This window comes from Pezoporus wallicus, unplaced genomic scaffold, assembly GCF_028554395.1.
Source record: "Pezoporus wallicus isolate ANWC-B61680 ecotype Strahan unplaced genomic scaffold, APGP_CSIRO_Pwel_v1 contig_7505, whole genome shotgun sequence".
NCBI lineage: Eukaryota > Metazoa > Chordata > Aves > Psittaciformes > Psittacidae > Pezoporus > Pezoporus wallicus.
Genome location: NW_026638908.1, coordinates 812464 through 874395, shown reverse-complemented (window position 1 = coordinate 874395; position 61932 = coordinate 812464). Strand labels below are relative to the sequence as shown.

At 44.2% G+C, this 61932-nt stretch overlaps 1 protein-coding gene and 1 long non-coding RNA gene across 2 annotated transcripts; one reads left to right on the top strand and one right to left on the bottom strand.

Moving 5' to 3' along the window:
- Positions 1 to 3121: 3121 nt before the first annotated feature.
- LOC130601276 (uncharacterized) lies at positions 3122 to 6080 on the bottom strand. The gene is made up of 2 exons (XR_008972630.1): positions 6005 to 6080; positions 3122 to 3587 (listed from the first exon to the last, which is right to left on the bottom strand). It is a non-coding gene; the product is annotated as an uncharacterized LOC130601276 (long non-coding RNA).
- On the top strand, positions 5602 to 52074 carry METTL24 (methyltransferase like 24). Its single transcript, XM_057413227.1, has 5 exons — positions 5602 to 6079; positions 26182 to 26280; positions 29922 to 30061; positions 35713 to 35941; positions 50996 to 52074. The coding sequence occupies exons 1-5, from the start codon at positions 5789 to 5791 to the stop codon at positions 51308 to 51310; spliced, it is 1074 nt and encodes a 357-aa protein (XP_057269210.1). The 5' UTR covers positions 5602 to 5788; the 3' UTR covers positions 51311 to 52074.
- Positions 52075 to 61932: the final 9858 nt, after the last annotated feature.

The following is a 61932-nucleotide window of genomic DNA, read 5'->3' as shown; positions in this document are numbered from 1 at the left end:
ATTGCATCCAAAAAAGGGGAGAAAGCTGAGCCTAGAGTAACACCAAAGTAATCTTTAAAGCATACAGAAAATAGGATTTTGTAATAGAAACTGAGGGTAATTTTTAAGCAAAACTGGACATTTGTCTGGGATTACAGTATAGATACAGTGGAAATACAGACAACAAACTAATATCATAAAAATCCTTGTGCAGTCGTACATGAACTGCATATCAACTACCACTGCTTAACTCCTGTAAACTGGAACAAGGAACATCTTTTTAAAAAATGGTGATACATGTCAATCTTTACACTTCTATCTGTTCAATAAAATTGAGCAGATTTACTTTAAAAAGCAGGCAGAATTTTGCTTGTTCAGAATGAGCAGACAATTTAGTCAAAGGCAGACCATGAAACTACACTGTTCCTCTCCAGGAGTGAAAAACAGCTGCTGGAGGAAACAATCACATTTTTAAACACCATGAAGATTAGGGTTAAATAAACAAAGGTAAGGCCCAGAGATAGCAGAGAGCTGTAGAGCATGTTCTATGAAGGGCTGTCTCATTCCTCTTCTCATTCCTGCAGCGAATGTATGTGCACAGGTACAGTTATGTATGTGTGCAAATACGTAAAAGCGTGACTCAGAGGTAAATCCTTATCTATAATCCCCTCTCCAGGCCACTAATTATCAACTATCTCCTTCATTAAATTCAGAGCATGCAGCTTGGATGTGGTGTTTGAATCTCTCTGTAGCCAGAGGGAAAAGAGAGCTTCTGCCCATGCCTTGCACTGAGCTGCCAAGCAGCAAGATCAATCTTGTGTTAAGCTGGCTAAGTAGTCACGAGCTTGAGGAGAGCTAATGGGAGTCCTCATGAACATATATTTTTTTAGCTATTACCTTCAAACCTACTAGTGGTGAGCTGAGAAGTGGTTTTAATGATCCACGCAGCTGAGCTTTAGCCTTGACAGCTGTTCAAACACGTATTTCTCAGCAGCGGTAAGTGGATAATAGACAAATGTGGCCAATTTACTTCTCCATTGGTAACATCTGAAAGATAACAGAAAAAGGTTCTTTCTCTGAGTTTCCAGTGGGATTTAAGGCACAGGAAGGAGCAAGGGTTCGACTACTCGTGCAGAGCTGCTGGCTGTGTGCAGGCTCCAGGGGGGTCTGTCACTTGATGTATAGAGAAATACTTCCAGGATTTCCAGCTGCAGTTTTTTAAGGAGCAGAAGTGAGACCAGACTTGCACTGAAGCCATCTCTGAGAAGTCACCCTGGAAACTATAAACATTTAATCCCACATTCCTCAGGGTTATGGCAGAGCTTTGGCACATAAATGTGCAAGGCAGTAAAAGAGGCCAGGACCAAAGCTCTGACTCCTGAAGACTCAGGATCAGAGACACTCATCTTCTGTGGGGAAGGACGCACCGTGCTTCTCTTCGTGAAGCCACTTCTGAAATGATCTTGTGAAAATTTCTACGCAAAACTTCTCTTTTTTTCATGTGTACAGACCAATGTCACTGCAGTTTTTAAAGCAGTAGCCAGGAACATAGGAGGGAGGAGAGGGGAATAAAGTTTTCCTTCACTCTGTCCTGTAGATTTTGGCAAGTGGCTCATACCAAATCCAGCAGGGTTGTTAAATAGCGTCAAAAAGAGCATTTTTATTCATTTACTCATTTTATAGGAGGAATGTTTGGCTTCTATTAACAGCCTTTCAAGAATCCAGGGAATTCCTAGTGGTGTTTTTCCTGCCTGGGGCTTAGTTTTGCACAGAGATCTGGACAGACAATTTGACTAGCCAGAAGACAACCAGAAGCCTTGACAGTGGGGGGAGGCAGACAATGGATGGTGACAGGCAAGATGAACTGAAAATTGACATAAAGAAGATCAATACTGAATAACTGTTGCAAAAGAGATATTTTGCTACCAGCAACATCCAAGGCAAGACGCAATTTGTAAGCAGCAAAGACAGCACTGAGGCAATGATTTCTGTTGATGTGAAACTTCTTCCTTCCAGAGGTTTAGAACCATAGACAAATTTGTAAATGCAGGAGGTATTTTACATTTTTAGAGACTTTTCCTGGGGAAATTAAAGGAGCTGTAGACATCTGTGGCAACCTACATAAAAAGTAGGTACAGTAGGGCTGACATCTGATTTTGGTTATCACGCTTGCTTCTCTCAGAATTTGCATGCTTATATTCAGAGTCGTTTCACATCCTATGACAAAACTTTGTGCTCTGTTGGATTCGGCATGATATATGTTCCTCCAACACTATCTATCTTGCTTTGGGATGCCATTTGCTGTCTGACTCAAAGAGAAAGCATGTTCTGCAGAAGCTGTGATTTCTCAGCAATCATCCCAAAAGGGCCCATCCTCCAGCTAAACTGGAACTGCATACATTATGCTGCAATCTTAATTTTCTTCTCAACAGGCATTGCTCATTTGCAGCCAATTCATAGGAGAAGAAATTAGTTTATAATTCACTTGTTAGATTGGAGAGGTGAGACTGTTTAAGGTACTTAATTCCCACTATTTCTCTTGACAATCCAGGTAAGATTTCTCATTGTTTCTGAGATTTCCTGAGATCCTTCTCTACTACTGATCCCTTTTCTCTATCTTTAGAAACCCTCTGTTGTGTTTCAAACAGGCAGTCTTACGTTCAAAAGAGATGGGGGTGTGGGATGGGGAGAAGCATGAGAAAGTCAAATGTTTGTTAAAACACAAAAGCACAAGGAAAACACTGAGTTAAATTTATGAACTTTTCTTTATCAGAACCACTCCTTAGCATGCTCACAGACTGGGGCTGATCAGCTTTCTAAGAAAGGGAATGTCTCATACAAGGTCAGCATTTCAAGTTACAGCTCAGTGATGACAAGAAGAGTGGCTGGATTCAAGCACGTGAGCTTTCTGTTGAAGCTATGCAATGAGAGCAGGATAACAAATGGACCTGTGATGCTAAAACCAAGGGAGACCTTGTGGCTTTTATTCTGCTCAGTTGGACCTCTTGTACTTGAATATGCATTGTTCAAGCTTTTAGGAAAACTTTGATTTCCCAAGGATTAAACTTCAAGAGAGAGTTTTAAAATGTATTTGGTCACTTGATACTTTTTGAATCTTGACCTTTACACTTCTGTCTTTAAGATTTTCTCCATAACCATATAAACACAAACTTTTCTTTTAATAAGACCTTCACATGCCATTATTTATTGACAAGATGCTGATAGTTTAAAAAAACTTTGGTGCTAAGAATTTTGTGATATAATGATTTTGGCTAGTAGTATTGCAAGTCTTGTCACATTTATCCGTTCATTTAATGCACTTGGTGTATGTCTAAATCTCTCTTCCCAGAGCAGCAGCATTACTTTTGTCCACCAGATGAATGATTCCATTTCACATGGAGAAGCAAAGTCATGCACAGGCAACCCTGTACCAGCCTGAGTGACCTTCTGCTGATGAACTCCAGGTGATGCTCACGGATGGAGCTGGGTGCCCATCTCTTAAGCTGATGTCAGGTGTAGCTGTTGCAGTCACACTCTCCCTCTGTCTTCATAAATGTGTCCCTCCCTTGCACTAGCACCAGGGCTTGTCTGGTCTGCTTGTGATCCACCTAAGGGGGGTGGAAACAGGAGAAAAGCCTGTGGTTGTCAGGTCAGCACCAGAGCCAGCCTGGTTCTGTGGCAAACAGCTGAGCCTGACCAAGGGAGGGATGGGGACCTCTGAGCAGGGACAGGGGGAGAAGTGGTCTCATCTGCACTGCATTTCCCTAAAGGCATAAACCACTCAGAGGCTGTCCCATGTTGGCTGTAGGCTGATCAACAGACAGGAAGGTACTGATAAAGGTGTCCAGGTCTATTAGGAAACTGCTCTAGACAAAGAGTTCTTCTTGAGATAGTTTTCAGGTGGGTCACTGCCCTAGTTTGGCTTAGTTTAGAACAAAGGGGCCCTCCTCCTGCTACAGGAATGGCAGGCAGCACTGCCACCTACCCCCTTCCAAGAGGAGCCTGCTGCATTTAGGGCGGTTTAAAACAACCATGGAATCGCTTTAACCTAATTTAGAAGAACACCTAAAAAAAGCCAGAAGGTCAGCAATGTCTAAATGGCAGGGAGTAAACACCTGCCCTGCCAGTACATCTGTGCTTGGAGCCACGTTTGAAATCCCACGTCTGCAGAGATTGCTGCTCCCGCTCGTATCTTCCTGCAGGCAACTCCTGTCCTGCTGCCAGCAGGTCTGTTTGCTACCTGCTAGTGGGCGCCCTTTTCCTCCGTGCTCCTCTCTGACCTGCTGCCCTAGCAGCAGCTCTCTCCGGCTCTTGCCGAGGCTGTGAGCAGACAGGAGAAGTGAGAGGAGCAGAGCAGGCTGCTGCTGGGGACAAGGCAGCAGAAAAGAAGGAGAAGCTCAGCGCAGAAAGCCCCTCTCTTGTCAGGAGAGAAGGCAGGGGCACTGGAAGCATGTTACTGCATGCCGGAGACCAGAGTCGCAACCTTTCACCCCGATGTGGCAAAGAAACGGGAAGTAATTGCACAGCGATGTCCGGCGAACATCCCTGCACATCCCACCTGAGAACGTATTTGTTACTCACTGAGCGGCATGTGCTGCAAACTGCCCGCCATTGCCCTCCTCCCTGTGCACAGAGCTTGCCTCCTGCCCCTGACACACTTCCCCACCTGCAGCTCCTGCTACAGAAAATCCCACCAACCACCACCTGCTCATCGCTCAGCAATGCTTTAGCGTTGTGGCTTCAGACTAAAGCCAGCCTGTGCCGTTTATATTTCTGTGTAGCATGTCCCATTTTGAGACAAAGGGCTGCATGTGTTTCTGCAGAGGTAAGCCGGACACCCATCCTCTGTGCTGCCCCTCAACCCTGCTCAGCTCACCTCCAGCCTTTCCTTCACAGCTGAAACTAAGGACATATCATGAACATTTCCAGCTGGCCTGAGCTGACCCAGGAGAAAGGTTTGGATGTGAAGTACAGACCTAGAAATTATTCATGCACATGAGGTGTTCCATCCCAACTGTGGTTTCACACAGGGTCTCACAGCCTTCAAACAAGCAAGTGCAACACGATTTAACTAATCACTAGCAGCTGCAGCACTGATTACTAAGTGTAGTAAAACTTTCCGAAGCAACTTCTATTTTTGTGGTATTCTTGCTGTTTATCTATTGATCCAGACCTCCCTGGAGTCAGCCTTGCTAGATTTACTTATCGGCAATGCTGTGAGGCCTTTAAAGACATGACAGAGGGGCTAGGATTCTGGTGTTATCTTGTCTGTCCAGGTGTATCCATTAGCATGCACGGACATCTCTAATCTCCCAAGAAACAAAGTCCTTACTTCCAGGGCCAGGCTGTCCTTTAGTTTGCTTTACTTAAGCATGGACAATACACAAGTCTCCAGTAAAATTCCACTACTTCATGGCACTGCGATCTATAATGGGAATACAAACATACTAACAAGTTAATACACTTCCATACTATAAAGGTGGGTTGATATAACAGAGAGAAAACTTTTCATAAGAGATGTCGTCTGTCAAGCCGGGCCTTTGAAGGCAGCATGGCTCGGGGTGCGTGTACCACTGACACGCAGGTGTGACACGCTACACGGCAAGGACCGGACACCGACCCCACACGCCATCACGGCAGGGACCGGCGCCGGGACCATGGCAGGCACCGGAGCAGGGGCATCGCGGCCCCTCCCCGGCCGGCCCCGCTCGGGGCGGGGTCTCCCAACTTTCGGCTGCGGCCGCGGGGTCCGGCCCGCCGGCGGCATGAGCCCTGCGGCGGGGCCTGGGCAGGGCGAGCCCCCACCGCCATGCCCAAGGAACGGCCGCTGTGGCGAGGCTCGGCCTTTCGCCTCTGCCTGCTCTCTGCCGCGCTGTTCCTCTCCCTCCAGCTGGGCATGAGGCGATCCTGGTGCACGGAGGAGAAGCCCCAGCCGGCGGCAGCAGCAGCAGCGGCGGGGCGGGCGCCTCCTCCGGCCCGCGGCACGGAGAAGCACCCGGCGGCGGGCAGGCGACGGGTCACCTACGTGCGGAGCGGGCGGCGGGGGAGCGCCGAGCCCGGCTGCTGCCCGCTGCAGCCCCCGGGTGGCCGCCGCAGGAAGGTAGGGCGGGATGGGAGTGAGTGGGGGGAACGGGAAAGCCCCCGCAGTGTGGCGCCAGATGCTGAGGGTGACCTGGTTCCTGGGAGCCCTGTGCCGCCCCGGCCGGGGCTGGGTTGGTGGCTGCTGGAGGACATCCGAGTGTAGGAGCCCGGCTTCGCAGATGTGGCCTCTTGAGGTGTCGCTGGTACCGGAGAAGAGGAGGTTGGGGCGCGTTGGTATGATGAGGCGGTGTGAGGGTGGCTCCCTAGAAAGGCATCTTGCGGGTGGTTAGGAGATCTGTTTTGAGCTGTACTGCTCAGCTGCAGGAAAGGTGGAGTGTGCTGCTGCCCTGGGGGCTGAACAAGGTCAGACCTCGGTCTGGAAAGGTAACTTAGACCTGAAGTCACCAAAGTAGGTCAGGAGGTGGAGCACCCCAACATGAGCAAGCTTGGGATGAGCCCTTGGCATTCCTGGATCCAAATTCTATTTCACTCACTGAAAGCCATCAGGAAAAGTTTCTAAGGCATGCTCTGCACGAGAATTAATGCACTGGTAAATGGACCTGTGACTAGGTTCAGACGTGGTAATAACTATAAAGCTTTTTGGAAATATGAGGACCATCGCTGACGTTTGGAGTTCAGCAAGAGTGAATAGTGTCGGTACTGACTTCCCTCCCAGTTAGGTAGATGTGTGACCAGAAGCAGAATGCTGCCTTTGCCAGCAGGCTCCATGCCGTCTTTGGTTTTGGCATGTGCTGCTCTTAGGAATCACTTCTAGATTAAAATACTTATTTTGTGGAGGTTTCTTTGCAGTCTTTCAGGGGGAGAAAAGCCAGCTTTCAAAGGCCAGGAAAAAGTAATTTGTCACCTATTTTGAGGTTCCCCTGTCAGGTTGCAGTAGTTAATGTCTGTGTGGAGATGTGCAGATATTTAAGGAAGCTCCAATGACAGTGGAGAGGAACAAATGGGATTTTGCTAGAGATGGGACCACATCCCTGGTCAAAGTCAATAACAATCTCTGATGTTTGCCTTGACAAGAATAAACCCGGTTTTGTGTGCAATGGCTAAACCTTCTCCTGTCCTTAAACCGAAGCTTAATCTGGGTTTGCTCAGACTCCCTTGATGAAGAGACCTTTTGCTAACATCCAGACAGGAGATGCCTGAGCAGATGTCTGATGATCAAGGGGGCTCATTTGCCAGTCCTTTTTTTTTTTTTCCCTGCCTGTGTGTCCCCAGCAGTTTAGTGTTTCTCTGTAAAGAGGAGATGGACAATGAACTCATGAATAGTTTGAGTTGTAGATTTACCTGATCTTCTGTGGGGAGCTGTGATGGAAAAATAAAGGTGCTGTTTTCTGTCCCTGGTTTCTTGAAAGTTTTACAAGGAGAAACTAAATCATAGAGTTGCAGAAAGATCTGGGTTTAAGGAAGGGACCTTAAGGCTCATCCAGCTCCAACCTCCCACCAGGGGCAAGAACACCTTCCGCTAGACCAGGTTCCTCAAACGCTATCCAGCCTGACCTTACTTCCCTCACTTCCTGCGCCACTGCAGCAATGGTGAGGACAGCATCGCCCCATATTTCTTTAGCATAATGACTTTGTGGCATCGCAATGTGCTGTGGTATTGATACCATCTTCAGGCATCTAGATCTTGCAGTGTTATTTTTTGTTTCTAATGTCATGTTAGTTGGTATTTTCCTAAAGCCCGGCTTCTAAGTGTTAGTAATTATAGAAGGATTTCAGCGTTAATGGGGGAAAAAGATTGTGATCATGTGGATTCAGACAGTTTCTTGAAAACACGTGCTAAGTATGGCTTCAACAAACGGGAAGTAAAGCATATCCTAATTTATTTCATTATCTTTGAGGAAGTCCTAGTGGAGAATTAGCATCAGGAGGGGCTGCTCATCATAGTGGAGAACTGGGAGCACCTTGTGGTGTTGGAGTTCAAGGCTCTGGAAAGCCCACAGTGCATTTTGGTGCATTGCCAGGTGAAGCATGTGAACCATCACTGCTGTGGTTTGTGGTGTTGGGCACATTGCTGCTGAGGTCTCATTTGAATCCCACTAATTAAGTCAAGTGAAAAATATTAGTACATATAGCACAGGGTGGGGTTGCCAGGTTAAGCTTGAGATCATTGGGTGTCTTCCACATTTAGCTATTTGACTTGAGCTGAGAAAAATCTATTTAAAGTGAAGATAAGGCTTTGGGGATAATGGGAGTGGTGTTCCTGGAGTTCCTGTTTTTTAAATAGAGTTGTTAAATAAAAATGTAAGGGGGAAAAAGTGATGGGAAAATAAAGTAGAAGTGGTTTAAATACTGCCATTCTTGTGGAAGTGGTGATCATGCATGATAGCTTAAAGTGATGGGTGATTCATATATAAATATAAATATAAATATAAATATAAATATAAATATAAATATAGTGCTGGTGTGTGTAAATGCTCCCTTGGGGAGAGAGAGTAGCTCCTTACTCAGATCTTACATGCTGTACCGGGTTGGGATTGCTTTTTGCTGTGGGTTTTATATGTTTTTAGTGTCTTCTGTTTATAAAGCATTGTCAGTCCTTTTCTAAAGTGTGCGGAGGCTTTATGGTGGTGCTTTTGGAGTGTGGTGTGGTATGTGAGCCAGCAAGACTGCAGTAACGGGAAAACAGCTTGGCCAAACAACAGCCATCAGCACCAAGGGAGGGGTGTGGGAGGGAGGCCCAGACAGGATAGAAAAGATGGAGACTGGTCCACAAATGGCCCCTGCATCTGCAGGGAGCTGCCTGTGCAGGTGTTCGTTGCTCCTGACCGCTGGTAAATCTCCATCAGCGGAGCGAGTGGCTGTGCAGCAGACGGGAGGGTTTTATCACTGAGGTTACAAGTGTCTGCTTGTGCCTTAAGAGGCATGCATAAAAATGTGAACTGAAAGCAGCAGGGAATAAAGTAATTTAGCAATGTGACAGCTCTGGGAGCTGCTGGAGGTGCCTTTTCTGATGCTTTTGGGAGCTGTGTTCCTCCCAGCTGTTTTGCTCCCAATGGAGCTTACCAAAGAGCAGATGCTGCTGCTCTTGCTGACAAATAATAAACAAAATTTGGCACTGAGAGCCTGTGGGGGTCATCTGAAGAATGGGAAGAGTTACATGTGCTGCAAATGTAAAGCAGGTGGAAGTTTATAATCCTATTTGTGTTTTGGTGGGAGTGCTTAAAACTGTGTTGTTGCTAATAAAATGGCCAAGTGTGTTTATAAACTGTGATTCTAGGCTCTGGTTGTGTTAAGCACTGGTCTGGTAACGCAGCAGATAAAAACTCCATCTACATGGAAGCATAAATTTTGCCACATTACCTGCTTTTGCAATAGGTATTAGTGAGATCTGCACCCACATAGGGCTGCAGACACATGAAGTGAGTTTTAAAATGTCATTGCAGGGTGTGATGGTAAAAGAAAACAAGGGGGAAATAAGTTGTTGCATTTGGAATTTGAAATAACAGCAAATTCTTATGGCAGTGATTGCAAGAACAAGGTTACGTTGGCTCTTGTGCACTGAAATGGGGAGGAGCTGTCTCCAAGAGTCGGGTTAAGAGAATCTGGACTCCTTTGCCTTCTGCTCAGATTTATTTTCGGCGGGGGAGTGTGTGTGGGGTTATCTAGTTATGCAGGAAAGAAAAAAGGCCAATATTAGTCTGGGCAGGTGTTTCAAGCTCAAGCAGTTCTGCTTAATAATGCAGCAAGCACTGTGACTGTGTCTCTGCTAAAAAATGAGGTTCAGGGTCTTGATTGTGGAAGTGGGTGTAGTGGGGCTGCAGGGTAGGGGACTCCTGTAAGCCAGGCTTAGAGAAATCCATGGGGCTGCTGGGCTGCAGCTGCTGGTGTGTCTTCAGAAAGCCTGCCAGAAAACAAGCAAATTGCAAAATTTAGTTTGAAAATTGTAATACCGATTGGAAATCACTTTGATGTTGTGGCTGTCCAAGGTGGGGAGTGCAGTACGCTGCCAAAATTACCCTGGTGTTATTTTGGATGCTCTTTCATCTCTTATCTAGGGATATAAAAACGTTTGTCTTCAGAGATTGAAAACTAGGAGTTAGATTTTGCTGCTGGGCCATTTGTATTTGTCTGGCTTATAACATACTTTGAAACATGGATGTTATTACCTAAACCAGAAAAATCTTGTGAGTTGTATTTTTATAGGTGTTACACTTGTATTCGTTTGTATTTTGGTTCTGTATAAATACAGACTAATTGTCTTTTGCTGTTGCTTGTTGGATTAGGGGTTTTGTTTTCCTTTGAATAGGAACTCTTTCTGAGTGGTTACTGCTTCTGTGCAGCAGTGACTGGTAACAGTCTCATCTTCAATGTAATTGAAATCTGCAGATTATTTTGGAGTCAGATCTTCAAAGTTAGGTGGAATAGCTGTTTGGCAGTTAATAGTAGGGCAGGTTCAAATTAACCTCATGCAATTTAGCATTACATTATGGGTAAGATTTTACTTAAATTTTACATTTGATTTTCAATTTAAAAATGACAGTGCTACTTATGTTTATATCAGAGATATGTAGGGCTTATACGAAGAGTCCTTTTTCATTTTTCTACAAATCTGGTTAAAAAAAAGGCATCAGATGTTTTAACTGCCTATTTGTATGTATAGTGTTTTCAAGCTGACTTCATGTCTTCAAAAATAAGGTTGAATAGGAAATTACTCTGCCTTTTGATGAGCAGGAGCCAAAATTCTTGGAGAAAACTTGCTTATTCTGAAGTCAAATGTATCCGCCTGTCTTTCTGTATCCCATGGTGTAATATGTCTGGTCTGTTTTGGATTGGGACTTTTATAATAGTTTATTCATTATGTATGCCTGGAGCAATGTTTTAACATTACAGCGATGTTAAACCCAACAGGGCTTTGGAAGCTGTGCGGCGAGTCATATCAGGCTGTGTTTAAAGGAGCAGGTTTGCCCAGGCTGAGCCAAAACAAGGGAGCTGCTGGGGAAGCAGCATGGGTCAAGGCAGCCTTTTGGTTCTCCTTGTGAATTTAAATCCAGAGCTTATTCCCATCGCCACACCTGTGTACCAGACACGACAAGATTTACAGCATGCAGCGCTGTTCTCCAAATGCTGTGGTGAGGAGTGAATAGTGTCCTAGTTTTGATGGGCGCAAGTTGCAGTTGTGATTCTGTTGCGGATGAATGCGATGCTGAAGAGCTGAACACTGATTATTCTTTTGAGTGTGGCTACTTCTGGGTACCTTCTTTAATAACAGGTTGGCAAACTGGAGAGAGTCTCAATGGAAGGAAGAAGGTGTTAAGAGGCCTGCAGGGAAAGCCTGGTAGAACTGGTACTTGTTTTGAATAGGGAAAAGTAGGTTTTGAGAGGAATGTGCCAAGACTCTTCAAACTTAGAAAGAAAAAATATTGTTTTGTTTTATGTTTGAGGAGCATAATGCTCACTGCAAATAGAACAAGAAGGAATTGGCTTAATTTTCAGGCAAAATATTAGTAAAAACTTTTAACTTTGCAGTTGGGTAAGAAGTGGAAAGACTTCCTAGAAAAATGTGAACTTTGGGTATCTACACAGGGAAGGTTTAGGTGTTCTTAGTTGGGCTTCAGGGCAGAGAGGTGGAGTCAGTCAATCTCCTGAGGTCCCTCTGTCTATATTTATCCGCTCTGCAATTAGAGAAGCAGTCTGGCAGGTACAGTGTGATTAGCCAAACTGGATTTTGGACTAAACAATAATCAAACATCAATGTAATAAAAAGAGGAATGGGGTCTTTAAAGACTGTAAGTGACCATTGCCCTGGCTTAATACATCACCAGAAAGAGCAGACCCCACCATAATTGTCCTGTGATGACTTAGTGGACCTCAGAGGAAGGAAAGTTACTCAACAGCTTTTTTCCCTCTAGCTCTTCGAGGTCTCTTGCCAAATATAAACTGACCCAAAGTTGCTTAGTTTGTATGATTAGCACAAGGTAGGAACTTATGGCTTCAGACCATTAGTACCCTGGGAACAGCTGCAACAGCCTTGGTTGGGTTTTGTTCAAATATTCAGGCTAATAGCACAGACTGAGATATTGTGTTTGGAAGAAACGAATGAACTTTTATTGATAGCAGTTTTCAATAGCATACAAGCAAATCTGGGGGGGGTAGCTCTGCCTGTAAGTGGGGACAGCTGATACACCAGAAGGTACCCAAGCATGGGAATCCTTTTCCAAGTAGCCAAGCAAGAGCAATACTTGACTTTCACTGTATTTTAACTGTAGATGAAATGTGTTTATGGCAGACTGTAAAGAGGAGGTGGTAATGTTTTTTCTGACAATGATGTCACTTGTGAACTTGTGAGGTAAATCATTGCTCAGAATAACCTTGAGTCTTACACACTTTTTACTTAGGTAGTAAAAGTAGGTTCTTCCCTTGTGAATTTTTGAGAGGCAGCTGGGGAATATTATTCTTCAGAAAGTCATTACAGCTTTATGAGACTTAATTATATGCGATAATACGCATTTCTTTCAAATACCTACTCAAGGATTTCTTTCAGCATGCAAAGGCAGGGAAACAGTTTTTTCTAGATAGCTGTGGGACAGAAAAATTGTTTTTCAGGGTATATAAGCTTTCCTATTTAAGGACATAAAACAGGGACCAAGGTGATGATTTCTTCTGCAGAAGCTTTGCTCCATGATAGGTGTTAAATCTTTTTCTTGAACCATGCTAACTGGTCCACAGGCCTTGTTCAGAACAAGAATCCTTTACAACTGTGGTAGCAGGTGCAGAAAAAAATACATACTGAAAAAAACAGGAAAAAAACCCATACTGATCCAGTCCTGTTTGCTGTCTTCAGCTTGAACTGTTGAATGGAACTGCTGTGAAGTGACCCATACTGCCCTTCTGCCTGTGCAGTGATGCTTAGAGAGTGGCTGAACAGCAGTGGCCATGGCCTCTGTGTCCCACTAAAGGGCAGCAGTTCAGTAACTACATCCTCTGCTCTTACCTCTTTCTTCAACCCCTCCACAGTTGCCCATGTATGGGGTACTGGGTTGTGTGATCTGGTGTACTGCTGGTATCTTGCTAGCAGTGAACAAGCAAGACTGCCTTCACATGCGGTGCACATATGTGCTCAGAGGGGGAAGGATGTCTTCTGCACAAAAGCAACTGTTTGAGCAGGAGGTGGGAAGAGGCGAGCCATGGTATGAAGGCCAGTTGTACAGTAAGTCACAATCTTGTCATGGGGAAAGAGCAAAAGTCCCTGAAAGCTGGGAATTTTGACAACGTTGAAGACAGTGAACACAGTACCAAAAATAATCTTTTATTACATTTCATGTTTTATACTAGAAATAATAGAAGTGAGGACAGTTTTGAACCTGCTGCTTTGCTTGCTCAAGCAGTTCTCAAGGTGGCCAAACTTGCTTCATTGTTTTCTAAAATGCCCTTCTCTGGGGAGAAAAGAGGCCAGAAAGAGAGATCTGGGATGGGTAAAGTTCCCCCAGGAAGACTTAGGGTTTTTCCTTTACATCTCTGACCTTTAGCTGCCTTCTTATGAGACAAATATGTAACTTCCTCATTAGTAAGGCTTTCATCCCAGTTTGTTCAGTCAGTTCTCATCAACATTTACACATCCAGCCAGGCAGTCAACAGAGCTGTGTGTCTGCTTCAAGACTGCAGAGTAGGTACTACCACACCAGATATCTCTCTCATGCCACTTTTACTGAACTGTGGGCATGGTTCAGACTGATGTGCAGCTGGTGGACCTTTGGTGTGAATCCAGAGCAAAACTCCAGTGGATGTAGTAGGGGTGTATCCCTGCTACATCCCTTACAAGGGGTGCAGTACTGAAATGCAGTGGTGAAAAACAAAACCCTCTAACAGCTGCCTTGCAGGCTTGTACAGACAGCATGACAAGCGCATCACTTCTCTTACAAAACAAGTTTAGAGATTTAGATAGCATTTAGAGGGACCTTCAGTCTTCACACAAGCAGTTTGGTTTCGTTGTGGTAGACCATGCTGTCCTCCTGCAGCCTGGCAGTGATGGCTGTCACTCGGCACAGCTTAGATAAAAGACTTAACACATAGGTGAGAAAGTCTGTGTGAGCCATTACTAATCGTTGATGGCATCCACAGAGCCCCCTCTTATCTCTTGTTCTAATATTAACTTGAAGCTGTGTTTGTCTTGGACGGCTGTTCAGTGCTTCAGAGCTGTGTGTGGAGGGTGCGACTCATTTAATCAACTCAAGTGTTTCTGTAGCTAGCAAATACACAAACGTATCTTGGTGAGTATGATCAGCCATTGTCCAGAGCCCTTCCATGCTGTGTCAGTCTAAAACCAAATGGCATTCACTTCAGTGGGACATGTAAAAGGGGGAAAAGAAGAGGTTTGATGTGATTTTACTTTTAATTGTGGTATAGCCTGTATATCTTGGAATCCATAACATGCATTATTCACTCTGTTTATGTTAGTGTTTCTGTATACAGCAGTGACAGGATGACATGCTGTCCTATTTTGTGTTAGCATATCTCTTACGAGTAATAGAAACCATGTGTGCAAGTGGACTGATCCCTCGGGTAGCAGACAGATGAAAGCCATGATTTTGAACTTGCTCTTAGGGACAACTGGGTCAATTTAAGGAGGAGAATGGTGGAAACATTCCCAGCTGGTTATGCAGTATGAAGTGGAAGAGTTTGGACCTTCAATGACATGTGTTTTCCCCTGCCTGATCTTCTGTCCTGTCTTCAATAGACTTGCTTTTAGATGTGCCATCAGGCTCAGGTGCCATCAAGAAAGGCGCTGGCTGTGAGGTGCTGCTGACCTGCGCTGTCAGGGGAGGGGTGGACGAGGTGTCCTCAGGTGACTGCTGGCACCTGAGCACAAGTCCTGGGCCTGGCTCTGAGGGGAGCCCCTTGGTGGTTATTATCCTTTTAAATTTCTGGGGGTTTTTTTTGCAGCATTTAAGAAACCTGCCCTAAAATTTGTGTCCTCCCTGACACTTGTGTAAATACAGTGAATAAATCTTTCCTTATGTCTTTGTGGAATGATACATGTAATAGTTCCAGCAGCTGTTACCATGTACACGGAAATCTTGCTGCTCACCAAAGTCTTCTCTGTATGCTCTGCAGACAGGAACAAAATGGCTTTGCAGCGTTCTTTGAAAATCAGTACCGTGGAGCTGTTTTGGCTCTGCAGATCCCAAATCTGGGGGACTAATGAGGAGCATCCTTCCTGCTGCCACCTCTCCCCAGCGTGCAGTGGGGATTCTCCTGTCTCTGGGAATATAGGACCAGGAGGACTTCTCTGTGAGCCATTAACTTCTGAAGTGTCTTAGGATTCTCACTCAGGTCAAGCCACCTACTTCAGATTTTACATGAAAACCTCTGGGTTTACATGCTTGTTTCAGAAATTGCTGACCAACAGCTCATTTAACAAGTGACCTGCTGACATTTACTTTGGATTCCACCTTCTGATAGATTTCAGGTGCAGCTTCTGGTGCATTGCTGTAGGTTTATCTGGAAGTGACAACATTCTGGGTTGTATCCAGGACTGACTCTGTGGCTCCTGCAGATTGAAGGAATTGAACCTTCCGCCCTTCTTGGGCTGTGGAACACAAACTTTGTGGGCCTTGAGAGCCCAGCAAGGAAAGCTCTTCAAAGCGCCAGTTAGGCACCTCATCTCTCGCAGGGGTATTGCTAAAATAGTGGGTGCTCTGTGTTGTCGCTGTTGGTTTTGATGAGCTGACAAGTCGCTATGTTTTCTTTTTTGTGTGCATGTGACAGGGTGGTCTACTGGGGAAGATTAACCTAGAAGGAAAGTAAGCAAAGAAACAAATACTGGTGATATGCCAGGAGCTGGACCCTGTAGGGAAATGTGTGCAGTTGAAAATGGTGTTGGAACCAGTGAACATTAACACTGTAGAGCTGCTCTCGCTGTTTTAACCTCCCCCTCTTTGCCCCATCCATCCCCAGCCTTCTTCCTCATTCCTCTCCTAGCAGCTGGCTGACTCAGATGATTAGCTGGGAGCTTCAAAGTCAGTGCCCTTTATTTAGCATCCTCTTTCATATTTTACAAAGAGACAGTGTTTGAAGTGCTAGGGGGAAGAGATGGTAATGTCTATTGATACGGTGTGTAATGTTAAATAATACTTGCCACTTAGAAGCCTGAAAATGGTAAAAAACAGTTTGAAACCCTTCCTGTGCCCTGCAGAGTTGACAGCACTAGTTGAGGATTGAGTTTTATCCCAGAGATGAACACTGCAGAGTAGAAACCGCCTGAAAAAGCCCCAGAGGAACAATGAAATTGTTAATACTGATGTCGTGCCTCTTTTTGGACTTTCCTGACGGCTGTTCTGCAGCACTGAAGCTTTCAAAGTGAACTTCATTTCATCCTGACTAGGGCAAAGCAACACCATCTTGTTCCTTTCCCCTCTTTTGAGAAGATTAAACAAGAAGCAATTATGTGTCAATTGGCTGCTGCTGATCTTCTTAGTGTTTCTTCTTAGTTAGATATCTTGATTAATGGTTTGATCTTGCAATTATTATTCATTAGGAAATCTGTGGGACTTCTGGGTACATCAGGAGTTCAGGGTCAAACCATGTAGCTGTTCGGTGTTCTATTCTTTGTAATGCTCGGAATTAGTAATAAAACATTGGAAAATATCATTAACTACAGAGGATGGTGCATATTTGGCCAAGCCCATCCTCCACAGGATTATTATACTTGGGTCTATAGTTGTCATGAACAAAAAGTGTTTCAAAATCGTGTGCTTTGAAATGAGCTTGATATTCTTCTCTTTAAATCTTGGACTTAAAATCCTAACAACTTGTAAGCCAGCTGTCGTTTCCCTTCTAGACATGGGGAACTAATTGCCCAACACACTGTTTTATTTTGCTTGGAAGACTTTTACATAGCTCTAGACTAAGGGCAGTAATCCATAATCGTATCAAAAGCAAGAAAGGGATTATGTTTGTAGACATTTAAAGCTCATATACGTTTCATTCTGTGCAGCTCCACTACCTTGTTTTATTAACTAATGCTTGTATGAAATAAGGAGTTTAAGGAGAAAGAAGTAAAGTTTGGCTTTTTAAGTCTTCCCTGGCTATCCAGTAAAACTCAGTATGTGAACTGATGGTGGGTTGGAGGGACAGAAGCTCCTAGGTATCTACTGTGAATATTTTGTATCTTACTTTAGGTTTTACACTAAATCCCTGTGAAATCTAAATCTAAATAGAAGTCACACAGCCTTTCAGTTTACCCATTAATAAGGATTAAAGTTTATTTACTTTATGATACTATAGATGCCTAAATTATGTACTGCCCTCTCCTGCTCTCTGACATAGAAGGTCCTCCTGGATGGAGGAGAAGGGGTTTTCTGATCTTCAGATCTCTCTTTAGACTGGAAGGTGTGGTGGACTATTTCTGTTTAGACATTTGTAGTCCCTCTGGATGAGAAAGCAAGCTGCACGAGTGTGAAATGCTCTTATTTGTGTGAAGGCATGAAGTTTTACTTTAAAGAACTTTCTTTTTCCCAGTTCTTAGCCTCAGGCCAAGCCTACTGAAGTCTCTGAATCGGCTGCCATAGAGCCGATATCTGTAAATCACAGAGTGCTGGAATTGGCACAAAATATACTTGGCTTATCTGGCTAGCTGAGTATTTACTGATGAGTTCTGTTTGTTGTACACTGTGGTTTGAATATTGCAATGAAGTAAACCTAGAGGAAAATAGCTTTTTGTATTTCAGCTGTTGTATGGATTCTGACATTTCCTGTGTTTTTTCAACTAAAGCACTTCATTTAAAGTAGTTATGAATACAGGTTGAAACTGTGGTCTTGCCTCTGCTTAGCTGAAGGAAGGATTTGACAAGCAGTGACCAGTAGTTGCTCTGTCTCTTTCTTGGCTGTTATCCTTCAGTATTGGCAAAGACATGTAGGCACTTGAAAGAATTCAACTGATTATCACACTGCTTAAGCAGTTTTAAGAATTTGCTTCTATAAATTTCAGTCTGTTCTGGCTCCTGGTTTTATCTCCATCGGATATAAATCATCATGCTGTCAGCCTCTGGATAGCACTGGAATGCTGCTGCCCAATTTATTTATTTTATTAACATAGCAAAGAAATCCCACTTGGTTGTTTTTAAAGTCATGTGTCTCTTAGTAGAGTAAAATCAATCTCTCTTTTAATAAATGTGTATTTCTCCCTGATGTTGCTGGGATTTCGATGGCAGAGCTGTCAGACTTCAGGGACCTCCGAAGGTCTAAGGAGGGGTACTCTGGTGCGATGCTGCCCTTTCCTACCTCTGCAGCTTCCAGTTCCTTTGGTTGCTGTGGATTTATTCCTCAGTGGTAGAGAGGGGTGGTAGTTATGCTATGCAAATAATGAATTAGATGCAATGCTTTCCAAATTCATGAGTGCCTATAAATTAATACTTTGGCAACTGTTCTGAAATGTGTGCTTCCTGTAAGTCACAAACCTGCACCCAGGGTGATGTACATTAGTCGCTGAGGCCCAGGTCTACCAGTGAATTTACGGGAGGGGTGTCCACAGTGGCTAATTTAGACCTGGGATGCTGGTTCTCAGTGCTCATTTCCTGTGGAAGTTGGGATTTTGATTTGAGTTCAGTGGAGTATTAGTCACCTAAATTCTTCTACAGGTCTGGCTGTGTCATGTTAGTTTTGGAAGGCACTCCTTATTCTTCCAAAGCCATTTCTTCTTAAAGTGATAGAAATTCTGTCACTTAAAGTCAGTGCCAAGCATCCCTTTTTTTCTTTGTGTGCTTTTCTTATGAGACACTTGTACGGGGAGAAGACACAAAACTAAAAGTAGAGTTGGACAGAGCTTGAGCGTCGGCTTTGCATCGGAAATGCTGAACCTTTCAAGGTATCAAAGTTGGTGTTTTGCATCGAGGTTGCTGGTGTGGCTTTCCTGCAGGTTAGGCCAGCAGTTCCCTCGCAAGCACAGGAGCTGTCATTTGTATGTGTGTGGCTCCAACGCATCCTGTCAGATGGGAAATCAGAAGCAAAAGGAGCAGAAAATAAACATGAATATTAACAAAGGGAGAGCGGAGGCGAAACGCTTAGCAGCTGCTGACTTAGAGGGCTTGTTATGTATGCGTGTTCAGACTGATTTGCTCTACAAGGGTAAAGAATCTCTCGGTTTCAATTAGCATGCAGCGGTGCAAATCTTTCCTAACGGGAATTGCATTTTCATTTCAATGTAAAACTTTGCATTCAAGGTGCATTGCTTTTTCTCTTTGCCCTGCTAAGCCTAAGAGTTTTACTTATGATGCAAACTGCAGCCTTGGGAAACAAATGCTGATGACCTCTGCTTGAGCAAAGCCCTCTGGGTGATGCTCAGAGCTACATAAGTTGGCATCAGAGCAATTACATCCTGCTCCCAGGCAGACAAATGTGTCCTGCACTGCAGAGGCTTGGAGGAGGTGATGCATGGAAAGCAAGGGGCTAGAGGAGAGTTCCCTATTTCCCTCTTCAGTGAAATAAACTATACATGTCTAGACATAGAAACACCTCTAATTACTAGAATTCTTCATACACAAGTTGTGTTGAAAATTCATTTAAATCTAAGATACCAACTTCTTAATGCAGAAAACAATCTTATCACAGGACTGGTTTCCATAGGCAGGGTTTACCCTAGTAAGTAGCCTTGTTGCACAGGAGAGCCTGACTGTATACGTTACATTGCTTATCTTGGCACAAAGCTTTTGTTCCTCAGCATAGTGTTCCACCATCAAATCTTCGGATAAGGCCATGTAGCAGATCTTCCTGGAAGACACTCAAAACACACTGAAACCAGGGAGGTCATCAGGGGCAACCAGCATGGCTTTACCAATGGCAATTTGTGCCTGACTAAACTAGTGGCCTTGTATGATGGAGTGACTGCATCAGAGGACAAGGGAAGAGCTATGGGTGTCATCTACCTGGATCTCTATCAGGTCATTGATATGACTCACCACAATATTCTTACCTCTGAATTGGAGAGACACAGGTTTGATGGGTGGGCTTGGCTGGATGGATGCATGCAAAAGGTTATAGTTGATGGCTGAATGTCTAAGTGGAAACCAGTCATGAGTGGTGTCTTTCAAGGGTCTGTACTGTACTGGGGACCAATACTGTTTACTTTGAGCAACCTGATGTAGTGAAAGATGTACCCCATGGCAGGGGGTTGGACTAGGTGACCTTTAAAGAGTGGAAATTCTCAGTTTAGGTGGCTGCAGGACTGGGTGTCAGCTGCATTTCCCTGTGGTACTTCCAATGCCTGATGCCTCAGGGGGAACCCACTGCTTTTCTCTCAATACAGCCATGCATATGCGAAGTAGGACCGTATGTAGCAATTTCTACAATATGGCTTCTTAAGTGAAAACCTTGTATGTTTAAGAAAGCCAAACTGCAAAGAAAAATAGAAAATAATAGTAACATTAATTTTAAAAAAGGAAAAGAAACAGTTCAGACATACAGGGATGGGATAGCTATAAAGCCAGCCATGTCAGAAATCAATTCACCTGGAGCTTTAAATATTAGTCATAGTCACTTTGTAAGCCTGTATTTTAAATTACAGCTTACTGATCCTGTGTGTTTCCCTGCTACTTCTAAATTAACAGCATAGTGCAGCATGTTTTTGTGTGTACATCTGTGAGCCCTCTGTGTGGTGCCAATTACATTTAGCTAAAGGGAACTGTATGAATTGGCCTTTCTCAAGGAGGTCTTTGCCAAGGCTGAGGCATACTTGTTCTTTCCTATTGACACCTCTGCTTTGGGGTGGAGTTTGTTTTACTTGTGCCACATATTGCTGCTCTAAACATAAAATATTTAGAGTTACTCAGTGTTGTAACAATAAAGTACAATTAAGTGTTGTTAAAGGCTCACAACTGAAGAGTAGGCTCAGTCCTCTAAAGTAAAAGTTTTTCTGCAGCATGGCATGCATGATAGTGTGATCCAGGCTTCTTCTGTGGTGTTGAATGTCTACAGTGTAGGTGTTTCTGAGGCCATCCTCCAGGCTTCCTTTGCAGGTCATGGAAAGACATGGATGTTTCCAGTGCACGACTCATTTTAGTTATTTTAGACGTCTGCTCTATAGTGAGCTGAATCATTCCCTAAAAGAGCTTCTCTCTCCTGTCAAATAACTTAGCTCCCTAGCCCCTGTGGGAGCTTGCTCCTTGGCTCTCCTCACTGCAGGAATGTTTCCTCATTCCCAGCTCTCCCTGGAGTTGACCAGCTAATTGCCTCTGAAAATAAATGTGGGTGTTCATGAGGGATCCTGCACTGCTGGAGCTGCTCCATGTCGTCAGTGAGAGGAGCAGCATGCCAGGTTTGGCCGCCTCCATCTGCAGGAGCTCTCCCACTCATCTCGGCAGGCTTTGCACTTGTTGCGTGTCTCTCGTGAGGCGTGCTGGCATATCCCATAAAGCCAGTACTTGGGTGGGCTGCAGCATGCTGCTTTCACTATTTAAGCTTCTTTTGAATTGGGGTGGGGGGAAACAAAACAACAAAACCACTGCAAAATAATATGCTTAAAGCCACAGGTGCTCCAGAGGGAGTCTTAAATACAATGATGTCCTAAGCCCCAGATCATATCTAGGGACAGTCCACTCTCTTCAGGGGTTCACTCCAGTAAATACACATTTGCCTTGTAGATGTCTGAAATCTTGCAATTTGAATCCCACCCACAGCATTTTAAACTCATATAAAAGCTCTGTGAAATTTCACCCACAAGCAAGCTCTGTTCTGCTGTACCCTTCCACAAGGGGTGAGCGTGATGATACACAGAGTAAAGCCAGAACAGTTGGAGGTGTGAGGATGTTTATGTAATTTGTTTCTATGGCTAGCACATGTTTATGGCTATTGGAGCTTATTGCCATGAATGCTTTCCACTCACGTTTGGTCCTGCCTCAAATGTGAAAAATCATTGTTGCACGGTTTTATCAGAGGATTTTCTATTTTTCCCTTGATTATGACATCTGTGTATGTATAGACAAGTGTTTTGTTTATCATTTGGAAGCAACAGACTGCTTGGCAGGGCAATGGGATTCCCAAATTATAATCATGGCTAATATGTTTCTTTAATAAACTGCTAAAAATGAGGGAGGTTTAAAGGAGAGAAAAAACAGTTACTGAGTTAAAGATGGAATTATGTAAAACTTCAGTAAATTTTAATAATATAAGTAATTACAAGTAAAAATGGGTAAAAAAATCCCTTTCAGAGTTAAGCAGAAGGGAAGAGAGGGATTTGGCTCTTTGGATTAATGTGCTGAAACTAGGATTGATCTAGAAAGAATGTCATTATTCATGTGTTCAAGTTTATGCTAGAAAAGACAGAAATTTTGCAGATCTACAATTTTACACCTGCTGGATTGTGAGCCTTTTACACATGTTGATCTAAACTTTATATTATTATTTCAGAGTTTTAGGATAAAGAATGTATCCTAGTTCATTAAGGGATTATCAGATGACTATCAGATGAGAGAGAAAAATCTAAACAGAAGTGGTTTCCAGAGAAAAGTCACTGAGATTACTGTCAGGTTGGGCTGTGAAGGAAACATCAGTCCTTGTCCTGAAGTGTGTAGTACCTGGGAGAAAAAACAAACCTTCAAATGCATCGTAGTTTTTCTAAAACAGCAGTGACATAGCCTGAAGGTTTTCTTTCGCTCTGTGGTTATCTCATGTGAAAATTTAGACACCATGCTGGGTAACAGTTTCTGGATATCTGTTACCCTTCTGGGGTAGTTGAAATCAGTGTCCGACCAGTGCCTGTGATAGAGTCTTGCTGAAGACTTATTTTTCTTACAATACTAATTTCAGGTAACATGTCCATAAGCAAAACAATGTATATAGAGGAATACTTCAAGATGTTCAGTATGTTTTGTATGTGGTGTTGTAACTTTCTAGGTACTGTCATCTCTTAATATCGTGGAATTAGGATATGCTGGTGTTTGGGAAACAGTCATGCTGACACACTGGATGAACCCTTAGCCTGGGGAGATAGCACACTGATGATGATAGCCAGAGATGAAGAACATCTGCACCAGTTTTCTGGGTCCTCCTGGGTGACTCTAGGGAGATCTGTCTGAATTTCATATCCAGAGCTGTATAATATGGACTGTAATACCTCCTTTGCTCCTCTTCTGTACTTGCTGTAGAAGCCACCTATGAAAGCAGCTGCTTCTCAGCCTGTTTTGTGCAACAGCCACAGGGACATGCTATTAGCTATTTACTCTGGAGGTTTCTGTGATGCAAGTGAGAAAATCCGAATCAGTTATGTTTGCTTTGAGTAAATAAAATTGCTAAGTCTAGAGAGGAAAAACTTCTCAGAATAATGAACATGTGTTTATCAGGAAAAAAACTGATTTTCACAAAGCAGTTGATTCAGGGGTGCCAGGTACATCTTAGCTGTAGAGTTATTTGAGAAGGCTTATATGGAAACACTATGGAAGAGGCTGAAAGTTACCTGAAAAGCTATAAACAAAGGCTACTGGTGTACATAAGGAATGGCTCCTTCAGGAGGATATTCTGTGAGTCCTAAAGATACCCCTACTGCATCATTGGCACCAGTGAGTTACCTGCTGGGAGGGTGTACCTAGTCCAAGAGATGTACTGTATTTTCACCCCAGTTCAGTGTCTGTGCATCGTATTGTAAAACACTTATTGAAACAACCCACGGGGTGTTTAGTAGGTTTAGAGGAACAGACCTCTCTAATGTATTCATTAGTGATTGAAAATAAGCTGCTGCTTAATAAGGAGCCAGGGACCAAGTGTAAAGTTTGAGAAGCTATTCAAAAGCATTGCTGTCAAACAGGAGCTTGGCTCTGATCTCTGTCAGAAAAGCAGCATCTATATAGTGCTCCTAAATTTAAAGAACTATATAAAAGGTTGATCTCTTTCCATTTTTTTTGTGGGTTTTTTTTTGTTTTTTTGGTTTTGGGTGGGTTTTTTTGGGGGGGTTGTTTTTTTTTGTTGTTTTGTTGAGTTTTGTTTGTTGGTTTTTGTTTGTTTTTTTTTTTTAGGGAAACTGCGTTATTGTGTCAGCGGGGTTTTAATCTTAATTTTCCTGTGTTTGTTGATACATTTTGGAGTTAGTGGGAAGGCAGTTTGGTTTGTCATGTTTAAAATTTTAAGAACCTGAGAGTAAGCCGCAGTAGCCCTCAGATATTGCACTCTGCTGAATAAGAACCTCATTCACATGCTTAATTATAGGGATTTTTTCTTTTTCTTCCCCATCAACTCTGTGCAGAATATTCTCGCTGAATAGTGCCACAATGGACACCCTGCCATTCCCCTACTTAATGAGCTACTTCTCACACAAATAGATTTCAGAATAACTGGGCACAGATGTTTAGGTGTCTGTTTTGGTGGGGGTTTTTGCCCCAGAAAACGATTGTCAGTCTTCATTTTTGTTTCAGCTTTCAAGCCTGTTGAAACGGCAGCATTCCTGTCATTGCAAACGTTATTCAGCCGTGTGAACTGTGACTCATTCCGAAAGATTACGCGCATTTCCCTCCCCAGTGTGCACATGTCCTCCTGCTGTTAGCTGTTTGCAGCCTGCTATCTGCAGTCGGTGGGTCAGGGGTACATGCTGCTGCAGAGCTTTCTTGCTAGCTTGCTCCAGCCTTGTGCTGTACACAGTATAGGAGCCCATGTTTCCTGCAGGCAGCAAGTTTCAGGATGGGAAATGCTACTTTCATATGCTTCTGGGGAAAAAAAAAAGTCTCTTTCAGCATCTCTGTACAACATAAAAAAAATCCCAAACCAACCCAAAGAGCAAACCTTAAAGATACAATAAACCTCATACAGCCCTCCTGGTTCACATTTACTCCAGACTGTGTTTACTTAGGCTGCAAAAATACCAGTTCATGATACCAGCTCAAGGCAAACTCATCAGGTCTGGTGTCCTTTCTGGTGTTGGAGGATCCCCACTGTCACCACTCCTTTTCTCCTGGTGCTGCAGACCAGTCCTGTCTGGGAGCTCAGCATCCCGCCCCTCTGATCTGCCTCCATCCTCTGTGGTTAATTGCCATTTCCTGTATGTTTCCAGGGCTTCTTTTGAAATAAGGTCCTGTGAGAATCGGAATGGTGTTTCTGTTTGCATGTTACTGAACGGTGACATGAACCCATGCGGTAAAAACCTGATCTTGTTTGTTGTGGAAGCTCAGTTAATTGGGGATGATTAAAGGGAAGCTTGATAGTACCTGCCCAGACATGGAAGTGAGTTATGGCACCTGAAGAAGAAAAGCCATGAGGAATCAATCTTAATTTAGTACAGTTTAACACTGTGCTTGTATTTTTATCTACTTCAGGGCAACAGATAACGTGTCTAAGCTTCCTAGTGTGACAAAAGGAGGCACAACTTGGAGAAGGTGGCACAAACGAGAGCACAGAGCCCTGTTGCTCTGCAAGCACGTGCTGAAAGACCTCTTCTGTCCCACTCTGCCTATGTGGGAAGTGTTGCTGGAAAAGCTGTCAGGATCTCCAGGGTTCAGAGCTGAGGGGGCTCGCAGGGAGTGCAGAAAGCATCCACCAAAGCTGCTTCCTACTGGCTAAGAAAATAAGGAGTGGTAGGGCTCCGGGCAGCCACACTGACCTTTTTTTTTCTGTAAAACAAGGAATTCTGGTGTATCTTGTCAGGCAAGTGTTGGACAGGAAGAGGACTTCTGTCAAAGACTGCAAAAAGTTGGCTCTTCCATCAAATCTAGATTTTAAGAATCAGATTGTTTGCAGAGGTTTCTTTGGTGATTTGTGTTTGCAATCCAAATTCTTGTTTCAGTGGACATTCAAGCAGAGATACGCAATAGATATAAAATTATTTCACTGTTTTGCTAGAGGATTTAGTTATTCAAATCTTGGTTTTCTCCATGTGTTTCTGCAAGCCAGGGCTTACTTGGGTGTCCTAGAATAACTGTGTTGACATATGTAGCCTGGATGAAGAGCCCTTTCTTGCTAATTAACCTACATCCGCTTTCAAAGCTGATCATGATAAATTATGGTTAGATGCTCTTTCACCATAGTTCAAACTCTTCTTTATTCTGAAACACTTTGATGTGTAGGCAAGCCCCTAGGAAACTCTTTTTGTTTGAAATTAAATCTCCTCAATTTATTTGCCCTTGCATTTTATCCTTGTACTGAGAAATGAATCCTGTTCTTTAAGGTGTTTTTTGCTTTGCCTTGCAGACTGTAAAATGGCACATAGAGCTACAACCATGGGCAAGTCTAACTCCTTCCCTCGACAATGAGGCCTTGAGGTTCCTGAAATACATTAGCACTTCTCAGGTAGGTTTTTCATTTCAGTCTCCATCTAGAAAACAGCTTGTCTGGCATGGGCTGTTCCTGCTCAGATAAGGAGTTAACCTCACACCAGACTGGTTTTGAAAATGCTTTATTTCTATAGTGTAGAATGTTAACCTAGCACTGACATTCAACATGAATGTAAAGGTCAAAACAGGGTAGAAATAATGCATTATTTCCTTGCTTTCCAAATGGGTTTGTGTCCTGACAAGTGGAGGTGAAATTCCAGACGTGGTTCTTCTCTCACAGATGTAGAAAAGTAGAGAGCACTCTGTAATGAGAGAACTGCATATTCAGCCACTCCACTTCTCAATAAGATAACCAGGCTCATTTTAACTAAAAAGGATTTATTTGAAGTTCCCAGTAAAATGAGAACAGGGCATCAGTCCCTAACTTGGACAAATCGTCCCAGTAGAATCCTTATATTTTAAGGGCAAAAATGATGACCTGGAAAATTAGTGGTTTTATGTGCTTTTTCAATGGTGACATTTCCAAATCCAGATTGTGTTGACAGATGCTTCCAGAGTTCAGCATATGTGGAAATTGGGCCATCATATCTTAATGGAGGCATCACTTCTGTACAATAGCATTTGTGCATGCATTTTGGGTAATAAAAAATGGAAAAGGTGCTGAATGCTGATAATTCTGACAGGGTGTCTGCTTTTGGTACCCAGGCCTATCAGCTGTTGAGCCATGAATGCAGATTTAGCTGCACCATTGCTTACTCTGGAGAACAGAAAAAAGCCTCAGGTGTTCATGTCACTGATATATCATTCACATATGAAATTCTTTGTTAATGCAATGCTTTCAAGGCTGAGATGTGATTCATTTGAAACACATCTAAAAATATGCTGCTCTGCTGATGGTGTGGTAACTGTGAGGGAAGCAATGTGATCACTTAGCTTCCAGTTTCTTTCCAGTGGGTACTCCTGGCTAAATCCTCAAGAAAATGACATCTCTGCCTTCACTCATGCCAGCACTGAGAGGGCAGGAGGCAACATGATGGGTATGGAGACAGCAAGAGATGTGTGTAGAGCTCCTTGTTCTGTTGTATAGAAGTTTATGCCGTGGAAACATGTTAAGCTCAAAATGCCCTTCTTGGTGACTTAATAAACTGTGGCAGATGCTGCTAAACTCCTCTCGTTGGGTCAAAGCCTACAAGGGCATCAATTAGTAGAGAGTTTATTGCTTCTGACACACTAACCAAGAAGTTTTGTTCCCAGAGTAACTGACCGTGGAGGGGAACACACAAACATAAGTGAAAACAAAAAAAGAGACAAATCCTCATTCCTGACCTGGAAGATTTTATAGATTAATAACTGGCAGGATAACACCACGATTGGTTAGAGCACTTCTGGAAATGGGATCATCTTATGTAGATGAGCATGAGATCTCATTTTCCTTGTTTGCTGAGCAAGTGTTTACTAATTACTGTGCCTGAGTTCAGCTGCCTGTCATTAGTGTAGGGTGTCTCAAACTGCTGGAGGGGGGAGATGCCACGTCAGCAGGGTCGGGTTGTATCCAGGAAAAGCTTCTTCAATGCTGGTATCTAATGATCGGAAGAACAGTGTTATTTGTACGATAGTAGTGAGTAAAAGCCCAGAACAGGATGTGAACTCAGAGCATCAGGGCCTGTAAATCATGCAACAGGCTGATGATAGTGCTGAAGGCAGAGTTCTGTGCTTTTTATTTTATTTTATTTTTAATTTTTGGTAGCAAGAGCTACTAGGTAACAAGAGCTGTTAAAAATTGCTCCAAATTCTGAGTGTTGTAATTGCTCATAATGTCATGAGCCAATTAAGTGGCATCATTGTAGAATCTTAGTTCTCTGTAGAGAGCACATTATTCTTCTGTGTCTTAAAATTAGTGCTTGTTATTGTAATGCCATTTATTCCTTGATTGTTCTGCGACTGAAGGGAAATGGGTAATGGGGTGCAGTGCAAATCATTACTTAAAACTTAGTGAATTCTGAGAGCAGCAGGAAGAGATGCTATATTAGCTTTTATGAATTTTCCATGGGAATTATGAGCTGAGCAGGAGCAGGGAGGCAGTGATCCAGCATGCAGCTTTTTGGATGTAATTCTCCAGGTAATGATCTTTCACAGCTTAAGATTGTTAAAGAATGAGAGTTTTATTTACTTATAATAAGGCACATGGTGTGCCTGACACAGCAAAGGCTGCCTTCCAGTTTTTACTCCACCCCTGTGTAAAATTGATCCATTTCTGTGGTTCTAGGTGGGGTTAGACATGTGCTTTTTAGTTTGGCTAAAACCAGGAGCTGAGCCTAGGCAGGCTGCTGTAGAGGAAGGAAGGAGCAGGATGAGAACAGTCAGTTCAGGACTGATGTGTAACCTGGTTTTGTCTCTACTAGTGTTCTTTACACCATTTTTATTGTTGGCTTTCTGGCAGTGCCAGCTCCCATCCCTGCAGCCAAGATTGGTACTAGGCCTAAAGAACAATTTTTTGTCATGATGGCTCGGCTGTGTTCCTGCAGCTCTTCTCAGTCTCTGCTTTCCTATCTGCATGTTCTCATCCTAATGCAGGTGCCCTGCAACCTCTAAATTTGCTGGCCAGGCTGTACATTGTTTGAAAAGCCCTTTGACAACCACCTGTAAGCAGGTGCTGATGCAGTGCAGCCCAGCCTCTCCTGGGCAGAAGCAGCCACAGCTTTGGTGCTTCTTGTCCCTGCTACCGGCTTACTGCTGCTGTGGTGGCAGCTGTACACATTGCACTGGCTTTCTGTTGCCTGATGTGCCCTGGCTCCTGAATGTTGGAAAGGTTGCAGCACACCTCAGCCCCATGCCTACCTTTTTACCAGACAGATATGGACAGGCAGACCTGGTGCTGCAGGCACAGGCTCCTTTGCGGGTGTCACTCACTCCACGAAAGCCATAGGTTCACTGGCTTGGTCACTGCTGTGTTTTGGCTGTTGCAGGCTGCTGCTCAGCTGCTGGCAAAGCTGACTTCACCTCTCAGTTGAGTGATTTTCGACACTTCAAGTTTTCTGAAGAATCCAGTGTGTTAAGTCCTTGCTTTTTTGTCTTTATGAGGACTTCGACTTACAGTGTTCATCCCTGCAGAGGAGGATGATTTCTCTGTTCAGTTAAGCACTTGCTTAAATCCATTTGTTGTTGGAGAGGGGATGTGTTGGGTTAATAATCAAATCCCTTCTGGAACTGAGATGAAGGATGCTTTAGATAAGGTATACAGTGTACGTTGCAGTGACACTGCAACTTGAGATTACAGGCTTGAATTGTGACATGATTTTAGCATTATTCAGGATGCAGAATCCACTCCAAGGTTTGAAAAGAAAAATAAATAATAATTTTAATGCTGAAAGAAATTTTCTTGGGAAAATTGATTTTGGATATAGTGCTAATGCTTAATTATTTGCTTTTCAAATTGCATTGCTAACTGGGGCGTTATGTAAACCTCAAATTTCACAAAGCAGAACAGATGATCAGGGAAAAAAAATCATCACATCTCCATAGCCATGTATCAGATTGACAAACAGATTTAAATAAAACCAATTAACATTTTCCTTCTTTCCGCTCTTTCCCCAGAAGGCAAATTAAAAACAAATTAAAAGTCCTACCTTAAAATGAAACATCCTTTGATTTCAACAGATTTCATGTGAGCACATGAACCTGAACAGCCTGAGAGGGCATTCTGAAACTGCAAAGAAGCCCTGGCCTGTATGTCTTGACGAGAGGTTTAGCCTCATTCATCGAATCAGAAGCAAGCAGTGCCGTCTCTATTCTCTTGGGTAAGTGCTCTCTTTAAAGACAGCAAATTGTTTCATGACACCTAGCTTCAAAAAGCCCTATAAATGCAACATAGGCTACAACAAGGTTGCCTTTTAAAATACAGACCTGTTGAGGTCTGTATTTTATATTGTACTGTATACAATTGTATTCTATACAATCTCTTTTTAGGAAACAACCTTTCTCCATGAGGGTCTTTGTTTTCCTTTGCTTTTCTAATGTTGGTATGAAAACAAGTTGCTGAATGGTGAGTGGTAGTTCACATAGGAGAAGATGGAAATTAGTGAAATAGACTGAGAAACCTACAGCATCTTCCCTGAGCAAAAATGACTTGCGTACTTATAAATCTTCATTAACTAGACCTGGGACAAATTAGTACATTTCCATATGAAGGTGTGTTTGCTAAGCACTTCAGGGGTGACATGGGCCAAAGTGATAATAAAGGCCATTGTGGCTTTATTTTACAACATTTGTAGTGTTTGTGGTGTTTACAGCTCTTGAGATTGAAGTTTTCACTCTTCTCAGAGCAAGTGCATTCACAGGTAGTGAAACCATGAGTGCAGTCTGTTTGCCTGCTATTAAAATACTGCTTCCTGGGAGGATGAGGGAGGTCATCGGGCCATGCTGGCCTTTTGCATTACCTGTCAGTGCACAGGTGTATTAGGAGAATGATTGCTGGGCTCTGGAGCTTGTGTCACACAAATCACCACATGGCTGCTGCCTAATAAAAATGTTTTTGCTGTCCTGGGAGCCAGCATAAGGTTAGAGGTGTATTGGAAGGCTTCATCTCCCTCCAAACAAAGCAGGTTATTTTTGTGATTTTGCTGCTCTGGGTTTGCAAGTGGTGGATAGCAAGGACCTGTGTCTGAATGGCATTTCTCGATGATTAGCACATGGCAGTTAATGCCAGCATTTAATGTAGAGCACACTGCAGCCAGAGGGGGTGTTGTCTGTTTAATTTGGGTAGGCATATATTTGGATCAAGCTTATGTTGAGCTGAAAAAACCAAAATCCTCAGAGGGTGAGCAGTTCTCTGGTTTTGTTCAGCTGCATTGCTCCGTGGCAGATCAATACCATGCCCCTTAGAGACAAATCACATATACAGAGAGGAAATTCCTCTCAACTATTGTTGCTTCTTATTTTCTGAATATTCTCTGCAGTCTATTTCAAATTATACTTACTTGGTTCTAATGCAAAATACAGGTTTAATTCCACTGCCTTCCCTCCACACACCCCCCACCCACCCAGTTTTTCATGTTCCTGTGAACGTTAGGAGAGACCTGTCCATGCTAAGGTTCAGATATATCTGCTTGGCTGTAGTACTGGCTAACTGCCTGAGGCTCCTAGTAGTCAGCAGGGAGAGGCGGGCACATTCAGGTGGAAAATCAGCTAAGCTAAATAACATTTTGAAGGTAGGTACAGCTTTCCTTTGATTGTAGAGGAAGTCTGAGATAATGTGGCTGCTGGCTTTAGATGTCTTGGCAATGTACCCAGAGTTTAGTAGAATTAATCTAGCCCTTGCCCTTCAAGTTACACGACCATTAATATTAGACCTGAGCTCCTGTATTAATGTCCCTTTTCCTTTTTGCTATAGACCAAGTGTGGGTTGAGAATGGTTATTTTTGTTGAATTAGCCAGTTGGCACAATGCAAAGTTGACTTCATCTGTGCTGGGAAATGCAGATTTGTCATGAGCTGACCAGCACAAAGGTAACTTTCTAATGTTTTTTAACAAACTTGAGCTAGCGCATGTATTATACAGTGCTTTGTATGTTGTGCTGGTTTAGGTATGCTGCAGGGATCCTGAATGACAGATTTGCTGTACTGATGGAACAGTAGGGCTTAGCAGAGATTGAAATTGTTGTTGGCACAACAATCATCAGACACACATGTGCAGTAAATACCCAACCATGATGCATCACATGAAGCAGCTAAAAAAATAAAAGGAAAATATTTGAGGTTAAGGAGGAGCAGTCTTCAATCCTCCAGTTTACTTCTGCAGCCTTTGGAGCACAATTCTCTCCGACTCATTTCCTTTAGTTTATGACAGGCAGAAAAGTAATCTTGTTCCAAGTAAGACAAAAATCCCCTTTAAACATTTTCGTTTTCTCATATACTTCATAAAGAGCGAAGGGGGAGCAGCTGCTTCCAATGAGAAACATTCTCTGTAGAGAGGATGGATGGAGGACAAATGTGAAAGTTCAATGTGAGTGTTACTGGGAATCCTGAATTAAATCCGTGTATCATTAAAACCGGAACAATTCATACTGCCTAGGCATTTCTGTGGAAGAGGTTACTTGTGAATGGGGGTGAGAAGTGTCTGAAACATCTGGAGATCTTTTTGAATTAGTATTAGTTGCTTCCACTACTGGGTGGCAGCAATGTTTTTGCTTGGGTGACAGGATTTCCCAGTATGATACATAATTGCAATATGCATTAGTGAGCTCTAGTTATTAGTGCTAAATCTGCTTAGATTAAGCTAAATCTGTTACAAACACCACAGGCAGGCACTCAAGCTGGGATAATATAAATAGGATTTCACAAACTTACCAGTTAAGCTTTAGGGTCTTGCTGCAGTACTGTATAAACGCCCTTTCAGGTGGATCTTAAAATGTAGGGGCTTTAGGATCCAGGCAGGGGATACTTCTTTTTTCCCACTCTGCAGAGCTTGGTTATCCTCCTTTGAGAAAGAAGAGGAGGAGAAACAGCACATAAAGGGAAAGGTGCACCTTAACATGCGTATTTCTACAGCTCTGTCCTGTGGTCTTTGTGCGAGCTGGAGTATCTGCAGTTATCAGGCTGGATCAGCTACAGGTGTTCCCTAGAGCTGTGCTGGAGGAGACAAAGCACCTTTTGTGCTACCTGCATGCTGGCTGCACTCCAGGGTGATGTGGGGGCCAGTGTGATGTTCCAGTTCAGTGCAAGCTGCAGCCCAGTGTTTATTCCAAGTGGGAGGCTCTGTGTGTTGTGACCCTCTGTGAACCCTGGGAGAGGGGACAGCCAAGAGACACTGCTCCCTGTGGTGCTGCGCTCTGCCCTGGTCAGCATCCCTGCCCTGCTGCTGGATGGGAGCAGTGCCAGCAAGCCCTTCCTTCCCACTGGCACGCAGAATAGGAGAGCCATCCCTCTGCTGCTTTGAATGCAGCACCTCTGCTCCCATTGCAGAGGACTGAATGCAACTACCGACTGTACCCAATCTCCCTTCTCCTTTACAGGAAAAATAGGTCAGTGTACTTAGCATTTTTTTATTTTGCTGTTGCTGGAGGCAGCAGCTGCTCTCTCCTGGTGATGGGGAAAGGCCTCTCCAGTCTTCTGTGTGTGAACTCCATGCCTTTCTTTTAAAATCACAGTCCCTTTTTAAGTAACACAAAACCTCTCTTAGGAGACGTCATTTGCTTGCCTCTTTTCACACTGTGTTATCCCCTAGCATGATCACGTGTGAGCCAGTTCTTTTGGAGATGACCTCATTTTCTCTCCTAAATATTTGTTGTTGGTTACATCTCTCCTCAGGCATAAATTTGAGCTGTTAGCTAGAGTGACAGAAGATATATCAGCACCTTCTTCACTGTCATTATTTTTTTTCCCATTTTGCACCACTGTGAACCTCTCTTTGCAGTCCACGTGAGTCGCAGTCTGTTTGGAGGCGGCCTGAGGTTTGTCTACATCAAAAGCATCTGGTCCTCTATGTTGTACCAGCTGGTATGATTTGAAGTGTGTCACGGACACATGTGTCTGTTAGTCGCTGGTAGGCTCATCACTCTAATGCTGTAACTGTCCCCAACAATTCACATGTTCATTTCTAGCCAGCTTCTCATTCCTAAGGGATTACACTGGTCTTTGTCCATCAGTGTCCCTTTTGTAGAAAGCCACACACAAGAGAATATGTCAATTCACTTGGTTAACTTCTGAACTTTTTACTAATGTGTGTTGAATTTATTAAAAGGAAACTCCTCTCTTTTCCTCCTACGCAGCTGTGCAGGCTGGAATCATGTGAAATAGAGTTCTTAAAAGCTGTTTCTGCAAACCCTGTCTTCTGCTTTCCCAGGATGCCTGAAGGGGAAGGTGGCTGGGGAGAAGACCTTCTAATAAGGCACCATTACACTGTGCTTAGCCAGTATCACAGCAAGTGTCATACCATACTGGAAACTTCCAAAACATGTGTTCTTCCAAACATTGTTTCATGAGTTGGATTCATTTTAATTTATCTGTGTGTCATTTATGGAAAATGTTTAGTGCTGGTTTAATGTCGTACCATAGTGTATCATGATTTAAAATGTATTGTGTTTTACAGGTTGATGCAAATAGATTTTAGACTCGCACCATTGCTTAGGATAATTGTGGTGTAGTGTAGCAGGTGCTCTGACAGTATGACTAACAGTAGTGCCATGTAATGGTTTGTGTATGATAGATAAATGCCATGCTGTTAGTACATAATAGATATTCTCAATTAGAACAACTTGTTGAAGTGCTGATTTAAAAGTCTTGAGTCTCTTCCCAGCACTACATGTGTGTATAATTTAGCATAATTTAGGTTAAGTTTAAGGTTTCGTGCATGATTTGAACCATGTTTGGAACAAGCTTGGAGGAGCAGGAATGAGGAGGACATCCTATTTTACGCAGTAGCAGAGGCCTGTGGTCCAGACGTGGTTATAATGGTAAATACCAGAATTTTTTAGTTCTAATGTACCCTTTGTGAACCAGCTGGCTGTAGGAAGTGGGAATATGGCATAGCCTTGTAAAGTACATCTTCTTCCAGAGATGGGGACTGAGCCCATGCCACTGTACGATGAGGCTATTAATTTTTCCTCTTCTGTGGGGTCTTTGCCAAATTAGCAGCAGTTTTCTCTGAAGTTGTGTAAAAACTCTGTTACTGTTGTGAAGGAGTCATTTTTAGATTTGCCTTTTTTATCTGTGTCTTCTTGTGCCCAGAGAAAGAGAGGCATGTCGTTCTTGTGTCAGTATTGTATAAATTTTAAATGTATTTGTTCTTCTGCTTATGGCTTGGTCATTGGAAATCAGTGCAGTGGGGACTAAGGAAAGTTGTAATCTTGTCAAGAAAAAGCAAATTGAAAATAGAGGAATATATAGAGAGAAAAATATGAATAGATGAATAATAACAGCACAAAGGGTCTAACTTTTAATTTACTTTCTTATAAATGATGTCAGCTTCTGAATTACAAAGAAGCTCTTGGGAAGGTTATCAACCTGGCTAAAAGTGGATTAGTTCTTGCCTTGAAAGGAGCTGTTCATTCTGACTGTATGCAGTATATAGCTTGAATTTTCTAGTGAGGTTAGTTCAGCCCATTCACTTTGGTAGTTTAATTCTATAAATTACCAATGTCATTAAAAGTTTCTTAAGGTCAGTTATGAACGTGACATTGGGGAAAAATAACACATGTTCCTTTAACTTTCCTTTATCTAACTACTTATTCCAAATCTTCAGTAGCTGTTACTGTTGACCATTAGCTTTATTTCTGGTTACCTCATCAGAATTAGGGTTACATTATGTTCAGTACTGTGGATCTGTCCCAAGAAGGAGCACAACAGATCTTCCACTTTGGTTCAGAAACAGAGGTGTTGGATTTTACTGTAAATCATCAGAATGTCCTAGTTCTTTTTGTGGCATTAATAGTTAAATCTTTCTGCTTTTGTAGGCTAGGCAACAATGACAACCAGTTTGAGACAAGCATGGCCAACAGTGGATGCGAGGTGCATCGCTTTGACCCCAGCATCAAGTCAGCACACATTCAGGAGGGTCGGCACCTCTGGTATCATCGCCTGTCCATTGACTGGAGGGATCCCAATCCAGCCATTGCTGCTCATAAACTTCACAGCAACACGAAGAAGCTGGGCACAATATTGAATGAATTTGGACATCAGAAGGTAAGGACTCAGGGGTCAGGTTTCTGACTGCAGGGTTAGCTGCTGGGAAAACTGCAGAGCTTCCTCCTTGCTGTCTCAGAAGTATGAGCACTTGGTAGGGTTATCTCGTGACAGCAGATCTTTTTTCAGCATTACTTGTAATGTGTTTCTTGGAGGGGTGCCTTTTCTGTCTTGCTTTTTCTATCTGCTCATGACAGCTACCTTGAGTTTAAAACACTAGCCATATACTAAATACTTCCCTCCTCCTCCCTTCCTTTTCCCTTCAACTAGCTGGTGACATTCAGTGCTAGTAATTTGAGTCCTGTGGAACTTCTGGTCTTAGCCTGAGTATGAGCACTAAGCTACTCATTCAGCCAAGTTTATAAAGAGTGAAAAAAAATATTTGCAACAGTGATTAGAAGAGAAGAGGTAATGGATGGGTTGCTTACATTCTCAAGGTCGCTGGTCCTAACTGCAGTCATCGACAACAAAAACATCCTGTTTTGAAATTGGCAGCCATCTGTGGGCTTTTTTTTTTTAACATTTTCCAGTTTGTTTTTAGGGAACTGTAAAGACATTTGAAATCTTCAAGCTTCAAATAAGTGTTGCCAGAATACATTTGAGGAAGCTCCTTAGGCTGCTTTTAAGAGAGATTTTTTGTTCAGAGGCTATACAAGCATGAATTCAAATGCTGATATACTTATTTGCCTGAAGCTAGTTCTGCTTCTCTTTATTTTTTTTTTTAAGAAATAGACAGCCTGAGCTAAGGAGAAGCTTTTCTGTAAGATTTACAAAACCAGCAGAGCAGTGTTTGTTTGGTTTGTTATTATAAACTGCAAGATGTCCTTTTCAGTTCACTTCTTGCTTTTCTTTAGTATTTTCTTTTGGTTCAGCTCTACTGATTGGACCGTTTTGAAGATAAGAGCATAAAAAAGCTTTTTTCTGCTTCTTAGTCATACTGTAACTATACTAGGCTCTGCATTAGTGAAACATCTGGGAAGACAGGGAGGTGGCTTTTCTTTGACATGTGCCTTAGATTGAGTGTTTTGATTTTAGAAGAATTTGTCACACAGCAAATGATTAATGACCTGGTCCAGAGAAAGCGCGAGTCTTGTGATACACCAGGCCTACTGAGAACAGTCAGTTCCCAGGTTATCATGGTAACACAGAATGATTGTAAGACCTTCTGTGAATGAGAAGAGTGTAGCTATGAATCTCAGTAATATACCTTTCTGGGTGAAAGCTGTCTGACAGGAAAACAGTTGGCTCACACTAGCCAAGGAGCATAATGCACGTATTACACATGCAATCAGGCTTTGTTCTAGCTGCATACACATAGCACAGGCTTTGGTTAAGTATGTTGGCACATCATGAACACTGTATATAACCTCTTGCTCTGTTAGCATTCAGGTAGCAGCCATGTGCAAATTATGACATTAGTGAAGTCAGATGCTGACTTTATCTCAGTGAGGATAAAGCTGTTACATACTGTACAATCTTCGTTACTTGTGAAATACCTGAGTGGGCTGACCCTCCTCACATTGTTCTGTTTAGTTTTCATCATTTGGCAGGCAGCCTGAGAAGTTGTATGTCATGTAAAGACACCAGTAAACTCCAGTTTAGTAAGAGAACATTGAAGTAAATAAATACTGTGACAGTCAGTTCTGGTGAATGTGAGTGGAATGTTCCCTAGACCAAATAAATAAGTTAATTCAAAACAGTTTCACAGAATATTTTCCGAAGTGGTTTTTTTTTTTTTTTTTATTAGAAAATTAGAACATGCTCTTCATTCTGTTCTTTTTAATTTTAAAAATCCTTACGCCTACCCTCAAAGTCACTCTGTTACCACTTCAAGGCAGGAATTCCAGGCAGCTGCATTTGAACTTAATGCTTCGTTTTCTCCTTGCTTTTATTCTTTGTGATTTGGTACTTGATCCAAGACCCTCCAAGTGATTGAGACTATTTCTGCTGATGCCAGAGACTTTGGATTGAGCTCATGAAGAGAGGACAGACAAGGCCCCTTCTAATTCTTGCCATTGTAGCCTTGAAAAGAAAACATGCAATTTGACAGTTTTGTGTGCAAGGGAATTGAACAGTTTGAATGGGCTTGTTTACACTCTGACTGGGATGAGAGCACACCTGCTATTCTGCAGTCAGTACTGGGACCTCATCCATAGAAAGGGAAACCCATCTTGATATTATGGCAAGAAATACAAACAGGGTTTTGTTGTTACAGTGGATTTGAGGAAAGATTAAAAGAATTGGATCTTTCTAATTGTCTGTGTGGCATAACAGTCTTCAGTTCTCTGGCGAGTGTAAATAGCCTGGAGGTAGAGGACTTATCTAGTACTATATTAGGATAAGACTGACAAAAGAAACATGTAGTCAGAGTATTTGGGGGAACTGTTAGAGTGTGAAATCTTTTAAGCCTTGGAATAATCTCCAAAGGTTGTCAGGAGAGTCCTGTTTCCTAGTACACAAATCTCAACTGAGAATTTACTGGTGTATCTTCTAAGAAGAGCAGTATTTTATTTGCCACAGGAAAGGATAAAGCTGTAAAAATTGATCCTTCTCATCTTCCCTCCCTTCCTTCCACCATTTTTTTTTCTGAACATGCACAGTTTGTAGCACACTGCTGATAAACAGAGCAAGAAGAGGAGAAAGCCCCAGGATTTTCTGTCTTATTGCAGTGGAGTTCAACTTTGTGAAACCTTTTGCTTTCATGTTCTCTGACTACATACTGGGATGCTACAGTGCTGATGTTCCCTGTGGATTAGTGGTAGGTGGATGGGGAGCTTCTTACAGAGTTGCTGGATCATTCAGTTCAGAAGTAATCTTGAGAGGCCTGTAGTTTAATTCCCTGCTCAAAGCAAGGCCAGCTGTGAAGCCAGACCAGGATATTCAATGCTTTATGTACTCTGGTCTTGAAAACCACTGAGTTTTCCCCAAAATGGACACTGCACAACTTCTCTGGGCCAGCTGTTGTCCTGCTTGACTGTCCATCGTGAAGAAGTTTCTCCTTATATCCAGTCTGAAAGCCCCCAGTTTCAGTTTATGCCTGTTGTCTCTAGTCCTCCTTCTGTGTACTGCTGAAGAGCCTCTCTGCTGTCTTGATGAGCTCTTGGTAGGTTCTACAGACCGATCCATCATTCAAGGCCATCTCATGCCTAGGTTGAACAAGCCCCGTTCCCCCAGTCTCTCCTTGCAGGGCAAGTGCTGTAGTTCTCTACTATCTTGGTGGCTCCCAGCTGAGCTCACCTCAGTTTGCCATTGTCTGTCTTGTGGGGACCGAAACTGGATGTAGTTATCTAGATGCACTCCCACAACTTGCATTACTTGGCAGCATAGCTCAGCAGTGGATGAGATGGTTGCTTGGAAACTAATAAAGCTAGAAATGAGAATCTCAGAATGCGAAGTAAAACCTTAATTTTATCAGGAGGTGCTAAGGGGTGTAACTTTCAGTGGACTACAGGCATTCAACTCCTGCCATTCAAGTCATTGTGAGCAGTGTAGGAGACCAAACTGTGTCATTGTTTACTATGAAAAGAAACACAAGGCAGTCCTTAAGTCATGATTTTGATTTGAAGGTGTTAATTTACACTGTCTCTTCACAAAGATTATTTTTTTCCCTGTGACAACCTGGCTATCTGCTTCATGTTATTGAACAGGTCAGATTTAGGGTTTCAAAAGGAAAAACCTCCTCCCTTTCACCTGTTACTTATTACTCGACACTTCAAAACACTACACCCTGAAGCCGTTTTGATTAATAACCTCACCTCTTCCTGGGCAAGTAATTTATCACTTGCTCCTCTCCTAAAGCAGTTACAATAGAGTCTATATCATGCTGCACTTACAGTTTTCAGAAGACTGGTGTGAAAGGGCAAAAATTAAAGAGAACAGATTTACCATTTTGGCTTAAAATTGGCTCTGTTTGTAGTACACAAATAAATATAAAATAAAAGCCCTGGGAGACAACTGCATAACAACTTAGTTGTGCATAGAGATTTGATTAACAAAACACAAAATTAACTGTACGTATTCAAGTTTTAGAGTAACCAAATCCATACAATTACTCTTTACCACACACACCTCAGGACTGCAGGGACCAGAATAGTCCTTTGAACCCTTGACCCTGCCTAACAGAATCATTTAACTTTGATTATCCCTTGGAGGGGTAGACTTAGGCAAGGCACAGGGAGCCTGGGGGTTGCTGTGAGCTATGTTCACTAAAGGGCTGCTCAAGTTCAATATGTGGATGCCACTGGTGTTCATAAACCCTGCTCAGCTGCCATTTTAACTCACATAAGGTCCTCAGTATTGGCTGATAAGTGCCTGCAAACTGGTTTATGTCCTGAGGTGGAAGCCTGACCTTGGGATAAGAAGCCAGGAGCTCAGAAGCTCAGTAGCTCTTGCAGGAAGGAGCCCTTGTCACTGTTGCTGCTGCAGCCAGGGAACAGCCCCCTTAACCTTGCTGGAGCAGAAAGCTCAGATCTGTGCTTTGCTGCCTTTGGTTTAGCATCAGAAAGACCCAATGAGACCAGATCTCTTGAATCACTGCACCATACAAATCCTTAAGTAAATGTCTGGAGTTCTGTCTTCAGAGGTCTTATTTTTTTTTTCTCTTTGCTTTATTATGCTTATTTGGGGCTTTTCTGGAGTCTCAATTCTAGAAGGAAAAATCCACCCTTCATCTGATTTTAGACTCGTTAATTTCACATCCAAATTTACTTGTGCAATCAATGATCTTTAGGCTTAAGTGGCCCTTTTTTCTGCAGCTGTTATTTACCATTCAGATATATTTGTACCATCCAGATATAGTTGTGAAGAACAGCCCTTGCTTTGGTAAGGTTATCACACTGCCCTCTCTAAGTCTTCTCCGACATGAGACATCCTCTGTTTCCCATAACATCTTACTAAGGTTTTGCTGCCCTACTGCAGCTGGAGCATCAGCAATCAGTCCTATTCAGAAGTCCCAGTGGGGTGTCTGCTAATGCTCAGGCTGTGACTGCCTTATTTCCTTTCCTCTCCTGGAAATGTCTGCACTGCTACTGCTTGTCATAGCGTTTGCTTTTATGTAGACACATCATACTGTTTCTTTGTTATATCAGTTTCTGCATGGCACAGAAGAAAGAGTTTTGTCCCGGAGCACTGTTTTTTTGAAGTGTAGATGGCTGATCCTGGCCTATTTATAGTAGAAGTAACTGCACTGTAAAGTCTCACTTTAGCACTGGATACTTTTGCACCAGGCAGATTTTGGGCAGCTTGGTTGAGTATGAGGTGTCCCTACCCATGGCAGGAGGTTGGAACTAAATGATCTTAAGGTCCTATCCAACCCTAACCATTCTGTGAGTCTATGTAATGCCATAGCTAGAAGAGCTTATAGTCTAAATAAATGTCCTGCCAGGCGGTGGAGGAGCATGGAAGTCACCTCCATTAAATTTCTGCATTTGAGATAGCTGTTGAGGTCCTCATAAACTCAAGGGAAACCGTTAAGTTGCAGTTCATCAACTTCAAGGGCAGATGTTTAGAACCGGCTGGATGATGTGACCTGCACATCTCAAATTGCCCTTCAGAAGTTCCAGTTCTTCTCTGTGGCCTATAAAGGAGCTTAGACAACTGTTTTGGGTTTAGATGTCTAAGGCTGGGTGAGGTGCATCCAGTCTTGAGTGGCTTGTCCACAGACTGTGCTCAGTATCTGTCTGCCTGAGATGCTGCCTCTACTGAACATCTGCTTGACAAGTCCTAACTTTGGGACTTGAGAGTCCTGCAAACCAGTCTCACTCCTGATTTCCATGCTGGTTATGATAAGAGGGAGAGCGCTGGAGATAACAACTGCTAGGGTAAGCTATCCAGAAGATGTAATTTTATTTTTTTTTAAGTCACCACATTAGGGCAAAAGCTGGGAATGCTGGAGTGCACCTTATTTTACAGTAAGCATCTGCCTCTAGCTCTGTGGTTTGATTTATGAGTTCTTGTAAGACTTGCTGCCCATAACACATTCATTCAATCCCTTTGACGTTATGTTTGCACATGCTGGGCCGTATTAATTCCCTGTGTAACACAACCAATTTCCTTGGAGTTATAGTAAAGCTGCAGTTTAAGCACTAACCATTGCTGAGTGGGAACCTTTTGTCTGGGGGAGCCTCAGTGAGTTGCCAAATTTTACTCCATGTGCTGAAAAGGGACAATCAGACTGGTGCAGATGCTTCCAGCTGCAGTTGGAAATGCTGCCTTCTGTAACCTTGTAATGATTGCCCCCAGGTAATGTACAAGCTCCTGACACAGTGTTTCTTTCCTGGGTTGCATATATGTTTTAATTTCAGTGGTAATGAAATCAAGGTGGTAATTGCTCTGTGTTTGCTGAGGCTGCTGTTGCGTAAAGTATTTTAATTGTAACTAGATTGAAGGCTTTGGCTGCAAGGAGAAATGGGCTTGATAACCTTAAATTTCTGGAGGCAAAGATCTTTGGACAGTGATATACTGCTCACGCCTCTCCCACTCTGTGTTGTATGCAAGGAATGCCTCATACACATTCCTTTACAGGGTTTTCTCTCAGTCCCTTACATCTCCTTTTGCCTCATTTAAACTCTTTCTCCCAGAAGCAGTTCTCAAGATATTGTTAAGGATGCTGGTGTTTCTAGGGAGCAACCTGAGGTGCCATTCAGTATGTGATTGTCAGGCATGAAGCGAAGGTCTTTTTAATGATAGTGTTGGCTGAATGTGGTGTGATGCGTAGCCTTTTCTTCCCCTAGGAAAAGGACTAGTGCAGCGCCTGAATTGTAATGAAAGTGTTTTGCTGTTGAAGTAGAGCTGATGCAGGTCATCTTTGGAAACAAACACCCCCCACACCCCCCCCAAAAAAAAAACAAAAAAAAAAAGGGGGCGTTTTCAAACCACATAATTGTCTGCTAAAAATTGGGAAGGAAGGAGCATTGTTTTTTAGGGTTTTCTTTTATTTTTTTGTTGCCTTTGTTGTGGTCGTTAGACCCTTTAGAAAATATTGGGTATTAATATCAGCTTTCCCCCAGCTTTACTAGAGGGCTGCACAAGCCATGTTGAATTCCAGCACAGTTCGGTGCCCTAGTGTGGTTCCACCTTCTTTTCAACAGCAGCAGCAGCAGCATTCCGCTATTTTGGTGTCAAACAGTTGCATTCAGAAGCGCGTGGTACTTGCTGCAGGCACTGTGGAGTCATCATTGGTATGCTGTAGCTGTAAGAAGTTAGGCATTCCTGATCCCCTCTTTCAGCTGAAAGCAGAGTTTGGCAGGAGCCTGAGGAACCTGCCATACCTGGTACCAGATGCAGAGCATCTGCTGAGCTCAGATCTGTATTCATGCTCCCCAGCTCCTGGTTAAGCTGTTAACACTGGCTTAGGCACAGTAATGTGCATCTGTAGGGTTTTAGTTCAGTCAAGGTGCTGAATATCTGTTCAGGGTGGTGGTCCATGACATGACACTGGATTAATGAGAGTTGAGAGCAATCCCCTTTCCATAAGCATCCTGATCTTTCTCCGCTACCTGTATTTCTGAAGGATTTCCAGGCAGTAATTCACATTAACAAGTTCTTTAGGTAAATGCCCTATCCAGAGCACTTAGGAACTCTATGCAAAAAAGTCATTTACCTCCACATGCACATTTGTCCCTAGTAGCTCATTCCTCCTCCCTGTCACTGTTCACAAATTCTTGTTATTGGAATTGGTCATCTCTTGTTTGATTACTTTCCCATTAGTGTCTTGATCCTTTCTGGTCTCATTTTTGAGCTGACAGCAGTTTAAGGTATCCTTCTATTCTCAAAAATTTGCAATCCAGAGATCAAAGCTACAGCAGCTCTCCTTTCCCCTTCTCACTACCCATACCAGATGAAATCTGGTAGTTGTGCAAGCAGTTCAGGGTGTTCCTTATTCATGCTTTCAGGAACACACAGCTTTCTTCCTGCCTTGGCTGCAAACAAACAGCAGGGTGGACAGTGAAGCAGAAGGGAGGCAGGTTGGTACCTTGGACCAAAGATGAAATGAAACAGATGCCCATGAAGGGGTGAAGTCTTAAAGAACTTCATTGCACTGGCTAGTGCAGATGGGAACCAGGTCCTCCACCAGATTTAATTGGAGCTATTCAGTTATATCAGGGCTGCATGTTCTCATCCTGCAGGAGATGTTCTTTAAGGTGTGGTAAACATTTTTTGAAGATGGGACTCTGAGCCCTTTCTTCAGTTACTTTTGAAGTCCCCCATGGGCACTGTATTAATAAACAATAACAGGTCTTACCACTAAAATGCTGTCTACTGTGTACAACCATTTTACAGTAGCCTAAACCCTCTGTCCCTTGCACGTGTTCACACAGCTTGCAGGTCTTGCTCCTCAGGGCTTTGGGATCCATTGCTGCTTAACTATCTGGCTTCTAATGTAAACCTCCTGTGCCAACTGCCTTGTCCCCTTATAGTGTGTTTGTCATATTGCTGCTGGCTTTCACTTTAGGAAGACTGGAATAACGTTGCTTTATGTAAGCATAGAGCAGGGTCCCACCATCCTTGCTTGGCACTGGGGTGACACAAACAGACTGCAAGTGTTTGTTCCTCTTTAATGAAGAGACTTGAGGCTCCAGAATACAGCATTTATTCTTTTGAGTAAACATCCGTTCCCACAGGCGCCCAGCAGTGTCTGGCAGAGAAGATCAAAAGAATAGAAATAAAAGGATTTTCCCCCCTTAGTGGGGGGGAGCAGGCAGCGGGACATCTCCTGCGAGATTGGATGGCTGAATGTGCCCTTTGCAGGGCAACTCGTGTGCTCGGCCAGGGCAGCGTGTGGAGCGGCTGCAGTTCCAGCCTGTGCTGTTGGCTGCTGGTGGAATAAACGCCACATTTAAAATGCCTGTTTGCAGCATGGGCTTTTCCGAGCAGAGCTCTTGCTGATGATCAGGATGTTAGATTATTTAAAATCAGGGTTTCTGAAGATCCCTTATGGGATTTTTCCCACTTGGGCAATCGAGCCATCAGATTGAGGGACCTGGTATGGGGATGTTGTTTTCATCTTTTTCTATACAACGGGAGAACTGTGCAAACTGGAAAAGGTAATACGGTGCAAATGGGAGCTGGAGCATGGTGTTTCTGGGCAGGGATGCACCTTGTGAGCTGCTGCCATTCTGAGCAGCCAAGAAGGTCCCTATCTGGGGAGCTCATGTCCTCACACTGGCTCCTCACCCTGTTTCCTTTGAGAAAGCATCTCTTTGAGTCCTCAGCTAGTGGTTAAGCTCCCATTGCCTGCTGTGGAGACTGGTTTCGGTTTAAAGATTTGGGGAACCAAGATCTTTGATGCTCAGGATTTTTGTGAGGAGAAGGTCCTCTCCCTCAGCATTGTCTGCATGAAGTGCTGGCCTGCCCCATGCTGAGGGCTTGTAGATCCTGGGTCACTTGTACAGAAAGCTTGGTCTTGCTGGGTCGAAGGCTAGACAAGATGTTAAGCACAATACCTCTAGCTCTAAGGTCAATATAGCATAATGCTAACTAAACCCATCAAACCTGTCTCCAAATCAACTCAGGCCTGGGGACGTGTATTGTTTTATGACCAGAAGATGAGTTTTAAGACCACACATGTGCTGCAGTCTCTTGCTGGTCCAGTGCCCAGTGTGAATTAAGGTGGGAAGTTGCCAAGAACTATTGCCATGGTTCAGAAAAAGGTTTGTGATGACAGGAAGGCCATAGGGGAAACTCTGCAGCCTCCTGACCAAATGCAGACAGGGAGAAAGAATTTTGGGCCATGCTGGTCTCCCAAGTCAGGTGGCAGTTGTTACACCAGATTGTCTTGTCCTCTGGTGAAGTGGCTTTGAAAAAGACTTCCTTCTAGCTAAAAGGCCTCTTCGTCTCTGCCTGTCCACTGAAGTAAGTGACATTGCTTAACTGTGCTGGACTGGAGGAGGGGGGAGTGAGGCCGTCTCCTTTTCTGTGATGAGTCTTCAGAGAGAAATTGCTTCCAGATGGAGAGAGCATGTGGGAAACCTCTCAGAATCAGAGACCAAGGGAGGAAGTGGGGAATAATAGTGCCAGGTCATCCCCATGCATGGGCTTCGTGGCTGCGGGAGGGGGTCACTTGGGGTGCCCTCATAAATCCTTGCTGGGAGTGTCTGGTGTGGGACAGCATGGGTAAAGTGACTGTAATGCTCTGGAGCGCATGGTTGAGATCAGTGCCTCTTGCATGCACTGGCTGGGCTTTCTGGATGGATACGTTTGTCTGGGGCCATTACTACTTCTGGCAAGCTGCTGCTGTACTGACAGGGAAAGTTAAATAACTTTTCTTTTTGACACATTTTTCTCCAGCTTAAGTGGCAAATTTAAAATGAATTAGTATCCCACTTTCATGGGAGCACATCACCAAAATGGAGAGGAAAAAAGACTTCTGACAAGGCTGCTAAGGATCAGTGGTGAGAGCAGAGGAAAGGAAGCTCTCCTGCTCCCACTGCCGGTTCTCTATTTTGGTGATGTGCATATGGTACGAGTGACTTCAACTGGACAGTTTTCCCCTTATTGTACAATAAGACCAAAGACCATGTAAGTACACAGCTGCACAAACTGGCTTTGTGGCTTTGATGCCTTAAGCAGATCTTAAGATGTGCCCAATCTGTCACGTTGAGAGTGAATTATCTAACATGACACATTTGTCCCGGAGTCATTTTGAAGCTGGCCGTACGGACTGTCACGGAGTGGGGTGTAAGTGTGGGTAGGAAGGGAGGGAGGTAATTTGAAGGAGAAGTGCTGCTGTTTGGAGCTGTACATTAGTGACCAGTAGTGATAGATTTTCCTCCTGATTTCAGTATCCATGTTGCTCACATCGTGCCCACAGCAGTCCCAGTCTCCCCAGTGGATGGCTCGGAGAGAGCCAGGATAGTTACCCCTCCCACCAATAATGGGGGAGAATGGGGAAAGGCAGTTGCAAGCTGCTGGGAGCATAATTTGCTCTTAGGCTGTGTAGCATTCTCTCTGCCATCAGTTACAGCCTTGGCTCAGAATGAAAGGGACTGAACATCCAAGCCATCACCTGCTGGTGAGGAGGACCTGTGGATGTATTTTGAAAGGAAGGAAGTATCATTCTGAAAGGTTGCAGATGGAAAAAGAGAGAAGCTATGTTTTGAAAAGCCACACTTAAGAACCTGTTTGTTATCTGCAAAGTTATGTGCAATCAAAATATGAATTAAACAGCTTTTTATAGAGGTTTTTTTTTGGCTGAAAATAGAGAATTTTATGTAGGTAAAGAGGGGGAAAACTGATGCATGGGCAAGCAGAGTTTATCTTGCTGTACAGTGGATGTCAAAATGGTAACCTGGTATCTGAGAGCTGGAGCAGAGGGTTATTTCTCACAGCCTCAAATCCCCAGTGTGTAGCATTGTGGTTCAAGGAGGATGGGATGGTTCTGAGCTCCACTCCTCCACTTGAAAGCCATAACCAACTCTCCTCTCCCTGCTTCCAGCTTGTGCTGCAGAGCTGCTCCCACAGAAAGAGAGGGATCCTCCTTACCTGACCCGTACCGCATTTGCTGTTTTTGCTTTTCCTGGCTGCTGCTTCCACATGCTGAGTTCATGCTGAAAGTAATACAGCTAAATTGCTTCTTCCAGCTACTCAATCTCAATTGACTCTTCTCCGCAGGGAGCTTTAATGGTGCCCACGGGGCAACGCAGAGCCTGAAATCCCCCATTAACCCTGGTATTTCAAAAATGATCAAGGCAAGCAGAGCTCTGATCTCTGCTTTAGGGAATGATGCACAGTTGTAACAAGTCATTACCTTAAAAAGAAGAAATGAGCCTTCATACAATACGTGTTGGCCTTCACTAACTATTTTTCAGCTGTTTCGTATGCTTGGTTATGCATGAGAAAAGGCCTTTTTTTTCCCTCCAAGTCTCCAGCTACAATGCTGCAGTGCTTTCTCAAAGGAGCTAAACTGAGAAAACATTTAAAAAAAAAATGCACATTTTTTTTACTTTTCTGTGACAACATAGTTAGTTTGTGGAAGATACGAGGGTTTGTGGAAGATAAGAGGAACCAGCTTTAGTCTGAGTGCTTGAAATGGGCGGGCAATCAACTGCCATCTTTTACCTCCAGGCACTGTAGATCTTTCCCCTCCAGGATTTACTCCCAGCAGCAGTTTCCAGTTGTGCTCCCAGGTGAATTAGAGCTCTGGATTTATAGAGGTGCCCACTAATCCTTTCACTGGCACTTTGAATCAAGGCGTTTGGAAGGTGATGGTGTGTTTGTTATCAGCAGTGTGTTGCTTATAACTGATGGTAAATATCTCCTGAGCAGTCTAATCATCACAAAACTGGTGTTAGGTGTTAGCAGGACCCTTGTTATTCACTCCAGGTACTCTGACACAACGCTATTCTGCTGTTTATTTTACCCTATCTGTGGCATAAAATGTAGGCTTTGGGCTGAGATGGATGCCTTTCCCAGAAGGCAGTCACAAAAGTTGGTGGGTAGAGACAGGTATCTTCCCTCTTCTAGGTCTCTGAGCAGTGCAGAGCATTAAAGGCAACAAAAAGCCTCTGGTTTGTGTGGCAGCACATCCCCCACTAGCCTTATATTTCCTGGTCATTTCAGTATGTGTTTAAGTAGTTATTGTGGTAACTCATTTTATCCTACTGAGACATCGGTTAGCAGCCACTTTTTGGTTCAGTTTTGCAGCTACAGTGCAGGGAGTGCAGAGTGCCTGCTGAGCAGCAGTTGGTGTCTCAAGAGAAAAACAAACAAACCTGGATGATGACTGGAAACGTGACCATGGGAAAAAGATGTCCTACTGTTACCATAAAGCAAGATCATGGGAAACCAAAAGCAAACACTGAGAAACATTTCTCCCCCCAACCCTCCAGAAAAGAAAGGTTTTGAATAATCGTTCTGCTTTCAAAGTTACAGAAGTCTGTGGTTTCTGAAGTGCACCAGCACAGTCCCATGGCAATTGCACCCATGTGGAATCAACTACCCACAAAATTGCATTACAGGTACAGCTGTGAGTTGGTATCTGAAAAATAAGTAACCTATTTCAATGTATAAAGGAAAATAAGTGAGCTCAACCATGAAGTAGTCCTCTGTTGAAATGTCATGAGCAGCACCATTTACATTCGGCCTTCCCTTGAACCCAAAGGAGTGCTATGTTAAACTGTTTCAGTGACCCACAGATAGACAGACTGACAGGCTCTTTGTTGCAGAGTTAAGTTAGGAAATACCAGAGCTAAGGTTGTCTGTGCAACCTTCCTCTCCGTTCCCCGTGCAGACGTGCCACAATACAGGCTTTAATTCCATAATCCCTCTGTCATTTTCCACTGGCCCCCTGCCTCCTTCAGTGTGGAGGAGGCACAATGCTGCCTTAATAAGCAGATAGACGGTGACTTGGCTTGTCATTATTCAGTCTATGACCATGGACGTCATTGAAGTCCCACTTTTCCAAGTCCTGCTCTGAAAATGCAGTGTTTTGTTTTCAGCTGGTTTACAGCTTGTCCCACAAAAGTCTCACAGCTCTCCACAGGCACAACCTTTGCACCCTACAGAGGGTTTTCAGTGGTTAATACCCTCATTTTGCAGATGGAGACCAGAGACATCAAGCATTTAATACCTACAGATTCTTGCCATCCCATGTAAGCCCATGTCCAGAGAACAAGCGAAGGTAGATGTGGTCACCCCATCCCATGGCCCCATGGTTTCTGGCTGTGGCCTGTGCAAAGCAGAGCTCTGGCTGTACAGGAGAGGTGCTCACGGCACAGCCCCTGCCCTGACCGCTGGGCAGAGGGGTCTGCAAGCCAGGGTGCCAGTCCACATGGACAGAGCATAGTCTGACACCAGTGTGGCATCCTGGGATGATGTGCCTTAGGAAAGTGGTTGCCTTGGCAGTGCTTTTACATCGCTCACCCAAATTTATCTCCTGTACCTGCACAGGCACCTTTTCCAACACCATCATGATGGTTAGGGTAGGCTGCCAGAGAGAATCTGTTTTTTTTTTTTTTTAATTGGTTTCTTTTTTTACTGTTCTTGACTCTAAATGAAGTCTTCAATTTTTCACTTCAACTGCATCTTGAGCGTGAGCAGATGGGCAGCAGCAGTGGTTCAGGTGGAACCAGCACAAGCAAACCCTGCTCTCACAGCAAGGGGAGCTTTCCCCTGTTTGGCTCTGGGACACACAGGCCCTTGAGCTCTGCAGCTTGTGAGTATTACTGCAGTCATCATTTTCTACCAGGTGTGAAATTGTGCTGAAATGCTCTTTTTTGTATTAAAGCATGTAACTCCCCCCCCATTTAATCTCCAAGTAAAGTCAACCCACACTTGTGTTGGGCTGTGAGAAGTTGGATTACTGAACATCTTTACTACAAAATTAAATAATGGTCTAAACCAAAAACTTTTCTATTAGATGTATTTTTCCCTTCACACAGCTTCACGCCTTCTTTCCTGCTATCCCTTTGTCTTTGGAGGAGCTGCCCTTAAAACTCTGCAGACTCTTTGCATAATTCTGTTGATTTAGTTATCCTCACTCAGCATCCGTAGTGATGCCTACAAAAGCTTTGCACAGCAGCTTGGCCATGGTTAGTTGTGACCTGAGCTGCTTGGGTCACTAGATACCTCAGCAGACATTTATTTCACTTTGGCCTTCTCTTGTACTTGCGTGGTGCATGTAGCATCTGGTACACAAGGATGCTGCTTTACTGTGCTGCAAGTAATTGCTGTTAGTATGTTTTGTTCTGATGCAGGATTTTATGATGGAGAGATAAAAAGCCAGTAATGCCTTCGTGTCTTTGTTTATTTAGGTCAGCTTCTTTTTCTATAGCTCTGATACCACCACAAGATTTGTGAAAGAGCTAACATTCTTTGGTTGTAGGAAGAACTACATCAGACACCTCAGGGTACAAAGCTTTCCAGACCAGGAGGTGGAGGCAGGAGAAGGGCAGTGAACAGACAAGCCTGAAACTTCACATTGTGTCCATGTTAGCCGTGGAATGCTCTGAGATTTTTCAGTTTATATGCAAAAGGATTTGTACATAGAACTCTGAAGTTACTGACAATAACTGCCAAGTCCCTCATTTTCACACAGTAATGGTGTTTCTGTTGCAGATTGATGTCCTCAAGGCAGATGTGGAGAGTGCAGAGTGGAAAATCTTGGAAAACCTGATCCTGGAAGATGTTGTTGAGCAGATAGGACAGCTGGTCTTCGAGGTGCACATCCATTGGCCTGGGTTTGAGGTCAGCGGCAATGACAGCACTGTGGTGCGGTACTGGTACAGTCTGCTCCGGGAGCTGGAGCTGAAGGACTTCAGGCTTTTCCATACCTACAAAGACTTATCAAAACCACAGATGTTTCTGAAAAAGGAAGCCTTCAATGCCAGTAGCTGTTACACACTGAGCTGGGTAAATACAAGATGGAAATAGCAGAGAGGAATTTATGATGTGCGACTGTGAGCCATCTGACCCCGTGGTGTTATTGAAGAATACTTTGGCGTCACTGGCTAAAGTTCCTAAGTATGCACACAGTGACTGCTAACAAAATGGACCGGGTTTCATTTATGTATGTGGTTAAAAGAACAGGCGCTAGGAGAAGATACATGGTGCAGATTTATACAGCAATGTATTTGCCAGAGGGTACACTCTCAGAGGACAGAGGTTTCTGTAAAGGTCAATCTGGGGGGCTAACAGCAAGGCTTTCCCAGGCTGCCCTGCGCCTGAGTGTGCCAGCACAGAGGGCATCCCTCTGGGTTTGCCCCAGGAAGCTGCTCACTGAGCTGTGCTGGTCTTCTGGCAGGGAAGTGCTCATGAGGAGGTGCGTTTCTCAGGAAGGGTCAAGCTTTACTTCTCTGTAAAGCCATCATCTTTGATTTGCACCTTCTTTACTTTGGCCTTGTTTCCTATGGAACAAATTTTAGGGAAGAGCAAACAGTATGTTCTTGAACCCACTGGCAAATTTCAGCTGAATTTGGCAGAGGCAGAAATTGCCTCCAAACTAAATTCCTACCTGTTTTGTTGAGCAGCTTCCGAGAGTTCTGATTTGGGCTCTTTAAGGCAGTCTGGCTGTGGGAAGTGAGTTCAGTGCTTCTCACACAGGAGATGGTGGGACAGTGAGACTCAGCCGCCAGAAAAGGTGGTACCAAATGCTCCCACTCAAACTCTGGTGGCTTCAGCCACAGAAGACATGACTTCCCTAGTTCATCTGCTCAGAGAATGTTCATCTGCTCAGCCTGTTTTCAGTTACGCTTACAATGGCCATAGCAAATGGTTTGTCATCTAGTGAGTTACTTGTTTAAAAGAGCTGAAAGTGAAACCTGGTCTTTTCAGTTTGTTTGTTTGGGGGTTTAGTTGAAGGTTTTGCTGGTGCCTTCTCCCATGCTGTGCCTGTTCACCTGCTGTGTCCTCACCACTGCCCTGGCCAGGTTGGTTCTCCCTGGCACCAGGAGGCCAGACCCTGGTTCTGCACTGATGCCGGCAGAGGTGCTGGCACAGGAGGGTACCCTGGTCTGCAGCCATGCTGAGCTCTGCAGGCTGACGTGCAGGTTGTCTGCAGTGCACTCCCAAGAGCCAGCCTTGGCTGTTCCCTGAGGAGCTAAGGAATGCCGGGGGAGGGGGGGGCCAAGAGAGCTAAAATACATAGTAGGTTGGGGTTTTTTCCTCTTTAAACAGATTTTGACATTAAACTTTGCATTGAAATACAACATGACACGACTTCCATGTCTTCAATAGATGGCCTTTGTAACTGTCTTTGCCGTCCCACTTCTGCAGGGCTGCGTTTCTGCCCTTGGCATGCCTCAGCCCACTGTTGTGTGTTTAACAAGTCTCTCTCTTGTTGCCATGTTGTTCCTTCTCTTGTAATCCTGGCATTTCCTTCTCTCACACCCTCCTTTTTCACCGTCTCTGCTGCCTCAGCTCCCTCATCCACTCCTTCCCAGAGAAGGGCCCTTGCTGGACCCAGCATGCCCACAGGATCTCAGCAAGCAGCCAGAGGTGGGGAAAATGAGTGCAGGAGCAGTTCCTTCAGGCACGTGAGTCAGGTTTCTCCCAGAGCCTCTGCTTTGCCTCACTGCTGGTTGGAGCCATTCCCCTCACCTTCCCCAGGCTTCACCCCAAATCAGGCATCCAGCTTTCCTCCTCTCCCACCTCTCTGAGGACTTGAAACTGCTGCAGTGAAGCTGACTTTGAGCACCCACATTGGCCACAGATGGCACAGACTTTGGAGTGTTAATGGAGGATGCAGAAAACCCCCTCCCTGCTTCAGTGGTGAAGGATGAGGGTGGTGATGGTCTAGTGGAATGGAGGGGATTTTAGTCTCTTTGGTGAAAGCCAGCTCTGTTCCATTGCGTGTGCAGGTTTGTATCAGTTTTCCTAGTCACATTTTAACTTGTGGCTAAGTGTCAGCCCCTTTCTTCTATAACAAATGCACGCTGGTTTTCAATCTACTGCCTTTCAGTCACACTGGCAGTGCCTTGAGTTATGTGGAGTGTCCGATTTACTGGCTCTCTGGTTTTATTTTCCTTTTAAAAAATAATCCATCTACTTTAGTTACACTAGGATTTGCTGAAGTGGATTGTAATTCTGAGGGGGCTTAACATGGGCTTCTGCACATCAAATGCCTCATTTAGGGAAGAAGGATGGTGCAGCTGGACCAGGACTACTGAGCAGGTGATGATCCCAGCTATGCCTGTGATAGTAAATTAAGCAGTGGCTGGCAGCATGCACAGGAATGGCTATCTGATTAATAGATGAGGTCTCTGGCACAACACTGGCTCAGGCCATTGTGGTGGTTTAGCCCCATAGCAACTAAGGACTGAGTTGCTCAATTACTTTCCCCCCAGCCCAGTGGGATGGGGAGGAGAACCAGAAACAAGGTAAAATTGATCAGTTGAGATAAGAACAGTTTAATAATTTGAAAATAATAGTAATAGAGACAACAAAAAAAAGGAGAAATAATACCCAAGAAAGACCGAATGGTGCATACCGTTGCTCCCCACCTGCTGACTGATGCCCATCCTGTCTCCGAGCAGAGATCAGTCCCTTCTGGGTAACTCCCCCCATTTTATATACTGAGCTTGACGTCCTGTGGTACAGAATACCCATTTGGCTAGTTCAGGTCAGATGTCCTGTCTCTGTACTTCCCTGGTTTCTTGTGCTCCTCCTCACTGGCAGAGCATGAGAGACTGGAAAGTCCTTGACTTGGAGGTAAGTGCTGCTTAGCAATAACTAAAACATCAGTATGTTATCAGGGAAAAGGTTCTTCACTGAAAGTGTGGTCAGTCACTGGAAGAGACTCCCCAAGGAAGTCATGGCACCAAGCCTGCCAGAGCTCAAGGAGCGTCTGGACGATGTTCTTAGTCATATGGTTTAGTTTTAGGCAGTCCTGTGAGGAACAAGGAGTTGGACTTGATGACCCTTTATTGGGTCCCTACCAACTTGAGATACTCTGTGATTCTATGATTCTATAAGTTGCTTCTATTTCTCCTCCTGCACATCCTGCCTGGACTGGGGAGCAAGGAAGTTTGCAGTCACCCAGAGCAGGGCACTGTGGGGGCCCACTGTGTCCTCAGCTCCGCAGCTCTCAAAATCAGGATGACTGTTGCAGCTGTGTTGGATTCCCTGTGTCCAAGGCACTGGGTAAAGCACTCTTCCTCGGGTCAAAGCTACACAGCTGAAGAGATCCATAACTTCTGATAATGGGGAGGAGGTGCCTTCTCTGTGACAGCCATGGTAGCTGCAACCTTCATATTAAGTACTGACGTTTAACAATGCAGGGCCATGAGTAGATTCAATGTATGCAAGAGAGTGCCAGGATTTCCTAAACCTGTATCTCACTTCTTGGAACCATCATGCTTGCTGCACTGCAGAATGGCTTAACTCCCATTTTCCAAATAATGGAGTGGCAAAAGCTCAGCTGTGAGTTTTGATTTATTAATAAAGCATAAAAATATGGGCTTTAGCACTGCACAGGTTTTACCTCCTGATTAGTTGTAGTCACTAGTTTATTATCTTTTATTTAAGATAGGGGTTAAAAAATTAATTGTGTGATCTCTGTCAGATGTTAAAATACCAAAAGGATGCACATCTTCCGTATTTATTGCCCTGAAGGAAAAGTGGTGATGTATATGTAAATTACAGAAATGGAGTAGAGATCCATCCTGGTTCTTCTCTGGTTAAGAGTTTAGCAGATGCTCAGCTAATATCTTGCTCAGGGTTGCCAGGTAGTGTCAGGAACAATACAGTACAGGCTGTAGCAAATACATCTGCAAGAAAAGATTCCAATAACTATGGTAATTTTTAAGGAAACCTTATCTCAGATACAGGATAGATGGAAGCCATTTATCATTCTGGAGGCTATGGGAGAAAATTAACAGCTCCTATTTTATGCGCTATCTGTGCCTTTCTGCTTCACATCTCTTAAAGCAGAGTTACAGCCTGCCTTTGTGAGGTCTTGCTTTTGTGCCCTTACCACTTCCCTTCTATTGATCCCTTTTACCTAAGGGAGAGACTCTTATATGAATTCAGTTCCCATCTCCTGAGGGCTGAGCTGCCGGGTAGGAGCACAGGGTGCAGGCCAGCGCTGGCTGACTGCCTCAGGGGGTAGGCTGGCCCTGAGGGATGCTGCATGGGGTGAGTCTGTGTTCACCTACTGCCTTACCCAGGTGCAGTCAGCCCCTACCTGCTGCAGGGTGCCAGCCACACACCCTGTTCAGGTGGTTATCTCCAACCTGTTACGGACTATGCTGAGAGAGAAGGGTAGGGATCCGGGTCTGCTGGCAGCCAAAGGCTCGTGCTGCTCCAGCCAGAGCTGAAGATCCTCAGCCAGCCCCCCAGGCTTACTGCTGCATGCCGGCTCTCAGCCATACCAGCTACCTCAGGGGTATCCACACATCCGAGCCTGCCTTGCTCTGGTGGGATGGCTCCTTGCAGGGAGCACTGCACTGCCCAGGAGCAGCCCCAGAGGCCTGTGGACTGTTGGAGAGATTGTGAACCAGGTGAGGAACTTGTTGAGCTCGTGCCCCTGCAATAAGCCCTGCAGTAACCGCATGCCAGCCTTGTACTCCGCGTCTCTTCCAGGATCAGCCCTGCACAGAAACAGTGGTAGCTGTCCCCTTCTTCAAGGGCTAAGTAAAGTGTGCACCATTAAAACCAGTGTGGGCAGGGCATTCTCCCATTATAGCCACAGCCTGGAGGCTGGTAACTGCGTGGCCATGTCCAGACAGGAAGAAAGGGCCTGGCCTGGCCTTGCTAAAATATTCCCAAGTGCCTGGTGTGAGCAGCACCCAGCACCTCCTGCAGAGAATGCAGAAAAGCCTGTTTTCCCCTCTGGTTGATCCGAGAGAGAGAAATGGCCCTTCAGTGACCTGCTGCAGGGCCCTGCCCTCTGAGCTGAGGAAGAAAGTCAGATCCAGCCTTCAAACTCCTCCTGCCAGGAGCAGTGCAGGAAGGGTGCCAGGACCAAACCAGGGCAGGAGCACAGCAGCCAAATCACCCCAAGTCATCAGGTGAGAGCTGGCAGACGTGTGTCTCCAGGTTGACCTTCCAGCAACATGCTCAGCAATGTGTTTGCACAGGAGTTCATTGCAAAAGAGTGGTGTGTCCCTTTTCCTAAGTGATATATCTCATCCTGTGCCATCTGCCAGGTGCTCCTGGCAACTTCAGCTGCCCCAGATCTCTGCAGCATCACCTTTACTGGTATCGCCCAGCTCCATTTTACCCCTAGGCTTCTGCCCCTTGGTCCCCAGGTGCATTGAGCATCTCCCTGCAGGCATCCACATCAGCTCTCCAGAGCCTCCAGCCTGCCCACCCTCAGGTCATTCATGTTGGCCACAGCCAGTGCCAGACACATCTTACAAGGACATTATGACCTAATCTCATTATTAGGAGGAGTTATTACTGCATTACTAGGACGTCTCCACCAGAAGATGTTTCAGCTCGGTCTGAAGTGGATCTTTACGTATGTGACCTGTGTGTAGTGGCAGTTTTATTTGCCTTCTGTGGGGTGAGGGCATTTCCCTTTCAGAGAGGTTTCAGTGATTTATAAATCACACATTTCTGTGAATCAGCGTTTAGAGGTGTTGCCTGTGACCTGGTGAAGATGAAGAGCAGCAACAGATGTGAATCCCTATAAATTATCACATGGGCTTTCCATAGAGAGCCCACAGCAGCACAAGAGGGGGAGGTGTTAGTACACTAACACATTTCTCCAGGGAAATTCATTCTTTTCTGAACGTGACACTGGCATCCTTGGAGATTCCAAAATCTGACTGAAGAAAGGTCTGACCTCCTGCCACACTCCAAAACATGATGTTTATGGCATGCACCTCTGGCCCCAGGCTGTGATCCCATCAGTGACTTGTGAAGGATAGTTCTTCTGTCCTCGGCTTAAGAAGGACATAGAACTGTTGGAACAAATCCAGCCACGAGGATGATCAGGGGACTGGAGCACCTCCCGTATGAAGACAGGCTGAGAAAGTTGGGGCTGTTCAGCCTGGAGAAGAGAAGGCTGCATGGAGACCTCATAGCAGCCTTCCAGTATCTGAAGGGGGGCTATAGGGGTGCTGGAAAGGGACTCTTCATTAGCGACTGTAGTGATAGGACAAGGGGCAATGGGTTCAAACTTAATCAGGGGAAGTTTAGATTGGATATAAGGAAGAAGTTCTTTACTATGAGGGTGGTGAGGCCACTGGAATGGGTTGCCCAGGGAAGCTGTGAATGCTCCATCCCTGGTGGTGTTCAAGGCCAGGTTGGGCAGAGCCTTGGATGACATGGTTTAGTGTGAGGTGTCCTTGCCCATGGCAGGGGGGTTGGAACTAGATGATCTTAAGGTCCTTTCCAACCCTAACTATTCTATGATTCTATGATTCTGTGAGTGCTGCTCAACTGTGAAAGATAAAAGCAAGCATAAAGGGAATATATGTGTGGTGTTTCTTGGCAGGTGCCAAGAAGATGTATCACCCAGGAGCACACCTGAAGAAATAGCACTCATTCTTCCTGGTGAATTATTCAACAACTGAGACTATCTGGTTCATTCAAAAACTTTGATTTCATGAGCTTCATTAGCAGGTTCCCTGCCCTTGAAAGGATCTTCAGGGTTATTCAGTAGGAAATCACTCTTGATTTCTTCCTGCTTCTTAACACAATGTGACGTTTAATTGCCGTCAGGAGAGACCTGGTTAGTGCCAGTGGAAGTTCAGAGCTGCCCTACATTCAGAGACATATTTATACTTACCTCCCTCCGCTGGCTTTCAGGGGTAGGGCAAGCGTGGCATTTGAAGGGAACCGCCTGTGATAATGAATGGCTCTTCCCTTAAATAGAAGTCCCTGCTCACGGCATAGTTTGACCTACCTGATGTAAAGAGCTTCAGCTGGTTCAGGAATAGACCCTTGCAGAGACAGCCTGTGCTATGTCCCTTGTCTGGACGGGTAGGGCCTCACACAAGGGGAAAAGAGGCTCCTGCTTTGAGCTGCCTAGGACTGACGACTCAAATGTGAGTACTGATGCTCTGGTGGATTACTACCATATGTGTTTGGTTTTCAGTAGTTTCCTGAAGGAAAGTGCAGTGGTGTACACAGTACCCGACTACTGCAGGTGATTAATATGCTCCTGTGCCTCAGCTGGTAATTCCCACCGCTATAGCTGAGATTCTGTTTCTGAATTAAACCCGAACAATGTGAATCCCACCCTTGCATCCACCTTCAGATATCTAGAGTGGAGCCACCACCCTGGTGGGGAGGTGGGGATGGCTGACTGATCTGTGTCAGACCCCACCTGACCGGTGTCAGACCTCTAATGTGGCAGCAGCAGAAGCAGCAGCCGTGCCCCAGGAGCATCCATGTATCTCCACTGACAACAGCCAGGAGCAGCCATGGAACAGGGGTTGGGACTTCACCAGTCAGCCCCTTGCTGACCTCCCGAACAGACCTGCCAGGCAGGAGAGACCCTGAAATGCCTTCTAATTCTTCATGAAGTGAAGGAAAATTGCTCTAATAGGAGAATGCAGCATCAGAAGAAAGAAGTATTGCATAATGTTATTCCACTTCTTAAATGTTGGAGGAATAATGACACAAACCAAACAAAACCAACTCAGCCCCTGCCCCAAGGTACTCCCAAAGGGTCAGCACCACAGGAGAGAAAGAGAGGAGCTTGCAAGGAGTTTACAAAACTCCAGGGAATGGGCCTTACTTATTTTCCTGCAGATGTCTGGCCTGACAACTGACTTCATTTGGAGTCAGACTTCCCTCTTCATCTCCTGAGGAAGGAATGTTGGAAGGGATTAGGTTTCCCAGAGTATATACAGAGGAGACAAAGGACCAAGACTGTGTAAAGATGAGGAAGCAAAATATAAGCATCTAATCTGGGCAAGTTGCTGAGATCACCAACTGTTGGAGTCCCAGCTGTGTGGGGAAATTACCCTGGTGCAAGGTGAGGAAGGGAAACTGTTACAGACCTTCTAGGACAGGTGTTTGTGTATTGTTTCTTAAAAAAATGTTGCAAGAGTTTAAATTCCACTGAAAAAACCCAAACCCAAACCCGAACTTATTCCACAATTGAAGTTTATCCGGGAGTTAGTGCTAGACACAGGCTGTGGGGCAATTGCACTGGGAGCGCTGGGAAGACGTGCAGCTCCCAGAACCACCTCCGGGTCACTGTCAGTGGTCTTGAAGCTCCGTAAATTTCACATTACTAAAATAGCTCCCCAGGGGATTTGTGGCGGTGCCTTTCTTTCCCCAGCCAGAGGGGGAGCAGGCTCAGGTGGTCTTGACGTCTGTCAAAGTAAGCAAAACAACCCCGAGGCCTAATGAGAAGCTCTTTGAATGACAAGCTCAACGCATCTGCAAGAACATTTCGTTTTAGCAGTCTCCCAGTGGCATGAAGTGCAGCAGGTTAAAAGGAGACTTGGACAGACTCAGTGCTTTAGCATTTAACTCATTTTAAATGTTCTCTCACAAAAGACAGCAAACAGGCCTGAGGTCAAACTTCCAGTGTACCTGGAAAACTTAGAGGTCCATGTTGCATTGAAAGTATTGCTGCTTGCTTTAAACTCTGCAAAGAGCTTCTGTAAACATGACCCTGCCACAGCAGTTTTCCCTGAGTGCTGCAGGACAGCCAGGGAGTATCTGGTGTTTTTATCAGCAAGCCTGACAGAAAAGCTGCATTTCACTGCAGGCTATGATTTTGAGCGTATGTCAGTGAAACCCTACGGTAGCAAGTCCCTGAGTAGTCTCCAGAGGACCAGCTCCCTGGCAAGTGATTTTTCTGGTGTATAGATTCAACTGTTGAAAGTCTCCCAAGCAAAACTCCCCTCCCTCCTCTGTTCTCCCTTGTGCAGGCTGTTTGTCATATGGAGTCTTTCAAGCAAACGGGAGCAGGATTTTGCAATGACCAGCTGGCAGAAAGAAGGAAAGTACGTTGCGTTACTGGGCTGTCGGCTGCGAGGCTCGCTGTGTAAATCAGCCTTTAAAGACCACCGTGTTAAATGGTATATCAAGCATTTGCCCACTGCTAAAAATTGGCTTTTTACAAGACATCCCTGGATGTCCAGTAATTTAGATATTTGTTCCTTATAAGGAGGGCAAAGATTGAGAATTGGGGACAGTTACAAACTCTGAGAAGACAGATGCCAAGACCATCTGCTTCAAGAAATACCAGCAAGTTGCAAGAGGGTATGTGGGACATCTCTCCTCTTGCACAGGAAAAGAAGTCCAAGAAGACGGCACAAGGCCAAAGGAACTATCAAGCTTCCCAGGCAGAACTCCAAGAATGATGGAGGTAGTTCACTCCTCTGTAAAAACTTGCACTGTAAAAATAATTGGTATTAATACAAGTGGCAGCATATTGGCACGTCATTGCTGAAAGTTACAGAGCACTATGATGCTGTGACAGCAGCCCTGCACTCTAGCTTGCGTGCATTCCTTCCCGGCAGCACAACGTGCTTGACTCCAGCCCTCCCAGGAAGCTCCCTTCTGCTTGAATCACATTGCATTCTCTGCCTAATGTTAGAGGGGAGTAACTTGGGGGAACTTGAAATGCACTTTTTGCTCTTTCTCCCAGCACTGCCTTTCCTCTGGCATTGTCTGCTCACGCGCCAAGTCAGCCCAGGGAACTCGGTCTAGACTCGCTCTGACCAACATTTGTAACACCATTTTCTGGTGAAACATGAAATTGGGAAGATAAGAGCAAGACATGATTCAAGTTAATGAGCCCAGCAAGAAATCTTTTCCCAGGTGTCTGCTGGAAAGACAAGTCTAGACTCACACCACACACACACACCGTCTGTCCTTGTGCACAGCAAACCAGCTGACAGTGTGAGCTTTGGAATTTGCAACTCTAAGATGACAAGAGGGAATTATCCTCATAAAAATTCCCCCTGCAGGCTTCAGTGCAGATGTGAGAAATTCCACGAAAGATTAACACGGAGACCAACTGTGAGGGACAAAGGGTTTTATCTCAGAGTTTCTGGGGGAATTTTGATTCTGGGCTTGTTGCAAACATTTAATCCCAATTCATCAACCTCAGCAGAATTGATTGAGTCAACACTTCTTTTTTTTTTTTTCTCTCCTAAGACACCTAGTTATAGTACTACAAATATTTATACATCTCTTTTTATACTTCGTATATTTTGTGTCTCTGTATGTGTGTGTGTGTATATATATATATATATATATATATATATATGTAGGTGACACATGGGAAAACAGTCCCAACTACAGGCCAAGCATTTTGCGTGTTATGATTGAAAGGCTTTTAAGCATTTGGAAAAGGCGTTTGTGATGTGGAAACCAATAGAGTCCTGTGAGAAGTTTTTGTTATCTGTCTATCTGCTCTATTCCTCCTCTCCTCCCCCGTTCCCTGTACTTACAAGCTGTTAATGGCCAGGGCACGCTGCCACACATCCATTTAGGAAATGGATTTGAAGGAAGAAAACCACTCTAAATTATTTCCGCCTACTTTTGGCTGACACAGCACTCGGGCACAGTGCACACCAGAGCTCAACTCCCAGCTCAGGAGTTAAGTCGTCTCTGTGAAAAGCACCACGTCGGAAATTCAC

Excerpts from the sequence above, each read along its gene's own strand:
- METTL24 (XM_057413227.1), top strand. The coding sequence starts at position 5,789 with ATGCCCAAGGAACGGCCGCTGTGGCGAGGCTCGGCCTTTCGCCTCTGC. Across the intron at positions 26,281-29,921 it reads AATACATTAGCACTTCTCAG|ATTTCATGTGAGCACATGAA; the intron begins GTAGGTTTTTCA and ends TGATTTCAACAG. Across the intron at positions 30,062-35,712 it reads TGCCGTCTCTATTCTCTTGG|GCTAGGCAACAATGACAACC; the intron begins GTAAGTGCTCTC and ends CTGCTTTTGTAG.